We start from the raw sequence: 72,089 nt of genomic DNA on the forward strand, positions 1-72,089 counted from the left end.
TGAGGCTGCTGCCGCTACCTCCCTGCTGTTGCCAAGAAGGGCCTGCGATGGTGGGGGTTGACCGGGGTCGTTAGGCCCGGCCGGGGCCGGCGACCCGACCAACCCTCCCCCATCGTCGATGGTCCTTCCGGCGGCGGCGAGGGCTCGGCTCTCGTCACCTCTCTTGGCTTTTTTTTTTTTTTTTTAAATAAATATTTTTTTAATAAATGTTTTAAATAAATGTAGTTTTAAATTTAATTAAATTAATTTTTATATTAATTTTTACCACGTCATCACAAAAACGACGCTGTTTTTGCATTGTCTAGCCACGCTAGCGTGCAAAATGATATCGTTTTGCACTTATTTCGCCGGAAAATCGCTACTTCAGCATTTTGGCTGGATTTTATTGCCGTTGGCACTTAAGTGATTAATTTTGCTCCGATTTTGACACTTAAGTGTCACTTTCCTAACTTTTGGCACTTAAGTCTCCCTTCATACCAAGTTTTGGCATTCTAGGTGTTCGGCACTCAACACAAATCCATGAGTTCTACAACAAGGATTTAATTGAAGCTTGTTACTTTCTATCTGGCTATCATCTTCAGAAGATCTTTAAGTAGTACTGATTCCATTGCCGTTTTATCGGAGATTACAGGGAGGGGTACTTCTTAGGAGTGGACGTACCAGAATATGATCCCAACGCGCGGAAGCCTCATTTTGGACCAAACGTCTGGCCTTCTGAGGGTAACCAATTGCTTAATATTGTCCAACTTAAAAATGCTGCTGATGATCACTACTTAATTTAGTTTCACTATTGTATTTTTCCTAGATATATTGCCAGGGTGGAGGCAGACTATGCAGGAATATCATAGTCAAGCATTGTGAGTCTTTGTTCTAGATGATTTAAAGCTGTACACCTTAATTTTTTCTGTATAGAGATCCCCTGTTTCTCTGGCGTGGTGTCTGCGACCTTTTCGGTACCGTAATAATCCCCACCTTCCCTTCCACATGCATCAGATAGTGCCATGTTCTTTTTTATCAAAGCGGCCTAAGGGGAGTTAAATTGCCTCTGACTTCTTAACTGCATATGCCTTCTTGAGCTGTTACCTATGTTGGCCAAAGTATAAGTCTCTTCTAGTAATTTGAAACTGCTGATTAAACAGTTTTTCTGGGGGATCTTTATGTAGCTATTATACCCGAGATTCACTATTAATCACATTGCCTAAGAGCCTTAACTCAATTGTCTACTTGCTTACAGTGGTAGGGCTGATATTACAGTCACAATTTTCATTACATAAAGTCTCCAACTCAAAATTAGTTGACTTTTGGATACAGTTATACTTTAAGAGCAATGCGCAGATGATCTATGTAGCAAGATTCAGTGTAATTTGTTGGTATCAAAGTGATGGTAATCAATTTGGTAATATTTTGATTTGTAAAATGCGCATTCAGGAATGTGGCGAAATTAGTTGCAAGGATTATTGCTATAGCACTTGATCTGGAAGCTGATGTTTTTGAAAAGCCAGAAATATTCGGTGAGCCTATTGCGGACTTGCGCTTGCTGCATTATGAAGGTAGATTTTACTTTGCTAAACTACATAACAAAAATCCGCAATTCTTTCTTCTCATCCTGTTGATATTCCCTTCATTGTTTAGGTGTAGTCTTTGATCCCTATGAAGGAATATATGGAACTGGGGCACATACAGACTTTGGGTTTCTTACCTTGTTGGCAACGGATGCTGTCTCAGGTCTCCAGGTATTTACTATTCTCCTATAAACCCGTTGGTGCAGATTTTATGCATAGAAGAAAGACTCAAGTTTGTTTTTGCAGGTGAAGATTTTCCGATATTCACTCATCTTCTCAATAAAAAAATGGCTCCAAAAATCATACGGTTGTTGAGTTTTTATTTTTTTTTAAAATTCAAATGAGGAGATTTGTTCAACAATCAAATGTTTTATTTTTCAAAAGAAATATTCAAAATTTCCCTCCAAAACCAAATGCTCTATTTTTTTAATTTCTAAAAACTAAATTTAAATTAGGTGTCAACAGAATGTTCTTAATATCTACCCAGAATATCGGTGGTTACTGAGGAAATCAATATTCCTTGAGGCTGTTTTATGTTGGAACTTTTATAAGCTTGAAGCGTGACGATTTTATATTGTTTTAGTTGTTTGAGGAGTGCTGGCTTTTGAGATGTCAAAGGTAATATTAACACGATTACAAGAAAGTGGCAATGCTATAATTTGGTGATGTGCAGGTTTGTGCTCTGCTTGCTGGAGGAGGTTATGCAGAGAAAGTAGCGGTTCCAGCAGGGCAAGTTCTTCCTGTTCCTGCTGGAATTTTGCTTAAGGATGCTGCGAGTTTCCCAGAAGTGGCTTGCACTGTTTGGTCCACTGTCTTCATGATGAGTCACCTCTCTGCAGGGGAAACATTCCTGGTAATGGCTTGAGGCTATGAGTGTGGACGTCTTATGTGGTCATGTGATTACTAATGTTTAGTGAAAGGTGTTTCATGTTTGCTGCTTAGCCTTGGGAAGCAATTAGCTTTAGTACCTGAGCTTTTTCACTTTTTCAGTTGCCCTCTTTTCTCTTGATAAGTTTCTAAGATGGATCAATATAGAAATACGTAAGTACGGGCAACACTTCAGCAGCCCTTCACTTCGGCATCCAAAGGGCATCTGACAGTGATGCTTGGGAAGGCTAAGCCTAGAATCATAAGTACAAGTAGAATTCTTTTAATTAGAACAAGCAAATTTCTCATGGGATGGAAAGTAACATCTCCATTTGCTTAGTTTCATTTGGCTATTATTATCCCAATTTCTTCTACCATTGTTTTCATTCATTAGCATGCTAATGAAAATTGCAGATACATGGTGGCTCTAGTGGAATCGGCACATTTGCTATTCAGCTAGCAAAATACTATGGTGCTAGGGTATCTGTAACAGCAGGTATTTTCAAACTAATTGTAGCGTCTACAAACTTGGCCCTTTCAAAACTATAACTATGTCCCATCTTCGATTCACAGGAAGTGAAGAAAAGTTAGCTGCTTGCAAGGATCTGGGTGCAGATGTTTGCATCAACTACAAAACAGAGGACTTTGTTGCACGAGTGAAAGAAGAAACTGCAGGAAAAGGTGCATCATGCATATTTTTTGTTCTTGATATCGATCAGTCATCAGACAGAGTCATCAGACATAATCACTTGATTGGGAGTTAAGTGTTCTTTATTCATATGGAAGATGATTGGTATATTATTTTAGAAACAGGAGGGAGCAATTACTAAACCTTTTTTCACATAATCTTGCTACACTTGCTTTCTGCATTTCCTGCAACTTATTATTCGTGTTGGCTTTCTTGTTACATTCTCACTCTGTTACAGAGGCAATAAAATGCCTTTTCACGGTGTTATCTGCATCTTATTACTTTGGTTGATTAGAGGGGAAGGTCTGTAGATGTATAGTTAAGTTAATCCTTTTCGCCCTGAATCACAAGAAGTTGACTGATGTTGTGTCCGAGCATTATGAGGTGATTTTAACTTGGCAAAGCCATGTCTTGACATAGAAATCATTCTTTTAAACACAGATCCAGTCGTTCTGATTGTTGAGGCATATAAGTGAGATTTCACATAAACCATGAAGTTATAGATGAACCATGCAACGCTATGTTGGTCTGCCAAAGGAATTTATTTCCAAAAATTCATTTTGGTAGGTGTCGATGTGATTCTGGACTGCGTTGGTGCATCCTACTTCCAGAGAAACCTTGATAGCTTGAATTTAATGGGAGGCTATTCATCATCGGCACTCAGAGTGGAGCAGTGACGCAAGTGGATCTGAGAAGTATTTGATAATGCTAGTACGAGTACCTAGAGGGGGGTGAATAGGTTTATGAAAATTTTCTTGAAGATTGCACAATACTTAGATAGATGAAGTATTAAAAAAATCAATCGTAAAACCGAGTAAAGGAAAGAGAGAATTAAACACGAGGTTTATAGTGGTTCGGCTTGATTCAAGCCTACGTCCACTCTTCTGCACTGACAGCCGATTGGCTGGATTCCACTATGAACAAAGAGATGTTACAGTGTTGATCTTCCTTGATTTCTCGATGTAGATGATCTACTATACTCGCTCAAGGTATCACCAAGTATAAACACTCTCTGTGTATACAATTTCGCTCGAACTGTATCGACTAACAATCAAGGTTCTTCAGACTCTGGAATTTTTCTATCGATCACACACTTAAAACAACTAGAACGTCTTCCTTTTATACTTCTTTATGCCATCATAGCCGTTGGCACTTACCAAAGGAATTCCTCCAATCTACCCGTTGGACGGAATCAATTAAGAAGATCATCCGAGCTATTTAAGGAATCTGATGATAGCCCATCAATCCTGATAGCCCATCAATCCTTTTCGCCCATACAATCAGGATTTTGGTTTTCAAGAATAGAACATTCCAAGAATGTTTCGTCGACCATCGGATCTTCAATTGTTCTTAGATAAGAATAACAGAATCCGAAGTGATTATCCAACCAAGAGATCTTTTCCAGAGGATTGGATCAAATCCCCAACCATATACTTCGGCCGGATATCCTTCGCCTTTGGATTAGAAAGACTCATCGGTGAGAATAATCTTGAGTCTTGAGTCTTGAGTCTTGAGTCTTGAGACTTGAGATTACAAAGTCTTGAGACTTTAAACTATCGATATCCAGACTAGATTGATAGAAATGTTTTGTCAGCTTCAAAATATTCTGGAAAGATTTCTCCAACAATCTCCCCCTTTTTGATGGTGACAAAACTTTCTTGTAGATTTGAACAACTTTGACCTGTAAAAACATTTCTCAAGCAATATGGCTAACTCATAAAGATTAATAAACAACCAGACTCTGCATCCACAAAGCAAATTGGTTAGTCTTTCATGAGTAATACCATATAACAGTACTTGATATAAATGCAACCAGTCAAGCATCAAAATCCACAGCCAATTCAGTCTCACACCCAAGTTCAAGTTCTTAAGTCATACTCAAAAATAAACATAACCACAAAAGTCAAATAAAGTTTTAAAATAATGTTTGTTCAAATTGGTTCTCCCCCTTTTTGTCATCATTAAAAAAAAAGAGGGTGAGAAAGGAGTCATGTCTACTTGGGAATGCGCATGATCCGGAATTCTCCCATTGACCGGACTATGCCTTCTAGCCTCTTGAAGTCCTCCCTTAGATGCTACCTCATCTCCTTTGGCATTGGCTTGAAGTTGCGGAGCGAGGTCTTTCATCTTGTCCTCAGCCGATCAAGATGCTTGTCCAGCATTCTTCATGGCTTGAATTTCACATTCCAGAGCATATATTTGGCCATGCATTTCCATAAGAATATCCATGATTCGATGAAAATCTGCAGAATTGTCTGTCTGTGTACTGGCATGAGCTTTTTCAGATGGAGTAAGAGTATACGATGGCGCTTCTGTATAGTCTTGCAGATTTGGTGTCGACGTATCACCTTCTTCAGGCAATTGAGAAGCCTGAAATTCTTCTGGGTCTGCTGGAGATTGTCTTGGACCTTCACTATTTGCAGCATGAGGTGTAGACTTTTCTTGCTCGCCAACTCCCCCTGTCTCTAGGACATCCAAAGGGGAAGAGTGATGATCATGCTCTAGATTTCCCTTCTCTCCAGATTCAGCAGACTTTTCTTTCTCTTCTTCAGCTTCTTTCTCCTTCTCTCTCTGCTCTTCTTCTTCTCTTTGGTTCTTCTGAAGTTCTGTCGGTTGAGACACAGAACGTCTGGTTCTTGTCAATGCTTGGATAGTAGGATCTTCATCCTCTTCATCTTCATCCTCCAGGATGAGAGATCTTTTCTTCTTTTTCGATGGGGCTCCAATGGCCTCCTTTCCTTTTCTCTTTGAAACAGTCTGAACAGGAGATTTTACTCTGAATTTCTCCATTGCCTTGGAAAGTTCTTGCAGACGCATCTTCGTTAACATCTTCAATCCTACCACCATCTTATCACATGGTTGAACACAAAGAGTTTTAGGCGGTTCAATATTCATGTGTCTGAAGATCTTGGTCACCAGACCAGGATAAGGCAATTGTCCTTTGTCTTTCGACATTGCTCTGTACATATGGAAGAGAATAGTGTGCGGGAGAGAGAACTTTCGTCCTGTGTTGATCGCGTACATCAACTTTGCTTCAGAAAGAGACACAGAAGTCTTTGACGTAGACTTTGGTCTAAGACAGTTGATCACAATCTTATGAAGCACAATGTTGATGGCATTCATCCTGGAATAGGTAACTTTCTTATCTGCGTCCCTATCTTTGACCGGTTCTAGAGTAGTGCGAGGGTGAGACTTTGATTGGTAGATAGCGTCCTCGTTCAACTCCAACTATATCAGCCAACATATTCACATCTACCACGTAGACTTTGTCTCGTACACTAAATGATATTCTATTCGCATCCAGAAAGCTAAGATTTGAATAGAAATAAGCGGTCAGATGAGCATACCCGTCCGTAGAGTCAGAGCAAAAATTCTCAAGTTGAAACAAATTCAACTGTTCTCTTAAGTTTATGTTGATGGCGTCCAGGAAGTCAAAATCGACACTTCTAGGGTTTATCACCCCTCTTTTCAACAGCCTGGAATACACTTTTTCTTGATCCTTGGATCCGAACAAATCCATCCGATTTCCTTTCACCTTTGCCGCCACTCCCATTTTCGGTTGAAATTCAAGGAACATTCTGTCATCATCGTTCCCTTCAATTAAATTTTGTCCGGCATACGAGGATCACTTGGAATGTTCGCAAGTGCTTCCTCTCGCTTTTCCTTTAGGGGCAATTCCCAATTCCTCCATTTTCTTCGAAAACGATACTCATTCCCATAATTTTTGTCCTTAAGGAAGTCATCTATATAATTCAATGGAGTACCGTGCTTTTCAACGCACGATAAAGTTTATACATAAAGGAGGGCTTTTGGACTCTTACTGGGTCGGCATCCTCGATTATCTCTTCTTCCAGATTATGACTTGCACCTTGTGGGGCAGGAGGCGTTGAATGACGTGGATGAGAGCGAATCGGACTTTGTCGCTGACTTGTTAAGTCTTCTTCCTCAGTGAGATCAAAGTGAGTTGGTCCCTTCTCCATTCTTTGTGGTCCCCTGCTTGCGATTCTTGATGATTTCCTCGAAGAAGACATCTTTCTTTGCCGATTGGAAGATTCCTTCACTTGCTTTCCCAAGACAAATGACCACTTTCTCGACGACGAACAAGCGGAAGCAGAAACAAGATCGGGAGGAGAGTGCCTTTTAGGGTTTTGAAGATTGGGGAAAAGAAAAAGCGTATATATATATAACTCGGTTTTGAAAAGGGAAGTTCAATCGGTGCAAGGAAAGTGAACGATCACTTCTTTTCAAAATCAATAACGCCAAGAGGGGGGTGAATAGGTATACAAAAATTTCTCGAAGCTTGCACGATATTTAAACAATTAGAGAATTTGCAACAGTTAAAAATTCAATCGCAAGACGAGTAAGGGAAAGAGAGAATTGAACACTCGGTTTATAGTGGTTCGGCTTGATTCAAGCCTACATCCACTCTTCTACACTGACAGCCGATTGGCTGGATTCCACTATGATCAAAGAGTTGTTACGGTGTTAATCTTCCTTGATTTCTAGGTGTAGATGATCTACCACACTCACTCAAGGCGTCACCAAGTATAAACACTCTCGTATACAATTTCGCTCGGTCTCAACTAACAATCAAGGATCTTCGAGACTCTGGAATTTTTCTATCGATCACACACTTAAGACAACTAGAACGTCTTCCTTTTATACTCCTTCATGCCATCATAGCCGTTGGCACTTACCAAAGGAATTCCTCCAATCTACCCGTTGGACGGAATCAATCAAGAAGATCATCCGAGCTATTTAAGGAATCGATGATAGCCCATCAATCTGTTCGCCCATACAATCGGGATCTCGGTTTCCAAGAATAGAATAATCCAAGATTATTTCGTCGACCATCGGATCTTCAATCGATCTTAGATAAGAATTAAAGAATCCAAAATGATTATCCAACCAAAGAATCTATTCAGAGGATAGGATCGAATCCTCAACCATAAACCTCGGCTTTGGATTTCCTTCAACACTGGATTAGAAAGACATCGGTGAGAATAATTTTGAGTCTTGAGTCTTGAGTCTTGAGATTACAAAGTCTTGAGACTATAAAGTCTTGAGACTTTAACTATCGATATCCGGACTTAGGCGATAGAAATGTTTTGTCACTTCAAAATATTCGGAAAGATTTCTCCAACAATCTCCCCTTTTTGATGGTGACAAAACTTTCTTGAAGATTTGAACAACTTTGACCTGCAAAAACATTTCTCAAGCAATATGGCTAACTCATAAAGATTAATAAACAACCAGACTCTGCATCCACAAAGCAAATTGGTTAGTCTTTCATGAGTAATACCATGTAACAATACTTGATATAAATGCAACAGTCAAGCATCAAAATCCACAGCCAATTCAGTCTAACACTCAAGTTCAAGTTCTCAAGTCATACTCAAAAATAAACATAAACACAAAAGTCAAATAAAGTTTTAAAATAATGTTTGTTCAAATTGGTTCTCCCCCTTTTTGTCATCATTAAAAAGAGGGTGAGAAAGGAGTCATGTCTGCTTGGGAATGCGCACGATCTGGAAATCCCCAATGGACTGGACTACTCCTTCGAGCTTCTTCAGATCTTCTCGCAGATGAGCTACCTCTTCTCTCTTGGCATTGGCTTGAAGTTGCAGAGCGAGGTCTTTGAATTTATCTTCGGAGAGACCGAAGATGCTTGTCCAAAGATGCTTCAAAGCTTGGATTTCACGATCCGAATATATATCGGTTACGCATTTAAGAATATTCATGATACTACGAAGATCTGCAGAATCATCCGTCCGTGTACCGGCATTGGCTTTCTCGGATGGTGTGTATGCGACGATGGCGCTTCCGAACGGTCCGGCAGATTTGGAATCGACGTATCACCTTCTTCGGTGCAATTGAGAGACCCGAACTTCTTCCGGGTCTTCCGGGAGATTGTCTTGGATCTTGGCCAGCATGAGGTGGAGACCTCTCTTGCTCGTTAACTCCCCCGTCTCTAGGACATCGAAAGGGGAAGAGTGATGATCATGCTCTTGATTTCCCTTCTCTCATTTATCGCCAGACTGTTCTTTTTCTTCTTCTCCTTCTTCCTCAACTTCTTTCTCCTTCTCTCTCTGTTCTTCTTCTTCTTCTTCAAAGCTTGGATAAGACACAGAACGTCTTGTTCTTGTCAGTGCTGGAATAGTGGGATCTTCATCATCTTCATCCTCATCCTCATCCTCCAGGATAAAAGTTCTTTTCCTCTTTTTCGATGAAGCACCAATGGCCTTCTTTCCTTTCCTTTTTGAAGCAGACTGGACTAGAGATTTCACTTTGAATTTCTCCAATGCCTTAGAGAGTTCTTGCAGACGCATCTTCATTAACATTTTCAACCCTACCACCATCTTATCACACGTTCGAACACAAAAGTATGTGGCGTTCAATATTCGGATGTCGAAGATCTTGGTCACTGCACAGGATAAGGCAATTGTCCTTTGTCTTTTGACACGCTCTGTACATATGGAAAAGAATAGTGTGCGGGAGAGAAAACTTCCGTCCCGAGTTGATCGCATACATCAATTTTGCTTCGTAAAGAGACACGAAGTCTTTGAAGTAGACTTAGGTCCGAGACAATTGATCACAATCTTGTGAAGCACAATGTTGATGGCATTCATCTGGAATAGATAATTTTCTTATCTACATCCCTATCTTTGACAAGATCCAGAGTAGTTCGAGCAGATGAGACTTTGATTGGGAGATAGTGTGCTCGTTCAACTCCAACTATGTCCGCCAACATATTCACATCTACCACATAGACTTTGTCTCGAACACTGAATGAAATTCTATTCGCATCCAAAAAGCTAAGATTTGAATAGAAATAAGCGGTCGATGATCATACCCGTCTCGCCCAGAGTCGAGCGAAAGTCTCAAGTTGAAGCAAATTCAACTTCTCTCTTAGGTTCAAGTTGATGGAATCCAGGAAGTCAAAATCGACACTTCTAGGGTTGATTACCCCTCTTTTCAACGCATGAAATACACTTTTTTCCGATCCTTGGATTTAAACAAATCCATCCGATTTCCTTTCACCTTTGCTGCCACACCCATTTTAGGTTTAAATTCAAGGAACATTTTGTCATCATCGTTCCCGTCAATCAGATTTTGTCTGGCATACGAGGATCTCTTGGAATGTTCGCAAGTGCTTCCTCTACTTTTCCTTTCGGGGCAATTCCCCATTCCTCCATTTTCTTCAGAAAAAGATACTCATTCCCATAATTTTTGTCCTTAAGGAAGTCATCTATATAGTTCAATGGAGTACCTGTGCTTTTCAATGCACGATAAAGTTTATACAAAAAGGAGGGCTTTTGAACTCTTACTGGGTCGGCATCCTCGATTATCTCTTCTTCCAGATTATGACTTGCACTTTGTGGGGCAGGAGATGCTGAATGACGTGGAGGAGAGCGAATCGGACTTTGTCGCTGACTTGGTAAGTCTTCTTCCTCAGTGAGATCGAAATGAGTTGGTCCCTTCTTCATTCTTTGTGGTCCCCTGTTTGCGATTCTTGATGATTTCCTCGAAGACGACATCTTTCTTTGTCTATTGGAGGATTCCTTCACTTGCTTTCCCAAGAAAAATGACCACTTTCTCGACGATGAACAAAGAGTAGAAACAGTATCGAGAGGAGAGTGCCTTTTAGGGTTTTGAAGATTGGGGAAAGGAAAAAAAAACTGTATATATATAACTCAGTTTTGAAAAAGGAAGTTCAATCGGTGCAAGGAAAGTGAACGATCACTTCTTTTCAAAATCAATAACGCCAAAATTATTAAACAAAAGATCGTACCTTTTCGAGTTAATATAACTAAATGACAATTAGTACCTTTTAGATGAAATACAACTTACGAGTCTATAGCCATGAATGATTGAGTCTCGGGATTTAGAGTCTAAGAGATCGAGTCTTAGAGTTGGTGAGTCTCTAGACTTTAACTTCTTCAAGCTTCAAAATGTTGAGTCTCGAGCGGATAAAGTCGAACTGATTCTTCTCCAAAGGCTTTGTGAATATGTCCGCTAGTTGACTTTTTGAATCAACAAATTGAATCGAGATTTCTCCATTTTGAATATGATCTCTAATGAAGTGATGTCGAATCTCAATATGCTTTGCTCTTGAATGAAGGATTGGATTTTTGGTGAGATTGATAGCGCTACGGTGTTGTCACATCTGATTTACGTGCATGAGTCTTCAATGCCAAAGTCTTGTAGCTGTTGTTTTATCCATAGAATTTGCGAACAGCAGCTCCCAAGAGCTACATACTCTGCTTCTGTCGTTGAAAGAGCTACAGTGCTTTGCTTCCTCGAAAACCAAGACACCGTTCTGTTTCCAAGTAGTTGACAAGTTCCGAAGTGCTTTTTCTATCGATTCCGCAACCGGCCAGATCTGCATCTCGAGTATCCTAGAAGATTAAAGTCTCCCCTCTTTGGATACCAAAGACCGATGCTTGAAGATGAAGCAACGTATTTGATAATTCGTTTCACGGCAATGAGATGTGATTCTCTAGGATCCGATTGAAACCTAGCACAGATACAAACACTAAACAAAATATCAGGTCTAGAAGCAGTAAGATAAAGAAGTGAACCGATCATGCTCCCTGTACAGCTTTTGATCTACTTTCTTCCCTTCTTCATCCTTGTCTATCTATCTTCGAGAACATGACATTGGTATGTCGATCTTTTTGCACTTTTCCAATCCAAACCTTTTGACAAGATCATTCGCATATTTTTCTTGATGGATGAAAGTTCCTTCCTTCATTTGTTTCACTTGGAGTCCAAGAAAGAATGTTAACTCTCCCATCATACTCATTTCAAATTCATCCCGCATAGACTTAGAAAATTTCTTGCAAAGACTTTCATTAGAGGATCCAAAAATAATGTCATCAACATATATTTGAACAAGTAAAAAGTTTTTGTTTTCCTTTTTGATAAACAAAGTAGTATCTACTTTACCTTTGACAAAACCATTCTGTAATAAAAACTTAGTCTGTCGTACCAAGCTCGAGGTGCTTGCTTTAGACCATACAGAGCCTTTTTTCCGAAGACCGAGTCCGCTTCTTTGGGTCTTCAAACCCAGGCGGTTGTTCCACATAAACTTCCTCTTGGATAAATCCGTTTAGGAAAGCGCTTTTGACGTCCATTTGGAATAACCTGAAATTTTTGTAACAAGCAAACTCAAGTAATAGACGAATAGTTTCTAACCTTGCAACGGGTGCGTAAGTCTCGTCATAGTCTATTCCTTCTTCTTGCGTATACCCTTTGGCCACGAGTCTTGCTTTGTTTCGTACGACTTTTCTTTTTTCGTTCATTTTGTTCCCGAATACCCATTTGGTTCCAATAACAGTTTTACCTTTTGGTTTAGATGTCAATTCCCTGACATCATTGATGTTGAACTATCGAGCTCTTCTTGCATAGCTTCGATCCAGCTTTCATCGATAAAGCTTCTTCTATGCTTTTGGTTCAATTTCAGAGATGAGAGCCACAAAGCACTAGATTCTTCATGCCTTTTGATCTGGGTGCGGATTCCTTCATTAAGTTCGCCAATAATAAGATCTTTGGGATGACCGGATTTGTGCTTCAGTTACCATGAGCGTCTTGATGATGGACTTCCGTAATCCGAGATGCTTCTTGAGATGTAGACATTTGAAGATCTAGAGCGGATTCGGTCTCTTCGTACCGAGTCCTGGCTGGATTCATCTTGCACCGAGTCTTGGAATTTGACATTCATTGATTCTTCCACGACCGGCTTTTTTTGTTGTAGACTCGTAGGCTTTGCTTGATGTAGAATATCCAAGGAAGATGCCTTCATCATCGATCTTTCTTCAAACTTACCAACTCGATCATTTGCATTTTTCAAAATAAAGCATTTGCAACCGAACACATGAAAATATGAAACAATTGGCTTCTTACCTTTGAACAATTCATAGGGGTTTTATCAAGAATAGGTCTTAGAAAGACTCTATTTATAATATAGCAAGCGTTGAAAGGAAACTTCAGCCCAAAATCGTGAAGAAATTTTACTTTCAATTAAAAGTGTTCTAGCCATTTCTTGAAGAGATCTATTCTTTCTTTCCACAACTCCATTTTGCTCGGAGTATACGGAGAGGAAAACATGTGATTAACACCAGATTTATCACAGAATCTCATAAAATCTTGATTTTCAAATTCACTTCCATGATCTGTTCTTATACTAGAAATAGCACATCCTTTTTCATTTTGAACCTTTTTAGCAAACTTTTCAAAGTACGAAAAGGTTTCGATTTATTTGCAAGAAAATATACCTAGGTAAAACGAGTAATCATCTACAATTACTAGACAATATTTCTTACCTCCAATGCTCGGGTTCTTGTTGGTCCGAAGAGATCCATATGAAGCAACCGCATTACATGATTAGTAGATACATGATTTATTTGCTTAAATGAATTTCTTACTGCTTTCCCGAGAATGCATGGAGTGCATAAGTCGACTTTTGGTATGGCGGTTTAGGTAGACCTCGAACAAGCTGCTTTGAAGAGATTTTGGCTAATTGATTCTTGTTGATATGGCCAAGTTTTCTGTGCCATAGAATTGCTTCATCTTGAATTGAGATTAAGCATTGTTCTTCATTTGGCTTTACATCAAGGAGGTAGATGTTTCCATGCCTTCGACCCATGAAAGACTGAGTCGAATCTTTGCTAATTCCAGAACATATGCCTTCTTGAAAGAAGATCTTGTAACTAGTATCACACAATTGGCTAATGCTGAGTAGATTGTAGTTGAGTCCTTCCACTAGAGAGACATTGCTTATTGTGAGATTTCCAATTTTCACAGTTCCGAATCCCACAATACTTCCTTTGCTATTTCCTCCGAATGAAACTTTTCCACCATTTACTTTAATAAGCTTTATGAAACATTTTGAGTCTCTGTCATGTGTCTTGAGCATCCGCTGTCAAGATACCACTTTACCTTCTTTTTGACAGAGACGCATTCAAAAGAGAGTCTCAAGCTTTCTTTGGTACCCAAATTTTCTTGGGTCCTTTGGTGTTAGTAGGATGAGCATTATTAGGCCATACTCTCTTAACAAGGCTTCCAAACCATAGGACACTCTTTTTCAAAATGATCCCGATGTTACACTTAGAACACCTTAAAGCATTTCGACCTACAGGCTTTACAAAAACTCTTTTGAAATGATTTTTATAAGCCTCTCTCGATGGTCTTTTCTTAATTCTTTCTTTTTACTTTCGGAAAATCAATCAAAGGGATTGTTTCAGCTGTCATACCTAGACCCGACTTATTGAAGTAAGGTCTTTGGATTGAAAGGACTTTTTCAAGTTTTTCGGACCCTATTGAAAATTTCTTTGAAATATTTGATAAATCAGTTTTTAAGAAAGCATTTTCTTTTGAAAGATTGTCTTCACTCTCTTTAAGAGTAGAAACATTCAAGTCTAAATTTTTTACTTTTTCTTCTAAAATGTTTTCCTTTTGTTTTAAAATTGAGTTTTCCTTTTTGAGTTCGGAAATCTTTTTAAGAGAAGTCTTAAGACTAAAACATAACTCATCAATATATTTAGAGACTTTGACAGGGATTTTATAATCACTTACCTCAAATTCACCGTCCGAGTCGATCCAGTCCGAGTCCGATTGCGCCATTAGACACAAAGTTGGCATATTCCTCATCACTCTCTTCACACTCGTATCGCTCCAGGTTTCGGCTTTAAGAGCTTTTCGAGATTTCTCAGCTTTTCCTCTTTTCTTTTCGAAGAGGACAGTTGGGTCCGATGTGTCCCTTCTTTTTACATTCGAAGCAAACTACATCTTTGTTTGGTTCCTCATCATCACCGATTTGGTCCGCTGTCTCGAAAACTTTGTTTCTTTGGGATGAACCTTCTGCCTTTTCTATTTAGTTTTCTGAATCTTCTTATCATGAGGGCGAGCTCCTCATCATCCATATCATCTTCAAAATCTGCATCATCAGAATCATCATTTGATTTTAGTGCAATAGATTTCTTACCTCTTGGATCTTCGTCTTCATTAATTCGTTCCACTTCGTAAGACTAAAGAGTTCCAATCAGCTCGTCTACAGATAATGGCATAATTCTTTGCGTCTCTCTTATTGAAGTCTTTATATGATTCCAATCCTTGGAGAGTCCACGTAGAAGCTTGTTCACCTTCATGGGATCAGAAATTTTTGTCCTTGGTTCTCAAGACCATTGACAATATCTCGTAAAACGACTAAACATGTCGATTATAAATTCTCCGGGTTTCATTTTGAAGGATTCATATTGACCAAGAAGAATGTTAATTCTGGTCTCCTTCACTCGACCGTCCCTTCATAAGTGATATGTAACCTGTCCCGGACTTCTTTTGCTGTAACACAAGAAGATATTCTGTTATATTCGAGTTGGTGACAAAGCACAATATAAAGAATAAATTGCTTTAGCATCGAGTGCTTGTCTCTTGTTTATTTCTTCTTGAGACATTCCGCTGGTTTCAACAGTTTCTTTCCCTCTTTCGAGAGATTGATGCAGCAGCAGGAGTGATTCCTTTTTCCACAACGTCCCATTCCGAGGATCCTTTGATCGTAGGAAAGCTTTCATCTTGTTCTTCCGATGTTGTAATCCTTTCCATCGAAGTAGGGAGGTCTGGTATTGCTTTGCCCCTCCATCGCCCCGGTGCTAGCATACTAGCCATGGATCTTTTACTCAAGTAAAACACTTCAAACAAAGTAAGAACACGAGCTCGATACCAATTGAAATAGCTAGTACGAGTACCTAGAGGGGGTGAATAGGTATACAAAAATTTCTCGAAGCTTGCACGATATTTAAACAATTAGAGAATTTGCAACAGTTAAAAATTCAATCGCAAGACCGAGTAAGGGAAAGAGAGAATTGAACACTCGGTTTATAGTGGTTCGGCTTGATTCAAGCCTACATCCACTCTTCGCACCGACCCGATTGGCTGGATTCCACTATGATCAAAGAGTTGTTACGGTGTTGATCTTCCTTGATTTCTAGGTGTAGATGATCTACCACACTCACTCAAGGCGTCACCAAGTATAAACACTCTCGTATACAATTTCGCTCGTCTCAACTAACAATCAAGGATCTTCGACTGGAATTTTTCTATCGATCACACACTTAAGACAACTAGAACGTCTTCCTTTATACTCCTTCATGCCATCATAGCCGTTGGCACTTACCAAAGGAATTCCTCCAATCTACCCGTTGGACGGAATCAATCAAGAAGATCATCCGAGCTATTTAAGGAATCGATGATAGCCCATCAATCTTGTTCGCCCATACAATCGGATCTCGGTTTCCAAGAATAGAATAATCCAAGATTATTTCGTCGACCATCGGATCTTCAATCGATCTTAGATAAGAATTAAAGAATCCGAAATGATTATCCAACCAAAGAATCTATTCCAGAGGATAGGATCGAATCCTCAACCATAAACCTCGGCTTTGGATTTCCTTCAACACCGGATTAGAAAGACTCGTCGTGAGAATAATTTTAAGTCTTGAGTCTTGAGTCTTGAGATTACAAAGTCTTGAGACTATAAAGTCTTGAGACTTTAACTATCGATATCCGGACTTAGACTGATAGAAATGTTTTGTCAGCTTCAAAATATTCTGGAAAGATTTCTCCAACACATCCTTGTCTATCTTCTGAGAACATGACATTGGTATGTCGGTCTTTTTGCACTTTTCCAATCCAAACCTTTTGACAAGGTCATTCGCATATTTTTCTTGATGAATAAAAGTTCCTTCCTTCATTTGTTTCACTTGGAGTCCAAGAAAGAATGTTAACTCTCCCATCATACTCATTTCAAACTCATCCCGCATAGACTTAGAAAATTTCTTGCATAGACTTTCATTAGATGATCCAAAAATAATATCGTCCACATATATTTGAACAAGTAAAAAGCTTTTGCTTTCCTTTTTGATAAACAATGTAGTATCTACTTTACCTTTGACAAAACCATTATGTAATAAGAACTTACTTAGTCTGTCGTACCAAGCTCGAGGTGCTTGCTTTAAACCATACAAGGCCTTTTCGGTCGAAGACCGAGTCCGGCTTCTTTGGGTCTTCAAACCCTGTGTGGTTGTTCCACATAAACTTCCTCATGGATGAATCCATTTAGGAATGCACTTTTGACGTCCATTTGGAATAACCTGAAATTTTTATAACAAGCAAACGCAAGTAATAGACGAATAGCTTCTAACCTTGCTACCGGAGCGTAAGTCTCATCATAGTCTATTCCTTCTTCTTGCGTATATCCTTTGGCCACGAGTCTTGCTTTGTTTCGTACGACTTTTCCTTCTTCATTCATCTTGTTCCCGAATACCCATTTGGTTCCAATAATGTTTTACCTTTTGGTTTAGATGTCAATTCCCGACATCATTGATGTTGAATTGTCTCGAGTTCTTCTTGCATAGCCTCGATCCAACTTTCATCGATAAAGCTTCTTCTATGCTTTTTGGTTCGATTTCAGAAATGAGAGCCACAAAGACTAGATTCTTCACGCCTTTTTGATCTGGTGCGGATTCCTTCATTGATTTCGCCAATAATGAGATCTTTAGGATGACCGGATTTATGCTTCCGCATTCGGTTGTTCTGCCTAGTTGATGATCTCTTTCTTTGTTTGAATCTTCATGTGCTTCTTGATGTTGGACTTCCAGAGACTGAGATGCTTCTTGAGTTGTAAGCATTGGAAGGTCTGGAGTAGGTTCAGACTCTTCATACTGAGTCCTGGCTGGATTCATCTTGCATTGAGTCTTGGAATTTAACATTCGTTGATTCCTCCACCGACCGGCTTTTCTTGTTATAGACTCGTAGGCTTTGCTTGATGTAGAATATCCAAGGAAGATGCCTTCATCCGATCTTTCTTCAAACTTACCAACTCGATCATTTGCATTTTTCAAAATAAAGCATTTACAACCAAACACATGAAAGTATGAAACAATAGGCTTTTTTTTTTTTTTTGAACAATTCATAGGGGTTTTCTCTAAAATAGGTCTTAAAAAGACTCTATTTATAATATAGCATGCTGTTGAAACAACTTCAGCCCAAAATCGTGAAGAGATTTTGCTTTCAATTAAAAGTGTTCTAGCCATTTCTTGAAGAGATCTATTCTTTCTTTCCACAACTCCATTTTGCTGGAGTATATGGAGAGGAAAACATATGATTAAAACCAGATTTATCACAAAATTTCGTAAAATCTTGATTTTCAAATTCACTTCCATGATCTGTTCTTATGCTTGAGATTGCACATTCTTTTTCATTTTGAACCTTTTTAGCAAATTTTTCAAAATACGAAAAGGTTTCTGACTTGCTTGCAATGAAATATACCCAAGTAAAGCGGGAGTAATCATCCACAATTACTAGGCAATATTTCTTACCTCCAATGCTCGGGTTCGGTTGGTCCGAAGAGATCCATATGAAGCAACCGTAGTACATGATTAGTAGAAACATGGTTTATTTGCTTAAATGAATTTCTTACCCGCTTTCCCAAAATGCATGGAGTGCATGAATCGACTTTTGGTATGGCAATTTAGGTAGACCTCGAACAAGCTTCTTTGATGAAATTTTGGCTAATTGTTTCATGTTGACATGGCCAAGCTTTCGTGCCATAAGATCGCTTCATCTTGAATTGAGATTAGGCATTGTGCTTCATTTGGTTTTACATCAAGAAGGTAGATATTTCCATGCCTTCGACCCATGAAAGACCGAGTTGAGTCTTTGCTAATTCCAGAACATATGCCTTCTTGAAAGGAGATCTTGAAACCGGTATCACACAATTGGCTAATACTTAGAAGATTGTAGTTGAGTCCTTCCACTAGAGAGACATTGCTTATTGTGAGATTTCCAATTTTCACAGTTCCAAATCCCACAATGCTTCCTTTGCTGTTTCCTCCAAATGAAACTTTTCCACCATTCACTTGAACAAGCTTTATGAAGCAATTTGAGTCTCCCGTCATGTGTCTTGAACATCCACTTGTCAAGATACCACTTAATTTTCTTTTGACAGAGACCCGCATTCAAAAGAGAGTCTCAAGCTTTCTTTGGTACCCAAATTTTCTTGGGTCCTTTGGCGTTAGTAGAATAAGCATTACTAGGCCATACTTTCTTAACAGGCTTCCAAACCATAGAACACTCTTTTTCAAAATGATCTTGACTGTTACACTTTGAACACCTTAGAGCACTTCGACCTACAGACTTTACAAAGACTTTCTTGAAATGATTTTTGTAAGCCTCTTTTGACGGTCTTTTCTTAATTCTTTCTTTTACTTTTGGAAAATCAATCAAAGGAATTGTTTCTGCTGTCATACCCAAACCAGACTTGTTAAAGTAAGGTCTTTGGACTGAAAGAACTTTTTCAAGTTTTTCGGACCTATTGAAAATTTCTTTGAAATATTTGATAAGTCAGTTTTTAAGAAAGCATTTTCTTTTGAAAGTTTATCTTCATTCTCCTTAAGAGTAGAAACATTCAAGTCTAAACTTTTCACTTTTTCTTCTAAAATATTTTCCTTTTGTTTTAAAACTGAGTTTTCCTTTTAAGTTCGGAAATCCTTTTTAGAGAAGTCTTAAGACTAAAACATAGTTCATCAATGTATTTAGAGACTTTGACAGGGATTTTATAATCACTTACCTCAAATTCACTGTCGAGTCCGATCCGAATCGAGTCCGATTGTGTCATTAGACATAGGTTGGCATATTCCTCATCACTTTCTTCACACTCGTATCGCTCCAAGTTTCGGCTTTGAGAGCTTTTCGAGACTTTTCAGCTTTTCCTCTTTTCTTCTTCAGAGAGGACAATTTGGTCCGATGTGTCCTTTTTCTTACATTCGAAACAAACTACATCTTTGTTTGGTTCCTCATTATCAACAAACTTGGTTTGCTGTTTCGAAGACTTTGTTTCCTTGAGTTGAACCTTCTCCCTTTTCTATTTAGCTTTCGAACCTTCTAATCATAAGAGCAAGCTCCTCATCGTCCGAGATCTTCTTCGAGTCCGTATCATCGAATCATCGTTAGATTTTAATGCAATGGATTTCTTACCTCTTGGATCTTCGTCTTCATTAATTCGTTCCACTTCATAAGATCAAGAGTTCCAATCGGCTCGTCTACGATAATGGCATAATTCTTTGCGTCTCTCTTATTGAAGTCTTTATATGATTCCAATCCTTGGAGAGTCCATGCGTAGCTTGTTCACCTTCATAGGATCAGAAATTTTCTGTCCTTGATTCTCAAGGCCATTGACAATATCGTAAAACGGCTAAACATGTCGGTTATAGATTCTCCTTGTTTCATTTTGAAGGCTTCATATTGACCAAGGAGAATGTTAATTCTGGTCTCCTTCACTCGGTCTATCCCTTCATAAGTGATATGTAATCTGTCCCAGACTTCTTTTGCTGTATCACAAGAAGATATTCTGTTATATTCAGTTGGTGATAAAGCACAATATAAAGAGTAAATTGCTTTTGCATCGAGTGCTTGTCTCTTGTTTATCTCTTCTTGAGACATTCATTGGTATCACAGTTTCTTTCCCTCTTTCGGATGCCGATACAGCGAAAAGAGGAGTAATTCCTCTTTCCACCACATCCCATTCAGAGGATCCTTTGATCGTAGAAAAGCTTTCATCTTGTTTTTCCAGATGTTGTAATCCTTTCCATCAAAGTAGGGTGGGTCTGGTATTGCTTTGCCCTTCCACCAGCCCCGGTGCTAGCATACTAGCCATGGATCTTTTACTCGAAGTAAAACACTTCAAATAAAGTAAGAACACGGGCTCGATACCAATTGATAATGCTAGTACGAGTACCTAGAGGGGGTGAATAGGTTTATGAAAATTTTCTTGAAGATTGCACAATACTTAGACAGATGAAGTATTAAAAAAATCAATCGTAAAACTGAGTAAAGGAAAGAGAGAATTAAACACGAGGTTTATAGTGGTTCGGCTTGATTCAAGCCTACGTCCACTCTTCTGCACTGACAGCCGATTGGCTGGATTCCACTATGAACAAAGAGATGTTACAGTGTTGATCTTCCTTGATTTCTCGATGTAGATGATCTACTACACTCGCTCAAGGTATCACCAAGTATAAACACTCTCTGTGTATACAATTTCGCTCGAACTGTATCGACTAACAATCAAGGTTCTTTAGACTCTGGAATTTTTCTATCGATCACACACTTAAAACAACTAGAACGTCTTCCTTTTATACTCCTTTATGCCATCATAGCCGTTGGCACTTACCAAAGGAATTCCTCCAATCTACCCGTTGGACGGAATCAATTAAGAAGATCATCCAAGCTATTTAAGGAATCTGATGATAGCCCATCAATCCTGTTCGCCCATACAATCAGGATTTTGGTTTCCAAGAATAGAACATTCCAAGAATGTTTCGTCGACCATCGGATCTTCAATTGTTCTTAGATAAGAATAAAAGAATCCGAAGTGATTATCCAACCAAGAGATCTTTTCCAGAGGATTGGATCGAATCCCCAACCATATACTTCGGCTTCGGATATCCTTCGCCACTGGATTAGAAAGACTATCAGTGAGAATAATCTTGAGTCTTGAGTCTTGAGTCTTGAGTCTTGAGTCTTGAGACTTGAGATTACAAAGTCTTGAGACTTTAAACTATCGATATCCAGACTAGACTCGATAGAAATGTTTTGTCGCCTTCAAAATATTCTTGAAAGATTTCTCCAACAAAGTATTCTAGCCAGACGCCTCACTGTGCAAGGTTCGCCCAATGCATTTTGTTGGTTCTCGAGTTGATGTGGTTGGCAATTGGATATTTGGATTGGTTGAGGATTCTTCTGATATAGTTAGCGCCATAGAAGTCATTGCCTTATGGAACTTGGGCACTTCATGCATGTGACTTGAGCAGGTCAAACGGTGATATTGGCAATAGTCTTTTTGCAAAATCATTGTAAACTTATGTGTTTGTATATGCAGCGGCAGGCTTGCGTACCAGAAGCCCAGAGAATAAAGATGCGATTGTAGATGAGGTAGAGAAGAAAGTGTGGCCAGCCATCGAGCAAGGCAAAGTGAAGCCTGTGGTTTACAAGTATCTTCCTCTAGCCGAAGCGGCAGAGGGCCACCAGCTCATGGAAAGCAGCCAGCATGTCGGGAAGATTCTACTTGTCACATGAAGTTGTGGACTTGTATTGTCCTGTCCAGTTAAGTTGCGTGAGAGGGCCGCTTGTTTATGTGAATGAGAAGAATGCACAGTACCTGTTACAATCAAATGGCAGAGACAACTGAAATAGACTAAATAACTACCCTGTTCTTCGCTTTTGCTGAGAGATATAAAAGCCCTTCGGAGGGAAAATAGAAGAAAGCTTAGCAACAAGCCAATCAAAGGAAATTACTCTTTATGAATTACAACCGTTAACTGCATAGAGTTTCGACGGCCAAAATCTTTAGGACCAGCAGGCACGGTATACATGGAATTTTATTCGTTGGACATAAACAAGGCAAACAAGGAGGGCGTTGGGTTTTTATATTTGTAAGTTTTCTCGAGTGAGTTATTGAGTTATTGTGAGATAATAAATGTTGATCTGTTTTGGGCGCAATTGGAGGCTGGAAAATACCCGATTGATTAGGTGATTGTAAACTTTGAATTCTTCGAATTTGTAGGGGATTTCTTGGCGTCTTGCGCACCTCGTAAAATGGGTGTCGACACTTTGATCGAACTATGCAATTCTATTGTGTTTCTCACCGTGTAGGTTTCTCCAATAATTTATTTTTTGTCATTCGACTTAGATGGCAAGATTAGATAGTTTCCTTGTTATTGATATCTAAATTTTGACTTTTCCATAAAATTAGGAGTGGACTTGACCCCCTAAGCATATATTGCATCCCATTATATTTAGGTTTTAGGATGAACTTGTTTGCATCGTCCATGTTGCAAGGGCAAAACAGATATTGTTAGGATTCTGATATACTTTTCAAAGAAAATTTCACGATAAGCGCGACTTTCAAAATTGGATTTGAAATGTGGAATGAAGGTATTAAGAGAGGAAAGTGGTGATCAAGATCTGATTTGATTCCAAGAAAACTGAATGTATGCAATATACACTGAAGAGAACGGAGAGAGCAACACCCATCGCTGGCCCATTCCTGACGGGGACTCCGTTCTCCAGACGTTCGCTGATTGCTGTCCGCGGGCGTTACTTCCATGCAACGCGAATGCTGACCATCACGAGCGCCACCGATGCGGCGGCGGTATTCCCAGTATCATAGTGACTTTCTAACGACCAGCGAGGCCTCCTGCTCTGATCCCAGCAGCCTCGGCAACGCTGGGTCTCCCACGACTTCTGCCATCAGCTCCTGCTTTTGAACTCCGGTGGCTTCCACGCTCTGCACGTATTGAAACGCCAAAGGACAAGGCCATCGGTCAACAGAGGAGACCCTACGAAGGGCGCAGCGAGCGCCTGGTCAGAGGGAATGAGCGCTCTCTCTCTCTCTCTCTCTCTCTCTCTCTCTCTATCTTTTCTTCGTTAATGTGTTTTAGATTCTATTTATGAAGATCTTAGAGTGCCATTTTTGCGGCTTGCAGTCAATTTTATGAATCTAGCAGGAATGCACAGAGAGGAAGGGCCTACGGAGTAGGTAGAGTTGGATTTTTACTTGATATCTTTTTGTGCCTTTATGTATACGCAAGCAGAGCTTATAAAATTTAGGACTAGGAGCTGCCTATTCATCGACTTGCGAGATGCCTGCACATCGCTTTTGTGAAATAACCAAGGGATTAGGAGTTAGCTTCGAATTTGTTGGGCCTATTTGTTTCGATAAACCTTAAATCCTAAACCGTGCGGCAAAGGTACCCTGAGCAATTGCAATGATTGTGTTCATTAATATTATCACACATAAAATTATACACGATCCAATGGAATTTTTTTTTAAAGGGAATATTCTATAATTTGACATGCGATTCGTATCATTTCACTCCTCTCGTTCAAAATAGTTTTATTTGCACTGCCTTGTCTTTGATTTTCAGAGGTTATTCACTTAGTTCTGAATCCGGATGGATATTGTCTTGCTTAACTTATAGTGTTATTGTTACTGCAAAAGACTAAGTGAAACTAAGTTGATAGATTTAGTAGAGGTAAATCAACTTCTCTGACAGAACCAACAGGTCCATTAGATTAGAAGTTCTCAGCTACTAAAGCAAATATTTGGGGATTACTAAGATGACTTATCTCACACGGTTCATGGTTTAGGAAAGATGCAAGAGCTACACTTTTCTATTCACATCCATGCGTCATTCAATTAGAACAGGCTGATCGATGGATCCTAAGGACCTGTTTTTCTTTCACATCTTCCTGGTCAAGCATTGCTTTGATTTCTGCAGATCCGCAATGCCGACAGAAATTACTACACCTGCAGCAGTCCCTTTTCCTTGAAGTATTCGACAGATTGGTCATAGATACTCTCAATGCTGTACTTGTAAGTGAAGCCCTCATTGATTAGTTTCTCCGAAGAGAGAATCAACTTGCCCTTGGACGGGAAATCCCCAAAACTGCGTAAGGAATTCGGCTCACAATTATAATGACAACGAGATTGGTCTTTTGAATAACCTGCGCATACAAATGTACCAGAAAGTTGGTAGTGACTTACTCTGTTGGGACTTTGTACCGGGGGTATCTTTTGTTCAGGAACTTTGCGAGTTCTGGAAGACAGGTGTTGGCAGCGCAGCAGATGTATCGTCCAGAAGCAGATTCATTTTCGGCCACAAAAATGTGAGCGCGGCAGGCGTCCTCAACATGCGTGATAAAAATGGAACCCGACAGCATTTGCATGTCTTTCAGGCCATTTATCAAGAACTCGTTTCCTGCAAAAAGAAATATCAGAGGCATTAGGACAAGCACGTTTCTCTTGTGCATTTCTGTGATTAGTTTTGTTCCCGCTCAGGATCAGTTGTGTCCGGTCTCTCAAGTTAATGAACTTATAGTACTGTGGACGGTTTTCGACCTGTTAGCAGCGACATTGCAAGACAGACGCTGCTGGGGACATCCTGTGTGAGAGAACGGCCAGCTAGGAGGGTTGGGATGACAGTTATAAGGTCAACATCGTTTTCCTCCGCAAATCTCCACGCTGCTTTCTCCGCCAGCGTCTTGCAAGCGGGGTACCCCTGAAAATAGTGAAATTGGAAAACCCATCATTTTCATATTGACTTCTTTACCAGCTCAAACGTCAAATCGAACACCCCATGGCCAACTGATTTTACCCAGTCAGGCGGCTTCACAGAGGTCAGGAACCCAACGTCAGTCCAGTTTTTCTCATCCATGACCAAACCCGTCCCCTGAAGATTGTTGATCGAAACTGCAGCTGTTGATGAAGTCCACACGAGTCGTTTCACTGCCTTCGCCCTGGCGCAAGCTCTGATAACATTCAGGACTCCCTGCATGGCTGGCTTGATCATGTCATTCTGTAAAATTAGAGCAGAAGCGATTTCAAAACCCAGTAAAATGACTCGTCGAAAATTAAGTGTAAGGACTCAGGTCTCCACTATACATATCGTCCGCTTTGGACACTAAGTCCTTACGGTTTTGTTCTTCTTAGAGCAGCTCATACTACCGAAGAAAACACGTTTATACAATTTAGAGGAACCCAGCCTTATAAAATTAGCCGCGTAGCCACGTACTACCGAGGCAATCTTAGTCCGTCCCACCCTGATTTGGGTCCGTCACATTCTCCACCCCTTATATGGCACAACGCCTAGCCCCACACGCTGCAGGAGTCGGCTCTGATGGAGTCCTCGATTTTGTTCTTCTCGGGCAGTCCATACTAGAGGAACCCAAGCCTTATAAATTAGGCCCCTAAATGATGTGGGACAGGAGACATGCACTTAGTCTCGCCTGCATATTGCCGAGGACTGCCCCAGGTCTGGGTCATGCATTTGTTACATACCTCAGGGTCTTCGGAAGCAAAGTTGATTGGGGTCGCGACATGGAAGACAAAGACACAGCCGGCTATAGGAGCATCAAAGCTCGATTCATCGGTGAGATCTGCCCTGAAAATCTTGAGGACACCCAACTGCTGGAGCTCATTGAGATGGGATACCCTCTTTTGATTATCTGCACCAATGTAAAATAGCAAATCAACAGACAGTTCCAACTTCAGTGCCCTATCCATTAGTTCTGCAGCTTCCACACAATCAAGCCATGCCATGTTGCTGGAGTATGAGAATACTTCAGTAGTCTGTGAGCACTACCAAATTACTAAAATGCGATCTAAAAAGTCAGAACTATGTCGTGGCCAATTTTATTGTGTGTGCCGCTCTCATGAGCCATTCTCATTGATCACGTGAAACATACACTATAGTAATGGCAACCTGACGACCTGAATCCTGCTGTTCAGATTACGCTAAATGGAAGAACTTGGTTTCATCTGCGGGTGAATTGGCAAAAGTTTGAGCACAGGAAGTGAAATGAAATTTTGCGTTGTTTTGGAGGGTAAATTGACTTTTTTCTCAAACAAATGGGGGTCCAACTGTAAGGAACTAATCAGCAATCAATGAAGGAATATGCTATCAAAACAGAGCATTCACATGTACCGACAGACCAAGCAGATGGAGGAAATACTTGATCTTTATATGTTTTTTAGAAGAAAAAGGTAAAAGGGAGATCAACCTGGGTCCCTAACAGTGGTATTCACAGCATAACCCTTCTCAAGCAAAAGCTTGATCAGCACAGAAGCCACAAAACCAGTCCCTCCAATAACACATGCCTTCTTGTTCCCTCCAATCTCTGCAGCCATCTCTCTCGCAGCGGGTGGTCGGCAATTGAATTCTTGAGAGGAAGAAAGAGACGGTGCGAATCACGCACCAGGGAGACAATTACTGCGCAGTAGAAATAGCAAAGATTTTTTAGAGGGATTCTTTGCCTTCTTGAGGTGATGGAATTTAAAGTGCATCAAGATAGTCTTGTCTATTTTTGGGGGAAAGAGTATCTAAGAGTATCTAAAAGTTCCTTTTTTTCTGTTCGAGTATCCATAAGTTCACTTCTTTGTGAATAACGTAATCTTTTAGGCTTAAAACAAGAATGTAATAATGAAAGCCACAACTCAGCACACCCTCACTTTCCTTCATCTAATCCGCAAAAGGAGGCAACTAGGAATATAATTGTAACGTACTCACCAAGTGAACCTAAAATGCTATTTCTAATTTGAAAATATGAATATCTGATCTATTCTAAAATTTTGAACATGAATTCTGTAAAATTGGGATGATTAGGTTATAAAAAACACGAGACATTTTATGAATCAACTTCTAACCCATCTTACTAACTTTTAAATAACGATTTTATAGATTAGTTAGACATAAATCATAAATTAATCTGACGAATGTTTATGAATTTTCATGAAATCTTTTTAAAGAAAATTCTTTATTTTCTCTTTTTGATCCATTTATATTTGTCTTCTTTATTGCTTTCTGCAGAATATATTGGGAAAGATTTTGGGATTATTATGACTAATGGCTCAAATTTATATAACTAAGTTTCTGAACTGATGGAGATTTTTTTTTTTTTTTTTTTGGTTCAGCCAATAATGTCTTTTGCTGGGATGACCATTTTAAGCATCAAAATGTGAACATAAAACTAGCTGCATAAAACAGGCTACCTTTCAGCTGGGCGCAACCAATGCCCCGGGTCCTGACGGCTTGAATGGCCTCTTCTATCACCACCACTGGGATATTATTCAGGAGGACGTTTATCGTATGCTCCACACTTTCTTCAGTTCGGGAGTGCTGCCCGCAGAAATCAACAGGACCTCCATCTCGCTAATTCCCAAGACTCCAAACCCTGAAAGGTTAGATCAGTTTCATTCGATTAGTTTATGTAACTTTAGTTACAAAATCATATCAAAAATCTTAGCAAATCGCCTGAAAACTTGCCTACCTAAGCTAATCTCCCAAGAACAGAGTGCCTTCGTCTCAGGCAGACAAATACAAGACAACATACTCATTGTTCAGGAGGTTCTACATCAAATCAGAATTCGCAAAAACAAGAAAAAGTTTCAGGGAATATTGAAAGTGGACATGAAAAAGGCCTATGACAGGGTGGAGTGGGATTTCTTGGTTGCCTATCTTTCTCAGTTGGGTTTTCACGCTAAATGGATCTCCTGGATTATGCACTACGTCTCTTCAACATCTTTTAGTGTTAAATTTAACGGCGAACTGCTACCTACTTTTCAGCCAACTCGGGGTCTACGCCAGGGCGATCCTCTCTTTCCCTATTTATTTATCCTGGTGGCTAATTTGCTCTCATCTCTTATCCTACAAGCTATGGACATGGGCTCTCTAAGGGGTATAAGACTCAATCGATGGTGTCCTGTTTTATCTCATCTACTTTTCGCTGATGATTCTATCTTTTTTGTGGAGGGTACAACTAGCGAATGTCAAAATCTCGGTAACATCCTCAATCAATACTGCTTAGCCACTGGTCAAGCCATTAACAGAAACAAATCAGGTCTATTTATGGGGAAATCATGCCCTCAGCCTCTTCTAGTTAACCTGGCTAGTGAACTTCGGGTTCCTATTTTGGAAAAATCTGGTAAGTACCTAGGTTTACCTTCCGATTGGGGTTCTTCAAAAAAGAATATGTTTGCTTGGCTCTTTGACAGGGTTAATGCAAAACTGGAGGGATGGAAAGAATCTTTCATTTCAAAAGGGGGCAAGGAGGTTCTTTTAAAATCGGTTGTTCAATCACTACCTCAGTACGCTATGTCTATATTTAAGATCCTGGTCTCAATCTGCAGATCCATTGAACAAAAAATTTCCAGGTTTTGGTGGCAAACAAACAACAATAAATCTGGCATTCATTGGAAACAATGGGATCTCTTAAAAGCCAAAAAAGATACTGGAGGTATGGGGTTCAGAGATTTTCTGACCTTTAACAAGGCTCTCCTGGGCAAACAGGCCTGGAGATTGTTTCAAGATCCTTCGTCCTTGTGGAGCCGTGTCTTTAAAGGTTTATACTTTCCTTCCAAATCCTTATGGCATGTTGACAGAGGTCATAGACCTTCCTGGGGTTGGCTGAGCATCCTGTTAGGAAGAGATTCTATTAGTCCACACCTTCAATGGTCAGTCGGGAATGGCCAATCAATAAAAGTCCGTGAGGATAGATGGTTATCTACTAGAATTCTAGGTGGTCCTACTCTCCGCGATGAACCCCACACCGTTGCTAGTCTGATATGCCCCTCTTCAAATGAATGGAATATCGCTCAACTCAATCGTTTCTTTGATGACTCCACTGTACAGCAGATACTCCAGTTAAAACTTTGGCCACAATCTACAGCAGATAAACTCATATGGACAGGCACACAAGATGGCATCTATTCTGTCAAGAGTGGCTACAACGTTATTCATCAATCTACACACCAGCAGGTACACTCTCAGGCTTCATCTTCCTACCAACCACCCAAACTTGTTTGGCAAAAGATATGGAAAGCACAAACGCCACCCAAGATTCGTAATTTTTTATGGTTAGTATGTCAGAATGCATTACCGACCAGGGACAACCTATTCCACTGAAGGATCATTCCATCTCCGGTCTTGTGGTCTTTGTTCCTCCGCCTCCCCGTAAAACAAATGAACACCTCTTCTTGCATTGCCCTTGGACTCAACGCATTTGGACTCATTCAAAAGCACAACTCAATATTTTTGCTTATACCCCTACCCGAATGGACTCATGGTTAGCAAATTTCCTCAATCAAAACAGAGGCTTACCAGATTTTGAGCAGGTTGCAAGCCTTCTTTGGGAAATCTGGAAGGCGCGGAACAACTTCATCTTTCGCCGTTTTCGGATGTCCCCAGATCAGCTTATCGATTCTGCTTTTGCCCTGGCCTATCTCCAGAAACGAGTCCATCAAAAGGATTCCAAAGGCCATTCCTTTTGGCTGAGCCCTAATCGGTCTTGGCAACCCCCCCCGGGGCAGGCACGATGAAGATCAATCTGAACGGCTCCTTTCCCACGGCGTCTAATAGAGGATTGATTGCTAGTATGACCCGCGACCACTTGGGTAGACTGCTTGGTGGAATCACTCGCTCTGTCTCTGCCTCCTCTGCTCTCGAGACTGAGATCCAGGTGTTAATTTTGTCTCTTAACGATCTGATTCAGCACGAGTTAACAGATTCTAACCTGCTTGTGGAGTCCGACAGCATCATCCTCGTTGAAACCCTAAATCGGGGTTGCCTCGCCGACGTGGGAGTGCCGCGCCCTCTTCGTCGAGTGCTTTGATCTCCTTCGCCGATTCTCTCATATCCGTGTACAACTGCGCTGCCGTCGGGAGGCTAATACCCTAGCAGATTGGGCAGCGAAGGCCCATGGCCGCGGATCCTCTCTTCCGCTTGGTTTGTCTCCCCTCCCAAGTCATGCTCGATATCCTTTGTAACGATGCCCTTGCTCATGGTTTCTTTGTATTTCCCTCGTGACTCTTTATCAATATATATTATCTTTTCTGATAAAAAAAAAAAACTAGCTGCATATTCCTTGCATTGATAATAGGCCCACTGAACTACCTAAATGATGCATGAAAATTGTGATATTCAAACATGACACAGGGTTAAATGTGACAAACAAGTTTGATTAAGACATCTAGCACTAGATCGATGCACAAATTCATGAATGTTAATAGATAGCTTTTCACTAATAAGCGTTTATGATAGAATGCATGACAATTTCAGTGGTAACACGTTAACTTGGCAAATGGATCTCACATGGCAAACAACCTTCAAATTATGCATTCATATACTATTTTGAAGCTTGTGATGTACTCTTAGTATGTCTAGGAGGCATCATGCACCAATTTCGCTCTTAAGGAGCTCAATCAAAAACATTTTCATAGGGACACAATCGGTCACAATTGCAGTAGGGATTGCATAGAACATGGATGACTTTCCTCGATCTAATGACATGGAAAAAATTCATGAAAATTCTTATATATAGAATGCAATGTCATGATCATGTTTCATGAAGACATCGAGATCTAATTTGGTTCACAAAGATCTACATGAAAATGGGAAAACAAAGCAAAACAATCAACATTTCAAATTGCAACAGTCCAAACATGACTTTATGCAAGAATTGAACTAGAAAACAATGATTGTTTAGCACAATAGAAATCTATACCTCCTTAGAAAGCTTATGAAGTGTTCAACAATATTCATGAAGGACGCAACTCCAATCAAGCGTGTTTACTAGCTCATTTTTTAACAAACATACATCAGATTCAAATAGGACACATCAACATAGGAACCATCTTCAAAATCATAACAAAAAAGTCAACAAAAAAATTGACAAAGGTTGCATAACTGTCACGACCAAATTTTTGGGGTGCACCACCTAAGGTTTGATTAATGGATTATTAAGCTTCAAGCCCATACCACCCGCCTAGGTTCAAGTTCTTAACATGTAATTGATTTTTAGGAGTCACCACTAATCTATTTTTGGTAGGTCAATTAGAAACCAAATAAAGTAATGAGAGTTTTACCTTACTCCTACGAACGAGACTATGGGTACTATTTTAATAATATCTTTCCGTACCATTTTTTATTTTAAAAATGCTTTTATGGGCAACTTAGATTGATTTTAAATTTATTTTCCTAACATATGAGGCAATCATGCAAGTGCACAAATCACCAATTTAACACCCGATAAATAATAAATAAATTGTAAGGTTTACCTTATAACAACGAAAATATCTGCGTGGTTAGATTAAAATTCACATCATCAACTCTAGATATGATTTATAATTAACATGCAATTTCTTTTTATTTTTTTTCACTTATTTAATTAGAGTTATGCAATGCAATGCAACCTGACCTAGTAATAAGTAATTTCTAGCTAAATGGACCTAACCACGATCACTAGCATTTCATGAACCTAATTTTATATAGCATGCACATGAAATTTTTTATTTTCCTAAAGAAACATGCAATTTATCATAAAAGTGGAAACTAATTTACCCTAAGGCGATTTTTTTTTGTATTTTTTTATGAAATTTCAAAATTAGAAAAATGTGAAAATTATCTAATTAAATTAAGATTCTATCCCAACTTATATTAAGGATTAGGTCAAGCTAAACCCTAACTTAAACTAAGATATTATCTTAACTTAGCAATCTCTAACCTAAGATGCAGTATATCTAAACCAATCTAAACTTAAAATGAAATATGCAATTTATCCTAACGTGTAATGGCGTGCAAATGATGCCCTACTTCTACATGAATATGCATGATGATTTTTTTTTAATTAATTTCAAAATTAAGAAATGTCAAATAATTAAACATGCAATTTAAGCTAATGAAACAAAAATCTGACATCCTAGATTCATTTTTTATTTTTTATTTCGAAAATTCAGGATAAACAAAATGCTTAATCTAAACATGCAAATAACCCTAAATCATGCAATATTCTAACCCAAACATATTTCAAGATAAATCAATCAAGACAAGACAGACCATTCAAAATTACTAAAGATATCATACATCGTTCAAATTAAAGGATAATATATCGCTAATAAAATCGATAAATTGAACTTAAGCCTTAAAAATCAAAATATCAATTTTATTTTCGTTTGATTAATTATTTCATCTAAAACCTTATATATGAAATAAAAACTCAAGCACGGTTACGAATTATGTGGTATATCAGAATTTCCAATTATGCATAGGGAAATATTTCAAATAAATAAACAAAACATAAAAAAAAACTAAAATAAGATAAAATAAATCTACTAAATAAACCTACCTAATAAAATAAATCAACCTAGTAAAATAAACCTACCTAATAAAATAAAATAAATCTCTACCTACCAAAATTTACCTAAATTGGATTTTTTTCTATTTTTCAATTTGTTTCCAAATGTGGCTGCTCACTGTGGTGGGTGCTCGGTCAGGGGTTGCAGCCCGGCGCGGCAGAGGAAACCTGGCAGCAGGGGGGCTCGGCGACCGGCTCCGGCGAGCTGCTGCGGTGGTGTGATCGCGGAAGTGCAGGACCGGCAGTGCTGGGCAGGAGCAGCGTCTGTCGCTGGTCGGAGCAGAGACGGAGCTGTAGGGCGGAGTTTCGGCTCACGGACAGAGCAGGGAGGAGCAGAGCAGCGGCAGCGTCGCAGACAGGGGCGACGGTTGCTGGGCTGGGCGGATCGCGGCCAGAGCAGGAGCGGCGGCGGCGACGAGCGGACGGAGAGCTGCAGATCTGACTCGGGTCCGACTCCGGCGAGACAGAGCAAAGGCGAGCGGAGCAAAGCAGCAGCAACGTCGCAGGTAGGGGCGTCGGGCTACCGACGACTTCGGGGGAGCGGATCGGCGGCGGCCGGCAGAGGTGGCGCGGGGACAAAGAACACGAACGGAGAGCCGAAACAGCAACGGCGGAGACCGGGTAGGGCGACGGCGTCAAAGCGGAGGCGTCTTCGCAGGGGTGGCGGCGTTCTGTTCGGGACTTGCTGGCGGGGCGTCGAGCTCGCGGGCGACGGAGGGCTCCGGCGACAGGCGAGTCGGCGGTGTGGGCGTCGCAGGGGAACGGCGGCGGCTGCGGCGGTTCGACGAAGGATCGAGCGCTGCGACGCGGAGGTGAGGAGCAGCAGCGGAGGGCAGAGCTTGGAGAAGACGAACAGTAGCTATTTTCCTTTTTTGTCTTTTTCTCTCTCTCCCTCTCCGTTGGTCGGTCACTTCTTACGTCTTCTCCCTCTGCTCTCTTTTTCTCTGCAACAGATCAGCAGAAAGGACAAAAAGCCTACTGGCCGGTCCCTTTTCCTCGGAGAACCGAAACCCTTTTCACTTCTTCTTCTTCTTCTTCTTCTTCTTCTTTTTTTGACTTCTTGACTTTTTGTGTTTTTTTTTCGACGAAGAGAAGCCCTCCTCAATGTTCTTCTCTCAATGGCCGTATATTCAATGTGTGGCTTCCTCCCAAAATCCTATACGACTAATTTATCTTAAGCATCACAGATCAGGGTTTAATTTTTTCAAATCAATATCCATGAAGATTTCTTTTTTCAAATACAATATTTGCTTTTTCAAACACAATATTTTCTTTTAAGAACGCAATATTTGTTAAATAAATCCGTAAAATCTCCCAGATGATATGGGCTTAGGCCGATTTACTCATTTCGTGGGCTTAGCCCAACTTATCAAATTAAAGTTTATGAAGCATCAATTCAAACACATCCGTCACCGGCCCAATGTCAATGCAAATTAAAAATAAATGCATATAAAACTATATTCTTATGTAATTAACTAATTTTTTAGGGATAAAATCAATCCTAATTTTTTAATGCAATAAATGATTAAACGGGTCGCCAAAATTTAGGTGTCAACAATACCATAAATCAACATAACAATAAGCAATCCATAGATTCTGGACTCAACTTTGAAGAGGCAAAAACCATAATAAATGAGGCTAGATTGGGGCGTTCTATGTCTTGTTGGAAAGATATTTGAATCATCTTCGAATGTTGTGAAGACATTGAACATGAAAAAGCATAACAATTAGGTCGTTCCAAGGCAAACATCTAGACAATCCAATCAAGGATCTAAAATTGAAGAACAACATCATTCAAGCAATCAATCATCTGGAACCATAATCAATCATTCATATACATTCTAGATCATCTTAAACATCCTATAATAGGCATAATCATCACCAAACAACTCTAGGTGCGAGCTCTAGCCTCGATCTCCTAATGAGATCTCGCTTCATCGAGCTGGGGATTAGGCGTTTACCTCTGCGCCATTTTCAATGAAACGAACTCGATCAAGCTACAATCAAGACACCACAGCAACTCAAGGATGTTGAAGATCATCAATGGAACACCAATACACTAGAATAGGTCAGATTAGTGTCGATTGGCCATCGGTTTGCGGCTGGGCAAAATCGGGTCCGGTTGGACTCAGTTTGGATCGCCAATGAAGAAACAACCATCGAAGCTCGTCTAGTGGCTCTCCAATCAAACCCCAACCAGTAAAGGATCGGGATCGACAGTGGTTAGGCTTCCAAGGGTCCGCTACAAGCTGCCGAACATAAAGGTTGAAACCACTGGGCTTAATACCAATGAGAATGTCGGTCTTCAATGCCGTGAAGAGTAGCAGCTTGCGACGGAGGGGAACTGAGGATCGCCAGGGGTGGTAGCGCTACGTCAAGGATCATCGGCGTGAGGCCAGTACTAGTAGTGAGATGCGGCTAGGCGCAAGTGAAAGGAGAGAGAAAGAGAACGGTAGAGAGAGAGAGAGAGAGAGAGAGAGAGAGAGAGAGAGAGAGAGAGGGGTAAATCATTATCACCCTCTCAAAATTTACATCTATTAAAGATGGCCTCACTTCACCTTTTCCTAAGGTTCATACCTCTCATGACGGGTTTATTTATTGTCTACGAGTTGTTTAAGACAATCTAGATGATAGTTAAGAGTCACCACTAGCCTCGCTTTTAGGGATTAGCTAGAAAATCCAATCAAGGGTTGGGAGTAGTCACTCGATATCTACACAACCAGATATTCTAAAGTTCAAGGACTTAGGTTATATTAATATTTCTATTAATGCCCTTTCGGTACTTAACAAAGGTGTCCATGCATTTCTTTTTACTTTTTCGTGCAAATAAGAAATTGACTAAATGATCATGTATGGATGGTCAATTTCATGCCATTCTATTTCTATTTAAGGAGAAAATGAAAGAAAACAATCAATTGAAATTTAAGGACAATGCGATAAGTAAACACTCAAAACTATTCGAGGAAAACGATAAATCTAACATCCAATTCTAAAACAAAAGGTCAAGCAAAAGAAAGGAACCCACAACTCATTGTGCATTTATACAACACAAAACAACCCAAACATATATCAGGAAATGAATAGTACAAAATAGGTTCGGATTGGACATCGACCATTTGTCGTCTTCACATCTTCAAGAGTGCCACCTCCATAGGCCAATTCTAATTATAATCTAATACTAAGACTAGAATGTTTATAATATGAAGAAAAGGAATGCACAACAAATGGACAAAAGCAATCATGGTCGAGAAATCAAGCCAATCTATTTAACTAATTAAACATGGCCTCAAGAAAAGGTAATGAGTGAAAGATGCTAATTAGGCAATCACACGTCTTTGTGAGAATATGTGTGTAAGCATTTATTTTACAGAGATATCATTAAAAAAAGTCATTGATAATGGAGAAGGTAATGAGTGAAAGATGCTAACTAGGCATAGAAAAACAATCAGGCTTTTATTGTAGAAATTTAGGTTGGATCATCCCTAAAGATAATCTCAAGTTGAGAGAAATTTCCTTCACAAGTCCAACTAACTTGCCAGTATAAAATGATGGCACACTCAGGACCATTTTCAGAATCACCTAATAGTAATTTAAGATTGTCTTTTTAACAACTGATTTTTAACTAATGCATCAGTAAAAGTAAAAAGTCGAGATTAGGTTTTCCGATCATGACGAAACCATTTTCTCGATCAAAAAGTGTCTTTTTCATTTCTTTTTCATTAGTTCATCATTTATGCTGATTTCTTAAGTATTTCCATTATACAAAAAAAAAAAGTCAAAAGTTGACTTTTGAGTTGACTTTTTTAGTCTATCATTTAACCAAAAAAGTCAATCCCGAGTCAAAATTTGACTTTTTGTGTAAAAAGTTACCAATTGGTCCTAATTTCACTTTGGCCACAGTAGTTTTCAAAAAAATCAAAGTTTTTATCATAAAATAAATATTTTAGTGATAAGTCACTAAATGGTTAACTTTGACCAAAAAAATTGAGAAATGTAAAAACTCAAAAATCATCTCATTTTAGTTTCAATTTGACTTTGGCATTGAAAATTTTGCCAAAATCAATTAAGAACCTCATTTTTCGAATTTTTCTATTTTGGTCTCAAAGTCGGCCAAAAAAATTATTTTCATTCTAGTCATATTTTAGTTTTGCTTTCTTCACAACATTTGATATAGAGGTTATCTCACATTCACTCATTTGGAAAATTTTATGATTTGGCATGTCAAGATTAAAATTGTTGTTTTCAGCCCTAATTTGAGGTCCCGATCAATTCTTCATGGTTTAAGGGGTAACATCCTAAATCTACTCATTTTCTCAAACCGAATTCAAATCCGAGGTAAATTTGGTAAATTCACTTGGGAACTTTCCAATTTGATAGTTTTTTTTTTTTTTGTCAAAAGGTGGGAATTTATTTATATCATAGGCGGAAACCGCGAAGGCCCACTATTGGGGCATCTATACATAATAAAGCCCAAAGGGCAGAGGGAGGAGAGGCCCGCCAATTCAAAGGAAGGGTCTTCATTCGGTGATGGCGTGCGGCCCAGTCAACTACAGAGTTTGCAGATCGTGGACAGTGGGCCAGTTCCACTTGCGACATGTTATGAAGCAGAGTTCTGTTGGAGAAATCCTCTGGAAGAGTTTTGAAGTTGACAAAACGTTTCCATCGTCTAGTCCGAAGGCTTGCGACTCGCTATTTAAAGTCTGAAGACCTCTGGACAGCTAGACTCAAGACTCAAAGTCTATCCTCATTAATAGTTTCTAATCTGTTGAAGAAAGGCTATCCAGAACTTGATGTTTCATTAAGGATGTGGCCTTATCGATTGGAGAAGATCTCTTGGCTGGATATGACATAACGGAATTCTTTATTTGATCATAATTGATTCGAAGATTAAAGATCCGATGATTAGTAAAGTAAACTTGGAAGGTTCTACTTATGGAAATCGAGATCCTGATTGTATGGGCGAACATGATTGATGGGCTATCGACATGTTCCTTTAATAGCTCGAATGATCTTCCTAATTGATTCCGTCTAACGGGTAAATTGGAAGAATTCCTTTGGTATGTGCCAACGGGTATGATGGCATGAAGGAGTATATAAGGAAGACGTTCTAGTTGTTCGAGTGTGTGCACGATAGAAGAATTCCAAAGTCTGAAGCTCCTTGTTCTTAGTCAATTCATTTGTTGAGCAAAATCGTGTAAACAAAAGAGAGTCTATATTCGTGAGAAACTTTGAAGAAGTGTGGTAGAACATCTACACTGTAATCAAGGAAAAGCTATGCTGTAACTTCTCTTTTGTTCATAGTGAAATCCAGCCGGTGGGCTGTTAGTGCGGAAGAGTGGACGTAGGCTTGGAATAAGCCAAACCACTATAAATCTTGTGTTTATTTCTCTCTTCCCTAACATTTACTTTACTTTGATTGTATTTTCCTTTCTAATGATTGCCTAGAATCACTTCCGTATCTCGAGAATTTGTTTGTGCACCTATTCACCCCTCCTAGGTGCTTATACTAGCTATCCGAATTGGTATTAGAGCCTGTGTACTCACCTTGTTTGAAGTGTTTTACTTCAGAGTTAAAGATCCATGGCTAGTATGTTGGCTCCAGGACTGGTAGAAGGGCAAAGCAATACTAGACCACCTTACTTTGATGGAAATGATTACAACATATGGAAAAACAAGATGAAAGCGATCCTAAGATCAAAGGATCCTTTGGAATGCGACGTTGTAGAAAAAAGAATCATTCCTAAAGCTGCATCTGTCTCAGAAAGAGGAAAAGATGCTGTTGAGTCTAGCGAAATGACTCAGGAAGAGATAATCAAGAGACAAGCTCTTGATGCAAAAGCAATTTATTCCTTATATTATGCTTTATCCCCTACTAAATATAACAGAATATCTTCGTGTGTTACAGCCAAACAAGTCTGGGATATATTACATATTACCTATGAAGGAATCGATCGAGTGAAAGAAACTAGAATCAACATTCTCCTCGGCCAATATGAAGCCTTTAAAATGAAACCAGGAGAATCTATAACTGATATGTTTAGTCGTTTTACAGATGTTGTGAACGGTCTTGAAATTCAAGGTCAACCAATTTTTGATTCCATGAAAGTAAACAAGCTACTGCGTGGACTCTCCAAGGATTGGAATCACATAAAGACCTCAATCAGAGAGACCCAAAGAATCATGCCACTATCTCGTTGATGAGTTGGTTGGGACTCTTCAGTCTTATGAAGTGGAGCGAATCAATGAAGACGAAGACCCTAAAGGTAAGAAATCCATTGCATTGAAATCTAATGATGATTCTGATGTTACAGATTCTGAAGACGATATGGATGATGAGGAACTTGCTCTCATGATAAGAAGATTCAGAAAGCAGAACATAAAAGGAAGAAAATTCAATCCAAAGAAACAAAGTTTTCAAAAGCAACAGACTAAGTCTATTGAGGATGATGAATCAAACAAAGATGTAGTCTACTTTGAATGTAAGAAAAATGGACACATCAGACCCAACTGTCATCTTCTGAGAAAGAAGAAAGGAAAAACTAAAAAGTACCGAAAAGCTCTTAAAGCTGAAACCTAGAGTGATACAGAGTGCAAAAAAAAGTGATGATGAATATGCCAATATATGTCTGATGGCACAATCGGATTCAGATTCAAATTCCAAGACAAATTCAGACTTAGAAAGTGAATTTGAGGTAAGTAACTTCAAAATCCCTATTAAGGTTTTAAAGTATATTGATGAATTGTGTTTTAGTCTTAAGACTTCTCTTAAAAGAATTTCCGAACTCAAGAAGGAAAATTCTGCTCTAAAACAACATGAAAATATTTTGAAAGAAAAAGTGAAAAGTTTAGACAAGAATGTTTCTTCTCTTAAAGAAAGTGAAGATAATTTGTTAAAAGAAAATGCATTCTTGAAAAGTGATATCTCAAATATTTCCAAAAGATTTTCTATAGGATCTGAGAAACTTGAAAAAATTCTCTCTGTTCAAAGACCTTATTTTAATAAATTTAGTTTAGGAATGACTGCTGAAACCATTCCTTTAATTGATTTTCCTAAGGTGAAGGAAAGAATCAAACAAAGACCCACAAGAGATGCTTACAAAAATCATTTTAAAAGAATCTTTGTAAAACCAGTAGGTCGCAATGTTCTCAGATGCTCAAAATGCAACAAAGTGCAGATCATTTTGAAAAAGAATGTCCTATGATTTGGAAACATGTTAAAAGATATGGGCAAAAACCGCATATCATACTAACACCAATGGACCCAAGAAAATATGGGTACCAAAGAAGGTTTGAGTTTCTTTTTTAAATGTAGGTCACTATCAAGAAAAAGGTAAAATGGTATCTGGATAGTGGATGCTCAAGACACATGACAGGAGACTCAAATTACTTCATAAAGCTTGTTCGAGTAAATGGTGGAAAAGTCTCTTTTGAAGGAAACAACAAATGAAAAATTGTAGGATTTGGAACTATAAAGATTGGAAATCTCAAAATCAGCAATGTTTCCTTAGTGGAAGGACTCAATTACAATTTGTTTAGTATTAGTCAGCTATGTGATACTAGTTTCAAAATCAACTTTCAAGAGGGAATATGTTCTGGAATTAGTAAAGATTCTACTCAATCATTCATGGGTCGAAGACATGGAAATATCTACCTCTTGGATGTGAAACTAGATGAATCACAATGTCTAATATCAATCCAAGACGAAGCAAACTTATGGCATAGAAAGCTTGGGCACGTCAATATGAAGCAAATAGCCAAAATATCAGCAAAGAAGCTTGTTCATGGTCTACCCAATTTATCATATCAAAAGTCTGATCTATGTACACCATGTATATTGGGAAAACAGGTAAGAAATTCATTTAAACCAATAAATCAAGTTTCCACTAACCATGTGTACTGCAGCCTTTTCGCATATGGATCTTTTTGGACCAACCGTAACGCAAAGCATTGGAGGTAAGAAATACTGCTTGGTAATTGTGGATGATTACTCACGATTTACTTGGGTATATTTATTGGCAAGTAAGTCTGAAAATTCTCTTTACTTTGAAAAGTTTGCTAAAAAGGTTCAAAATGAAAATGGTATGTTATCTCGAGTATAAGAACAAATCATGGAGGTGAGTTTGAAAATCATGATTTTACAAAATTTTGTGATGAATCAGGTTTTCAGCATGTATTCTCCTCTCCATACACTTCAGAGAAAAATGGAGTTGTGGAAAGAAAGAATAGATCACTTCAAGAAATGGCTAGAACTCTTTTAATTGAAAGTAACATTTCTTCACATTTTTGGGCTGAAGCAGTTTCTACAAAGCATGTTACATTATAAATAGAGTTTTTCTAAGGCCTATTCGGAAAAAACACCCTATGAACTATTCAAAGAAAAGAAGCCAATTGTTTCATATTTTCATGTATTTTGATACAAATGTTTTATACTGAAAAATGCAAATGATCGAGTTGGTAAGTTTGAAGAAAAGTCAGATGAAGGCATCTTCCTTGGATATTCAACCACAAGCAAAGCGTACAGAGTCTACAACAAGAAGACTTAAACAATGGAAGAATCAATGAATGTTAAATTCCAAGACTCTATGCAAAATGAATCCATTCAGACTCATCTTGAAGAATCGAACTGCTCCGAGACTCTACAAAGTCTAAAATAGCTCAAACTTTGAAGGATCAGCAACAAGTGATTTGTTGAAGAATCAAGTGAAGGAAGTGATCATCAATATGACAAATTAACCAGAATCGGAAACATAAGTCTAGTCATCCCAAAGATCTTATTATTGGCGACATCAATGAAGGAATTCACACTAGATCCAAAAGGCACAAAGAGTCTAGTGCTGTGGCACTTGTTTTTGAAATAGAACCCAAAAGCATAAAAGAAGCTTTATCTGATGAAAGTTGGATTGAAGCTATGCAAGAAGAGCTCGAGCAATTCAGCATTAATGATGTCCGGGAATTGACTCCTAAACCAAAAGGTAAATCTGTTATTGGAGCTAAATGGGTTTTCGGGAACAAGATGAACGAGAAAGGAAAAGTCATAAGAAACAAGGCAAGACTTGTGGCCAAGGGATACACACAAGAAGAAGGGATAGACTATGATAAGACTTACGCACCAATAGCAAGGTTAGAAGCAATTCGATTATTACTTGCTTTTGCTTGTTATAAGAATTTTAGGTTATTCCAAATGGATGTCAAAAGTGCCTTCCTAAATGGATTCATCCAAGAGGAAGTCTATGTGGAACAACCTCCTGGGTTTGAAGACCCAAGGAAACCAGACTTAGTATTCAGACTCAAAAAGGCTTTATACGGCTTAAAACAAGCTCCTCGAGCTTGGTACGACATACTGAGTAAGTTTTTAAATTGAAAATGGATTTGTTAAAGGTAAAATAGACAATACTCTTTTCATTAAAAGAGAAAGCAAGAGTTTTCTACTTGTTCAAATATATGTCGATGATATTATTTTTGGATCCTCTAATGAAAGTCTGTGCAAAAAAATTTCTAAGACTATGCAGGATGAATTTGAAATGAGCATGATGGGTGAGTTAACTTTCTTCCTTGGACTTCAAGTGAAACAACTGAAGGAATGAACTTTTATTCATCAAGAAAAATATGCTAATGATATTGTGAAGAAGTTTGGACTTGACAATTGCAAAAAGGCCGATATACCAATGTCAAGCTCCGTGAAGATAGATAAAGATGAAGGGGGAAAGAAAGTCGACCAAAAGTTATACAGGAGTATCATTGGTTCACTTCTTTATCTTACTGCTTCTAGACATTATATTTTGTTTAGTGTTTGCATTTGTGCCAGATTTCAAGCAGACCCTAAAGAATCACATTTAAATGCTGCTAAGCGTATTATCAAATATATTGCATCAACTTCAAGCTTCGGTCTCGGTATCCTAAAAGGGAGATTTTACTCTTCTTGGGTACTCGAGCCGCAGACTTAGCCGGATGCGAGTTGATAGAAAGAGCACCTCAAGTACCTGTCAACTACTTGGAGGCAGGACAGTGTCTTGGTTTTCAAGGAAACAAAATACAGTAGCTCTCTCTACAGCAGAAGCAGAATACGTAGCTCTTGGAAGCTGTTGTTCACAAATTCTGTGGATAAAACAACAGCTAAAAGACTTTGGAATTGAAGATTCATGCACGGAGATTAAATGTGACAACACCAGCATAATCAATCTCACCAAAAATCCAATTCTTCACTCAAGAGCAAAGCATATAGAGATACGACATCACTTCATTAGAGATCATGTTCAAAATGGAGAAATTTCAATTCAGTTTGTTGACTCAAAGAACCAACTGGTGGATATATTTACAAAGCCTTTGGAGAAAAATCAATTTGAAATTATCCGTTCTAGACTCAACATTTTGAGGTTTGAAGAAGTTAAAGTCTAAAGACTCTCAGACTCAGACAAATAAGACTTTGACTGCAAGACTTTGACTGTAAGTTATTCTCTCTCTCCAATCTCATCTTGAAAATGTACGATTATTGTTATCTCAAACGCTATCTTTAATTGACGAAATTATTGTATCGTTTCTTTTAGAAAAAGAAGTCATCTTGATATGACCATTTTTCGAAAAATGCAGTTATTTTTTTAAAGGCATCTTTTCACTTACCATTACAACGGTTGGTATCCCCTCCTTTCGACTGTCTTATATACGGTCAGTTTCTCTTCGCTTAACTCCAAAACCCTAAAAAGCACCAATCTTCCATTCCTGTTTTCTTCTCTTGTTTAATCTTCGAAAAAGTTGTCATCTTTCTTGGGAAAGTCAAGCAAGGAATCTTTCAAAGACTAAGAAAGATGTCGTCTTCAAGAAAGTCTTCGAGGATCACAAGCAGGGGACCACGACGAATGAGTGAGGGGCCTACGCACTTCGATCTCACAGAATAAGAAGTGTCTCCAAATCGCAGCAGAGCCCACAACATTCTCGCGGCGTCATTCTCCTCCATCTAGTCCTCAAGATGTTGATCATCATCAAAATGAAGAAATCATTGAAGATGCGAGACTCGTAAGAGTTCAAAGGCCTTATTTTATTTATAAGCTGTATCGTGCTTTAAAAGAGACTGGTACTCCATTGAACTATGTGGATGATTTTCTTAAAGAAAAAGGATATGGAAATGAATATATCTTTTTGCGGAAAATGGAAAGTTTGGAAATTGCTCGTAAGGGTGTGGCAGAAGAATCCCTTGCGAATATCCCAAGTGACCCTCGTGATTGGGGAGTCAATCCGGTGGATGGAAATGATGATGATAAATTATATAGCGAATTTCAGCCAAGAATGGGAATTGCAGCGGAAAATCGAGGAAAAAGTGGAGAGTTGTTTAGAACGAAGGAACAGATGGATCTATACTCAAAATTGCTGAAGCGTGGGGTGATAAACCCTAGGAGTGTGGATTTTGACTTTCTGGATGCTGTAAATGTGAACTTAAGGGAAAGTTTGGTCATCTTCAACTTGAGAAATTCTGCTCTGACACCACAGAGGCCTATCCTCAACTAACTGCATATTTCTATTCAAATCTTAGTTTCTTGGATGCAAATAGATTTTCCTTCAGAGTCAATGATCAAGATTTTGTTGTGGATATGGATATCTTTGGCAGATGTGTTAGGAGTTGAGAGAGGAAGATATCAACGGATAAAAGTTTCGTTGCTCGTACTACACTGGAACTCGTTAAGGGTAGGAGAACAGAGGGAAAGATTTCCTATTCAAGGATGAGTGCATTCAACATCTTGCTGCACAAAATTGTAATCAATTGCCGAGACCAAAATCAACTTCCAAGACCGATGTCTCAAGTTCGAGAGGCAAAGCTAATGTATGCAATCATCACTAGGAAAAGGTTTTCACTTCCTCACACCGTTATGTTCCACATGTATAGAACTGTGATGAAGGACAGAGGACAACTTCCTTATCCAAGTCTTGTGACGAAGTTATTCAGACATCTGAACATTTAGCCTCCGCAAATCCTTTATGCTCGATCGTGCGATCATATGGTAGTAGGACTGAAAATGGTGACTAAGATGCGTTTGAAGGAACTAAGCAAGGCATTGGAGAAATTTAAGGAGAAGACTCCAGTCAAAGCTCATCAATTCTCTTCTACAGGAAAAAGAAAAGGGAAGGAGCCCATGGGTGCTCCATCCAAGAGAAGAAGAGCTCTCCTCGTTGATGATGAAGATGATGAGGAAAACATCACTATTTCTGTTTTGAAGAATCTCAGTCAATCTGTTCCAGAGAAAGAGTCAGAACAACAGACAGAAGAAAGAGCAAAGAAAGAAGCAGAGGAAAAAGAAACGGAGGAAAGAGAAGAAGAAGAAAGAGATGCTGAGCAAGAGAGAGTTGAAAAAGAAGAAGAAGAGAAAAGAGTTCAAGAAGAAGGAGAACATGAGGAGCACTCTCCACCTGAAGGCATGAACACAGGGGGAGACCAAGAGAAAAGAGGAATATCCTCAAATCCTACAACCAGTGAGGGAGTTAGTCGATCCCCAGCAGATCCAGAGGAGGTTTTTGCCTCTCAATTTCCTGAGGAAGGTCATGAGGTTTCTTCACCAAATCTACGTGATTATACTGATCTACCACCGTCGCATTTACTCCATCGATCGTGCTAATGGCGCACGCGGACCGAAAATTCAGCAGACTTTAGCGAGTGATGGATATTCTCTTGGAGACGCAAGGTCGATATATGCATTGGGATGTGAAGTTCGAGAACTTGCAGAATGCAGGACAAGTCTCTTCGGTTCATTAAATGATCAAATCCAAGCCCTTTTCTCTTCAGATTCAGGCTAATGCTAAGGGTGAGGATGTTGCACAATTGAAGGAAGACTTGAAAAAGACTGGAAGGCATCGTTTAGTCGATGGGAGATTTCCAACTTGTTCGTGTTCCCAAGAATCCGTGACTTCATTTTCATCTCAATCTTTTTTATGTTGACAAAAATGGGGAGAGTTGCAAGACTTGAAAATCTTTGAACTTAAATTTGTCGAACTTTTGGCTTGTTTGGTTTGTGGTTTATTTTGACTTGTCTTGTGTGTCTGGATGTGGACTAAATTTGGGATTTGGATTTGACTGCTTATTATTATTAACTACTATTGATATCTTATGGGTGGCTTTACTGCATACTCGACTAACCTATTTTCTGTGGTTGTAGATTCTAGTGTTATTCATTTAGCCATTCATCTCTATAAGATATGCATATGTGTTTGAGAAATGTTTTGCAGGTCAAAGTTTTCCAAATCTGCAGGAAAGTTTTGTCACCATAAAAAAGGGGGAGATTGTTGGAGAAATCCTCTTGAAGTGTTTTGAAGTTGACAAAACGTTTCCATCGCCTAGTCCGAAGGCTTCCGAACTCGCTATTTAAAGTTCGAAGACCTCCGGACAGACAGACTCAAGACTCAAAGTCTATCCTCATTGACAGTTTCTAATCCGTTGAAGAAAGGTTATCCAGAACTGGATGTTTCATTAAGGATGTGGCCTTATCGATTGGAGAAGATCTCTTGGCTGGATATGACATAACGGAATTCTTTATTTGATCATAATTGATTCGAAGATTAAAGATCCGATGATTGGCAAAGTAAACTTGGAAAGTTCTACTTATGGAAATCGAGATCCTGATTGTATGGGCGAACATGATTGATGGGCTATCGACATGTTCCTTTAATAGCTCGAATGATCTTCCTAATTGATTCTATCCAGCGGGTAAATTGGAGGAATTCCTTTGGTAAGTGCCAACGAGTATGATGGCATGAAGGAGTATATAAGGAAGACGTTCTAGTTGTTCGAGTGTGTGCACGATAGAAGAATTCCAAAGTCTGAAGCTCCTTGTTCTTAGTCAATTCATTTGTTGAGCAAAATCGTGTAAACAAAAGAGAGTTTATATTCGTGAGAAACCTTGAAAAAGTGTGGTAGAACATCTACACTTTGTAGAATCAATGAAAAGTTGTCTTTGTAACTTCTCTTTTGTTCATAGTGAAATCCAGCCGGTGGGTCTGTCGGTGCGGAAGAGTGGCGTAGGCTTGGAATAAGCCAAACCACTATAAATCTTGTGTTCATTTCTCTCTTCCCTAACATTTACTTTACTTTGATCGTATTTTCCTTTCTAATGATTGCCTAGAATCGCTTCCGTATCTCGAGAATTTGTTTGTGCACATATTCACCCCCTCTAGGTGCTTCTACTAGCTATCTCAAGTTCTACTTTCCTTCAAAGCCCCATGTGCATTTGACTTCGCTTGGTGGTTTTCGGAGTTCAAGTGTTCGACAACCAGCTGACAATCAGTTTCCACCACGGCTTCGACGATAGCTTTTTCCTTAAGATATTTTAGGGCTTCAAGGACACCTAGGGTTTCAACCTGAAAACTCGATTCCGCCCAGACCGTCTTCGTATATCCGTCTAAGAGAGTGCCGGAGGAGTCTCAGACGACACAGGCCACTACTCCCTCCGTTGATTCTTCCCTCAGCGACCCGTCAACGTTCAGCTTGAGGCAGCCGATCTTCGGAGCTCGCCAGGTAGGTGGGTTCTTCTATTTCGCTGCTGGTTCGACTAGATCTTCACCAAATCCCCATTTTCGGTAACTAATTTGCTGAGATCTTGCTAGATCTACTACTCTGCAGATCTCTGGGGTTGTTCCTCGGAAGATAAAATTGTTGCGCTCCTTCCATACCTACCACAGAAGGTAGCCGATTGTTTCCATAGAACGTAGGTGTGACTTCTTGCTTGTAAATTTGAGCAACCATTCATCCATTCTTTTAACTTCATGTTCATCAATTCGCAGGTTAGTATCCTGGCCACTCCACATGTTAGCAACCCAGGGACATAGGAGGAGGGTATGCTCGGCCGTTTCTACCTTGGATTTACAGAGATTACACATCGGATCAGGTAGGATTTTTCTTTTCCACAGATTTTCCTTGGTTGCTAGGGCATTTTGACAAGCCTGCCATACAAATAACTTCACTTTTGGGTTGGTTTTCATACGCCAAATTGCATTCCATAAAGTTGTAGGGGTTTGATATGAGGAGGAGGGGTGCTATTTTGCTCTGTTTTCTGTGGTGGTGTCTCTTAGCATGTTGTAGCCATTCTTGACTGTAAATGAACCATTTTTGGTACCCATCCATAATAATTCATCACCGAAAAATGGGCCGTTGATTGGTATTGCAAGGATCTCCTGTGTTATCTGCTCATCAAAAAGATTTCTTAGTAATGTTTCATTCCACCTTTGAGTACCGGTAAGATTAGCTCTGAGACTTTCTGGGGATCATTTTTATTTGCTAGCCCTCTTATGTAGCCACGTTTCAGCCATCTATCTGTTCTGATTTTAACAGATTCGCCATCTCCTATTGACCATCTGACTAATTCCGCGATGGCTTCTCTACCAATAAGTTAACTTTTCCACCCCCATGAAGGATTACAGCTAGTTTCAGCATGCCAGAGATCTGAGTGATTGAAATACAATCCTTTCAATAGTCTACTCCATAACGCATTTGGGTTTTTGACCATCCACCAAGCTTGCTTCCCTAATAAAGCTTTATTCACGGTGATTAAATCTCTGAAGCCCATGCCCCCTCTATCTTTCCTCATCTTCATAATTTCCCAGTGTTTCCAATGCAAACCAGCCCTTGAGTCATTGTTTTTCCACCAAAAATTTGCTATTTTTTTCTCTATAGCTTTACATATTGAAACTGGGATTTTAAAAACTGACATGGCATATTGTGGTACCGCCTGCATCACTGATTTCAGGAGAGTTTCTTTATCGGCTTTTGAGATGAGTTGCTCCTTCCAACCCTCTAATTTGATAGATTTAGCTTTCTTGAACTTTGGAAAGTCAAACTAATGAACTTCAATTGGTATAATTCGAGTTGACCAATTCTGGATTGAGATTTAATTTGATAGATTAAGGTTCAATTGCATCATAAACTCTCAAACTATTTTTGACATAAAGTTCGTACCATCATTGTAATGTCAATTTGAATGCATTAAGCCATCATGAGTATAGTTAATTGGATCTATTGATATTTTGTTGTATCAAAATTTGGTTTTTGAGAACGGAAATTGCATGAATGGCATTAATTGACTAGGAATTCCAAATTCGTACACCCATTGAATTTAAACATGATTATCAATATTTTTGAGGTGATTAAGCCAATTAAAATCAATTGAGATATTTTTACAAGATTTGATTGGTTTAATCAATGAATTTGGACCATTTCTTCTCAAATTAGCCTATTTCTCTCCCAATTGAGCAAGAATTCTTTACAATTAGGTCCCTCGCATAAAATTTAGTCAAGAACCGATCAACCAAACCTGTCAAAACCAATTTGAACCAATATGATTGGCTTGACCGGCCTTCGGCAAGAAAACAGCCGGTTTGGCCATTTTCCGATGAGCCTTTGGTGGCCAACAACCACCTTGAGGTAGCTGGCCTCATGGGCGCCCCCTCCCATATCTTTAGTTTGCTAAAATTACAAAATTACCTCCTTTTGTGCAAAATTACCAAAATATTCTTGGTTCAATTTTTAATTCAAAAAGAGACGCAATCTTGGCCGTTCATCAAGAGATCAATACAAGCCATTGGATGAGCTACATCATTAATCCATGTGATTGAAAAATTGGCTAATAACAAGTTAGCTTAAGCACTAAGTCTCCTTGATCTTATCTAAAGGATAAATCTAAAGCAATTGAAAGTAGACGCGAATCAAAGATAAGTAAAAATAGCCGAAACTGAGTATATTGAGGCTTGTTGTGCGAATGTGTGATCCCTTACAATGATATTTTCTTGGCTATAAATAGTCTAGCATTGTGAATAATTGTATTCTAGCAGTTATCACTTTAATTTCAAATATCTCGAAATCTTTGGCACTACATCCACAATCGCATTGTCATACTCATGAAGCCGTCGGTATCAAATGCTTGAATAACTACCTTTATTCTTATATGTCTATTCTCGAGTGATAATCAGTGCCGATTCATCGTTACCTACGATAGCAACCTCCCTTGAACCTTTATTGGCTCCCTTTACAAATCTCAAATGTATTAAGCCTTACATTTTACCCATGGCCCATTGAACCATTTTCAGTGTTAACAAGGTCACAATTGTGAGCTGTCATCACTACTGAGGGTGATGCAGCAAACCTAGGTTAACTTTAATATCTTGGACTTAACTTAAGCCTTTTCTAATGTGATGAGCTCTAATAACCTAAGGATTGCCCTTGATTAAACTCTCAATGGGCAAAATTAAGCTCAAATTGGGCCAATTAAAGCCCTTCAAGCCTATGAATTTTGGCCTCTACCTCCCCTAAGCTTAGCCAAATTTTCCCTCCTTTTGTGGGTTCAATTTATCAAATTTAAAGCTCGAAACCATCCACCACCAATCTAATGCTAATGCAATTAAATGAAATATATAAATTAAATAATAAATGCTCCTAAACTATATGCTATGCAAGTTAATTATGATATTTTTGTTCAGGAGTTAAAAATTAATCCTTAATCTTCTATGCAATAAATGAATGATTAGGCTGCTAAAATTTAGGTGTCAACAATAGACATTCTATAAGTTTTAAATGTTGCAAGCAATTTTAATCGTTTTTCACAAATATTTTCAAATTAATTATTGTATCTATATAAAAAGTTTTGTCATCATCAAATGAGGGAGATTGTTGAAAAAACCTCCTAAAATATTTGAAGGTGACAAAACAATCCATGATAATGTAAGAGTTTGATACATATAAACGTTGTTTAAATATTAGGTGATATTCACTTCTAAAGGAATTATATGTACAGAGGAAAAAGATTGGTGAAGACTAGATGAACCTAAATGTGAACAAGTCTAGAAGAATGTGAACAGACTTGAAGGTACCATGGTGAATGGGTCGGCCGAGATCGTCGGGCCCCGGCCAAGGGCTGGCGAGGCCGACCAACCGGTGGTGAGGGCCCGCGAGCCCTTGCCCAAATCCGGGGCGAGGGTCGCAACCCTCACCACCGGCTGGGGTCGACCCGGGCCGGGGGGCGACCCCGGCGACCCTCCCCCTCCGTCGCCGGCCCTTCTCGGCAATGGCGGCAAGACGGTGGCGGCGAGGGCTTAGCCCTCAGCCGCCCCCTTCGACCTCCCCCTTTTTTAAAATTTTTCTTAATTTTTTTAAATTTTTTAGAATATTTTAAATAAAATTAAGTTTAAATCTAATTTAATTAATTTTTATATTATTATTTACACATCAAACACGAAACAACGTCATTTTTGCATTTTCTCGCTATGTCAGCGTGCAAAACGACGTCGTTTTGGACCAAACTCGTCGGAAATTGCCACGTCAGCTATTTGGCCGGATTTTTGCCGGAGTGGCACTTAAGTGTTCTATTTAACTTCGAAATTGGCATTCAAGTGTACCATTTTGAAGTTATGGCACTTAAGTGTTTTCCCATGCCAAATTATGGCACTCCAGGTGTCCCAAACTCCTTCAAAGTAATACTGAAAAAGGAAAATGAAGGATGTATTAAGAAGACAAACAAAAAGCAATTTGATTTATGACAATAGGGAGAGAAAAAGTCTTGCTCCAATTGGTTAGGTGAAGGCAGAGAATTTCATTATCATCTGCCTTAAACATTCGAAATTCTGCAGCTCAAGAGTAAAACACACCGGTTTTGTGCGTAGTTCGCATAGTCGATGGATCAACAGTTAGTATTCCGTGACAATCCCATCAACTTGTACCACAAGAAATAACTGCGAACATGGTAATTGTGCAGCGAGCAAAATACCAAACTTCATACCTGTCCTTTCACAGGCTCATGATAGTTCCAGAAAACATAGGTCTCGATCACATTGAGCCCCCCTTCCTTTGCTTTCCTAATAAGCTCAGGCCATACCTAAAATTGCACATCACGACTCACACAATCATGCAATGCGATGAACAATACCTAACATTACCAAATCAGAACTATGATCATTTAAAAAACAAGAACCGAACTGAAGACCTACCTCGGGCGTGGTTCGTGGGTAATGGATTGAACCAGACTGCAAAATCCTCCTCTTTCCATCAATGACCAGTGCTCTACCATCATAGGTCACACTAGTACAGACTGCCCTTTGAGCACAGTGGCCCTCAAAAACTAAGATAACGCACAATAATACCAATTCTACTAGGTTCTTCTCCATAATTTTTCTTTAATTTGTAGCACACCGAACGCAAAATTCGTGTTGGGGAGTTCAACTGCCTAAGTTGGCCATAAGCTTCACAGCAAGAAATGTAATGTCATGAACACCAGACAAATGACAGGAAGATGAGATTCTGATAATCTTTATGATAAACAAATCTGATCCGTGTGAAGATAAACTTGTTTTCTTGCACATGTTTTTGTATTGTTCTGGGAATAGACACGCGGAAGAGAATGTACAGACGGGATGCGCAAAGATCGTCTTTTGGGGATGTTTGATTCCGTCGGCATTGCTTTCAAGGGGAAGGCCCCCGGAGGAAAGAGACAAGGGGAACGTGATTAACGTGCTTTGGAAGCTCTTGAGGTCGCAACCAAAAGAATATATCAAAGTTCATTGAATTGAATGCCGGATTTTGGCGGATATCACAACGGCAGATTAGCAGTCAGAAGCTGGTCTATAAAGGTATGCTGGACCATCAACATTTATCACAAGGTATCTTTGACACTGTCTTGAACTCGACCCGTTTAGTGATAATGTGGTAGGAAAGCGGCAGCTATGAGGTTCTTTAATCTTTGTCCCATGCGCATGGAGGTCCAGCTGCTCCTCGTCTATAAGCTCGACCGTCCCGTCTGCTGATGAGAGGATTTTTGAGAATCTTCCTGGTGGCCCCTAGACAAGATCATCCTCATCATCTCCTCCGCACGGGGATAAAGGTGGTGTCACCAACCAAAGTGGAGAGAACAAAAGGTTTTGGTCTGTGCTTGCCAGCTTTCTTTCCGTGCCGGTTAGAGAGAGAGAAGAGAGTGCAGTGCAATGGCATTGGTTTATCCGTCACTTCTTGAAAGATTGAAAGCAAGAAACCAGGAGGAGACCCCATTTTCGTCACCAACTTGGGCTGACTGTACAGACCAATCGATCTATCTGCCTGTGCTTCGATTTGTCTTATTTCTGCTGTTCTCCTACTTTATGATTGGAAAATATGAACGGCACGATGGCCATACAGAAGGCAACTTGCACCATCAATCTTTGATGTCTCTTTCCTAGCGTTTGCATCGACTTCTCGTTGCATTCATCACACTTGCCTTGTGCCACCCCCTGCTCACAACCCGTTCCTGTTTATGATCCTGTATTCTCAAACGATCGGTTCGTTGTGATTTGAGCGGTATCTTTCAATCGGAGCATCTGATATCTGGTTTTGTCAATTTGCACATTAAAAGATTAGTCTCTGAATCCATTCAAGAAATGTTGGGAGTATGCAGCAGAAATCCAATACTTTTATCTATAACATCATAATAACATAACTTTTGTCTCTAATTTGCGGATGAATGAGCATGCATTTAATCAATTTTCATTCACTTTCTTAAAATTTTGAAAGAGAATGTTCTAATCTCCAGGACGCCCCTTATCCGATGTAAAATCAGGATGCCATTTCCCTAAGATGATAAGAGCATCATGCAAACATTGATAAATTGATTTACATCGATTACCAACAACCCTAATTTGGCTTTTAAATATTTGAATATTTTAAAGTAGATTAACCAGATTTAGGATTTTGCAGGATTCTGTACACCTTATATGCTAAACAAAATCAATTGTTGAGGAGAAAATATAATATGTACATCACGCGAGATTTGCCAACTAGTTAATTAATTAATTAATAATAATAATAAAAACATTTGCTTCAACCCTCACGTCATAAGAATTCTCTCTACGCTGGTAGAGCTGCCTCTCCCATGGAGTTGCTCTCTACGCCCTTTGGGTAGTAGAATTTCCAAACCCTAAACCCAAGAAACCCAGAATCCATTTGTTCCATAATGGCGAATCCACCCCCAACAAACCCCCAGAACATAACCACCCATAAAATCCGAAAACCCTCAAAACAAACCCTAAAACATAGAAACCCTTCCAATCGATAGCCATTGACGTTTTCTCTCTTCCTCTTACTGAAATCGCAACTGTGGCTTTGAAAGGAAGAATGGAGTGGTCCGCTTCTTAAAGGGACTGAGCCCCCACTCATCCCCTAGCTAGAGCTCCCTTCAATCGCACACCGGAACATATCCAAATTAGGTACGACATCCTCATGAGCTGAGTCTGTAAAAGAAAGGTTGAAAATGGAGAGTGATGAGGAAAATCATATTTGTGTAGCAGCTTTGTGTAGGAGTCCGGGGCATCTCTGGTTGGAAAACGATGTGATAGCTGTAAGGGAGGAAGCCCCAACAGATAAAATTATCGAATGCCAACATACTCTATTCGGTAAGTTACTATCGAAGCCAAATGTAAACTTTCAAGCATTTTGTAATATGATGAAGAAGGCCCGGAAAGTAGAAGTAGTTGAAATCTTCCAAAAAGAATCGGGGTTTTTCTCCATTGTCTTTGAATCAAAAATTGACAAAGATCGGGTTCTAAAATCTGGTCACTAGTCATTTGCAAGCAATCTACTGGTTCTGAAGCAATGTTTACCTGATATTCCCGAACACTGCTATGATTTTTCTTGGTATGATTTTTGTGTCCACATTGTCGGCCTGCCTCCTGGTTAGGTACTGGAAGAGGTATATACTGAGGTGGCTAGAAAAGTGGGGAAAGTGAAGGAAATTCAGTTAGAAAAAAGAGGAAATCAGAACTATAAAACAGGGAAAGCAAGAGTTGAACTTGAACTTTCAGCTCCTCTTAAAACAGGGGCTCTTGTGAAAATTGGTGAGAAAAAGTTATGGGTGGAGTTTAAATATGAAGCCTTCCCCATTACTGCTATTCTTGTGGAAAACTAGGGCAATACGCCTCTAATTGCGAAGAAATACCTTATGAAAAAACGGAATGGGTAGCAAATAGGCTAGGGAAATAGGGGTCATGGCTTAAGTCAGAGATAAGGGACAGGAGCCCTCACTGGGAGGCCTTTTATGGAACAATCATAACTACTTCAGAGGAAGAGGACTATGTACCTGAAACTCCCATCCAGTCTAACCTTGAGATTGTGGGTTGTAATGGACCAAATCCAGGACCTAATCGAAGCAAAAAAAGAGCAGGAAATCCGTCATCCAATGAAAACAGAGCAGAAGATGTGAGGGAAACAGCAATTAGAAAAGCAGCAGGGAAACAACCGTTGTACTTATTAGACTCGTCTGATCCAGGGCAGACAGAAACAAGAGGCATTCACAGAAAGGGGCCAAAGCTAATAAGAGCAAAAAAACAGAAGAAGAGTGAGGATTCAAGTCCGTTATTGATAGAAGATATGGAATTGCTAGAGACACCTATCCAGCTAATGAAAGAGGGGAATGATTGGGCTTTGGTGGCTAGCCCTAATAAGCCACCGGCGACATCATGAGGATTGCGAGCTGGAACTGTCAGGGGCTGAGCAACCCCCTGACGTTCCAAGAGCTTCGAGTCTTAGTGGCTCTTGAAAGGCTCAATGTGATTTTCTTAATGGAAACCAAGAACAAGGATATCATGGTGGAAAGGATAAGGAGGAGACTTAACTATCAGCAGTCTTTTTTGATACATCCTACAAGAATAGCCGGGGGATTAGTACTCATGTGGAATGAAGAGATTCAAGTGAAAGTGAAGTGTAGCTCAAATTATGTAATAGATATAGAATGTGAAAACCCAACCAGTGGCAAACAAACGAAGATTACCTTCCTTCACGCACCAACAAACTACCAGGCAAGAACTCAGTTATGGCAACAACTACGGGGTTTTCACACATCAAATAGTCTACCGTGGCTTTGTATGGGAGATTTTAATGATACTCTATATAATTGGGAGAAGGAAGGTAAAAGGGAGACGGATTATTATCGAATTGCAGCCTTTCGAGATATGTTAAATGAATGTTCACTGATGGATATTGATAGTAAAGGCTATAAGTTTACGTGGACTAACAATAGAGAAGGGGAGGAGTTGGTCAAAAAGCGGTTAGACAGAGCAGTATGTAATATGGAATGGCGGGTTACCTATCCAAATACTGAAGTTTTGATATTACCAGCGGTGGGGTCGGATCATAGCCCCCTTCTTCTCTCCTTGTATCCTGTTCATGGCAAAAGGAAAAGAGAATTCAGATTTGAAGCTTACTGGTTAGATGAAAAAGAATGTTGAGATGTTATGGATACTTGGGCTAGAACATTCCAAGATCAAAAAAGTTTGACACGGAAAATCCAGCAAGTAACAGAGGCACTAGCTAAGTGGAGCAAACAGAAATTTTCCAACGCATCATGTCAAATTAAAGCACTCAAGAAGCGTCTAACGGAAGTAACAAACAACAACCCCAGAGAAACCAACAAAGCAGAAATCCAAATGTTAAAGGCAAACATTGATCAACTATGGAGGCAGGAAGAAATGTACTAGGGATTAAGGTCCCGAATCAACTGGCTTCAATGGGGAGATAAAAATACGAAATACTTCCATGCCACTACAATTAGAGGAGGCAACGGAACAAAATTACAATGCTGAAGGTTGATGAACAGAACTGGAGTCGAGACTCCACGGTGCTCAAACAACAGATTAAGGACTACTATCGGATTCTATATGATTCGGTGGGATCAAGGAATCTCTAGCCTATATTAAATCAATGCCCAACAGTCGTCACAACGGAGATGAATGAAGATTTGATGGCTAATATATCTTAGGAGGAGGTTAAAGAGGCTGTTTTCCAACTAGGTTTCCTAAAGGCTTCAGGACCAGATGGTCTAAATGGGCAATTCTACCAACACTTCTGGGAGGATATTAAAATGGATGCCGTGCTTATGGTCTAGGAATTTTTTCAGTCAGGTAATCTTGATCCCATTCTCAACAAGATATACATTGCTCTAATACCAAAAGTTAAAAATCCAGAGAATATAAGCCAGTTCAGACCCATCAGCTTATGCAACTTCAGCTATAAAATCATATCGAAAGTAATGGCAAATAGATTGAAACGATGGCTTCCACAGATCATTTCACATGAACAAAGTACTTTTGTTCAAGGTAGACAAATTCAAGATAATATCCTAATTGTTCAAGAAGTGTTGCATCAAATGAGAATCAAGAAGAGGAAAAAGAAATTTCAGGCGATATTGAAGCTGGACATGCAAAAAGCATACGATAGAGTGGAATGAGACTTTCTTCAGTCCAGCATGCTAAAGATAGGTTTTTCTAACCAGTGGGTTCATTTGATTATGCAATGCATGTCAACAGTTTCTTTCAATGTGAAAGTTAATGAAGAGCCAACATAATATTTTATTCCTACATGTGGAATTAGACAAGGCAACCCCTTATCCCCCTACTTATTCATATTGACAGCCAATGTACTCTCATGGATGCTACACAAAGCCCTGGAAAACGGATGTATTAAAAGGAATCAAACTAAACATGTATTGTCCTACGCTATCTCACCTCCTTTTTGCAGATGATGCTATCTTTTTTATGGATGGGACTGTTAGAGAATGTCAAAGTTTGGCGGTTGTCCTAAATCAATATTGTTATGCGACGGGGCAAGCAATTAATCTGAATAAATCAGGTATGTTCTTCAGTAATAGCTGTCCACACGAGTTGAAAAGGAATATGAACCAAGAAATGAGAGTTCCAATCATTGACAAAGTAGGAAAATACCTTGCATACCGTCAGATTGAGGACAAACAAAAAAAGACATGTTTGCATGGATCTTGGCAAGAGTAGACATGAAGCTAGCGGGATGGAAAGAAAAATATCTATCTAAAGCTGGGAAAGAAATTTTGATCAAAACCGTTGTGCAAGCATTGCCACAATATGCAATGGCAATATTCAAGATACCTGTATCGGTTTGTCGAGCGATTGAAAAAAGAATTGCAGCATTCTGGTGGAGGCAAAATGAAGCCAAGAACAGCACGCACTGGAGGAAATGGGTTTTAAGGTCCAAGAAATATATGGGAGGTTTAGGTTTTAAAGATTTAATCACTTTTAATAAAGCTTTGTTGGGAAAGCAGGTGTGGCGGTTATCCCAATCACCTTCAACTTTATGAAGCCAAATCCTGAAAGGCATATACTTTCCTAATGGAGATTTATGGAGAGCAAACAGAGGTCAAAGACCATCTTGGGGATGGCAGAGTATCCTAATGGGACATGAAGTCATTGCACCAAACCTAAGATGGATTGTGGGAGACGAGAAATCCATTAATATTCGCCAAGATCATTGGCTATCACAAGGAGTAATAGGAGACCCAGAAAACAGAGAAGATCCTACAACAGTGGATGAATTAATTGATGAGGATATGAAGGAATGGAAAGAAACGATGTTAAACCAGATGTTTGAAAGAAGAATCGTAAACGAAGTCCTGTCTATCCCTATTGCTATGCAGCCAAAGGAAGACAAGTTGATTTGGACAGGCAACAACAATGGGACTTATATAGTTAAAAGTGGTTATAACAGCAAGCACAACGAGTCCCTACAACAGGACAACAACAGAGCATCATCCTCGTACTAGCCTCCCCGTGCCCTATGGACTAGACTATGGAAATTATCAATCCCCCCAAACTGAAAATATTTCGTGGAGCCTATGATGCAATACCAACAAAAGAAAACTCTCCAGAGGAAGAATCACCCGCTATGCTCTGTTCTAAACACCTTGAGACAGTCGAGCACATCTTTTTTCACTGCAAAACAGCCCACATAATATGATCAAAACATCGACTTAATCTCAGCCACAGTACAAGCACGGCTACCAGAATGGACAAATGGTTGGCGGAATTTTTAGAGGCAAAAATACACTCACCTGATGAAGGAATAGTCGCGAAGATGCTTTGGTAGATCTGGAAAAACAGGAACAACGTTGTTTTTCGGAACAGGAAGGCACATCGGAGGCTCTAGTGCCTTAGCACAAAATCAGAATTATCAGCGCTGGAATCCGCACAAACGCAAAGAAATGAGAGATATGGTGACATCACATGTGAAATGGAAAGCGCCGGAAGACCCAAATCTGAAATTGAACATGGACAGCTCGTGGGTGGAAGGAGATGAGCAAAGATCGATTGCAGGCATCCTTCGAGACTCCAAAGGCATTATTGTAGATGGATTCGCCAAAAAAATTCACGAGTCTTTGTCCTTGCAGGCGGAAACCCTAGCCCTGCTTCATGGGCTGCTCCTGCTGAAATAGAGAGAGAAGAACTTCACGCGAACACAGCACACGAATTGAACTGGGGTGTACTTCGCGAAAGTGATTTTCGCACATTGGTTGACTCCGTGCTGGGCCGTGAAGAAGCGCCATGGGCCATGAAGGAACAAGTACAGGTATGCAAACAACTTTTGGCCCAACTGACCAAAGCAAATATCGCATTATGTCCGAGAGAGGCTAACCATGTCGTTGATTGGGTAGCAAAGGCAAAACGCCTTGATTTTCTTCCTTCCAAGTGGCAGCGTGAACCCCCACCCCCTTTGGACTATATTATGTTTTGACTCCAGCTTATCTTTTCCATGTAAAGATCGTCGTTTTCAATGAATGAAAGCAGCTAATTATCGACAAAAAAAAATAAGTCTTGTCCTACTGCATAACATCAGAAGATCCTTTCATGTGATTCTCTCATTCATCTATAAAGGTCAAGAACAAGTCATCAATTTATTTGTTTTTTCCTAATACTAAGCTTTTTGGAATTAGAAACAGAATTTTCTATATTCTTTCATTTTCTCGTCTTTTTAATAGATTTATCCAAGATGGAAAAGTTGGTCTTATATAGAGATGGCAATATGGATTGTAGGCCCACTTCTTAACTTATTTTTAATGAGTAGGGTGGTACATGGATTTCCAGAATTCTTTATTACAAGTCTGAATGGATTAAGAAATTAAAGCCCACCTAATTTTGAACTAAAGTGGGTCTGGAATAGACTGAAACTGGGGTCCGTTTGTTATTCCTCCAAGAAAGGGAGAATAACATGAGACGAATTTGACTGAAAACAAAATTTTCTATTTCCTATTTGTTAATAAATTTTATAAACTGCTAATCAATTTATTTATCTTAATTGCAGATATATCTCAAATTGAAGTAATATGTAGGACGAAACTCCAGGATTATTTTTAAAATGAATTGGTATTTCCAAGAATATAAAGCAAATGCCAATTTCATTAACTGAAAAAATTCATTAAACTTAGTCTTACAAACTTAGCATAAAACACATGCCAATTAATATAGTGAAGGAGTTGACATGCGTTAATTGGACAAGTATGGGTTTAATGGATCGGGTCGACTATGAGTCAATACAAATATAAATAAGTCCATATGGATTAAAACGGATTGGCGCGACCCTCAAGGAGTGAACTCAAGGGAGTTTAATAGATTGCCAAGCAGGCACAAAGAACCTCTTGCAAGGTGATGCTTACGCTTTGCATGGACTTTTCCTAAGCTATATCGATCACAACTTGGTTTCTTATTAATTATTCAATTGATTTTAGCGAGAGCATTGTTCCACACCGAGCAAGATCCACCAACCTTCACCTTACTGTCACATGCATGCCTCCATCCATGATTTGAATCCTAAACTCATTCACGCAATTGTTCTTCTCCATTAGTGGCACTAATGAAATCTTACCTCACTTCATGACCAGAACGAACACTCTAGTCCCCTCACTAACTCAGCAAACTAGTATACTAAGTAGCCCATTCTTGAAAGACAACTATCTAAGGAGAAAAATTATTGAGAGTTAGCGTGCAGGTCAGAACGGTTATTGGTTGAATTCAGGTCAGGTCAAGTGTGCCTCTGAAATTCTATTGTAAAAAAATGGGTTAATTTAGTCAATCTACCGACTCAATCAACCCACTTGACATGCCTAACCTTGTTTCGGACTACCGTTTAACGTTTTTTTTTTTTTTTTTTTAAGATAGACAAACATAATTTCCTTCGCTATTTAAGAATGCAACTTTTCATCGTCTAGGTCAAGGAATGGAATAGAGAGTAACCCAAAGAAATGACATCAAACTCAAGCCCAGCTTTGTCATAAAGCCCATGAAATGTAAAAGGCCATGAATCAATGTGGCCCAATCTCATTGCAACTTACGATGATGGTTCAGATTCCGCGCACGGGAATACAACGGTTGGTCTTTGTCACAACCAGAAAGATCCTTTCGACCTAGGATTTCGCCATTTGGCAACAACCTGGGATCTGCCCGGTGCTCATCTAACGGCTTGTCTTACACTCTTTCCCAATTTTGACTTTTGGAAAAACTGCTTCAACTGTCACCTAATCACCTTCACCCGTCGGTCTTGTAAATGATGGGAGGAATGTCATTTCGATGAGACTAGGTTTCCATCAATTTGGATACCTACAACTTCCATGACTGGTGGCTTGTAGATGCAAAACAAAAACATAGGGTATTCACTTGAATCTTGTCTCGTATAAAATGACATATAATATTTAGTCTAGGTGGGGGTCATGTGGTCCGACAAAAGTGGTTTTTGTCTTCCATGGAACACCGAGGATGAGTGATGTCCGTATTTGTCTCATTGGTAGATGGTGACTCAATGTGCTAACTTTCCTCATTATCATTAGGATCATTTTTGTGATGTCGAGTTTTGGTTGCAAAATTTCTTATGGCAACCGAGTAGTCGGTCCTCTCCGTAAGCCTTGAGGAATATCCATATAAATTTCCTCATTGAGATCGCCGTGCAAGAAAGCCGGGAAAATGTTGATGTTGATGCTGGAAGAAATGAATTAGTGCCAATTTGGAGGAATGTGCCTCATGTTCTGTGATTTTGCTATTGGTATATAGGTAGGACTTGGAGGCATTGCTTCATCAAATAAGATACTACGGGAGAGATTGTTATCCCTCGGCGGGTGTTGATGTTGATGCTGGAAGAAATGAATTAGTGGGAGGAATGTGCCTCAATTTTGCTATTGGTATATAGGTACTTGGCATCTAGAGTGGTCTGCTCAGAAAAAGGGAAAATGTCTTCATGAAAGATGACATCACGGCTTACCAGAAATTCCTTTATGGAAATGTCAAGAACCCGATACCCTTTCTGCAAATTGGGATATCCCATGAAAACACATCGCCGAGAACGTGGAATTAATTTGTCTCTGGGTCCCATTGTTGCAACAAAACAGAGACATCCGAAGACCTTGAGATCCGGAGCTCGGTTTCTTTCGAATAATAACTCAAATGGAGTTTTTCCCTTTAAGTATCCGAGTCGGCATACGGTTGATTAAGTAAGCAGCTATGACAACAAAATCTCCCTAATAATCGTCTAGAACTGACGCTTTGAACTTCAAGGCTCGTGCGACTTCCAATAGATGACGATGTTTCCGTTCTACCACGCCATTATGTTGTGGCGAATAAACACATGAGCTCTCATGTTATATGACATGTGTAGTAAATAGTGAAGAGCAATCATGGCTGAAGAATTCTCTTCCATTATATGTACGGATCCACTTTGAATGGATTTGCCGAACCGATTCTTTGATAGTGAGAGAAAACTTTTCAAATGAGAATAAGTCGATTCTTAGGTTGCATCAAGAAAATTCAAGTCTCACGAGAATAATCATCTACTATAGTGAGAAAATGTCGAGACCCATCATGATTTAATGTGTGGTAAGGTCCCCATATATCCACATGAATCAAGGAAAAAATCTCACTAATCTAGGAGTTACTAGACGGAAAAGGCGTACGAGATTGTTTAGCAAGAGGACATATAGGAAATTGTGGACATGGAAAGGAGGCACTGTGATCCAATCTCAAATGCACAATGGAATTTCTATAATTGGTAGTCAAGTTACACAATGATGACTTATTTAAAGAATTGCAAGGAAAATTGAAATTACTTGAGAAACTATTCAGAAAAAAAAAAAAAAAAAAAAAAAAAAAAAAAAAAGGCCTTCAGAGAGACTACCCAAGCCCATCGGTTTCCCAGTTGAAAGGTCCTGAAAGAAACATGTGTCAGCATTGAAAATGACCCGGCATGAATTTTCTTGACAAGCTTTTGACACAGAGATCAAATTAAATTGGAATTATGGGACATAGAGAACATTTCTAAGAGTAATTTGTGAACTGAGATTAACTGTCCCTGTTTCATGGACATGAGTAATGTCTCCATTGGGCAATTGCACGGAAATAGGGAAATTCAATATGTCATTTAAACTTGAGAAAGATCCCCTGTCACATATAATATGGTCGCTCGCCCCTAAATCAATTATCCATTCCTTTCTGGATATTGAATTAATCAAGCAATGAGTAATACCTGAGAAACTCGCTCCTTTGTTTGTGGCATCCATTTTTTGAAGTGCCTCCATCAACTGATGCTACTGACTATATGAGATAGGCTGGTCAGTTTTTTACCGGTTGATCCAGTAACTTGGTTAGCTACTGAAATCCTTTTTTCTTTTTCACTGAACTTTCCATGCAATTTCTAGCAATTATCAATTGAGTGATTAGTACATTTGCAATAATCACAAAATAACTTATTCTTTCCTTTAAAATTCCTTTTGAAATTCCTTGATGACGTGACAAACATCTGACCATCCGTCCCTTTAATCGCAGCAAAGATTTGACCATCCGATCCTTTAATCGCTGGCTCTTGTCCGCCATTGGATCCAACCGAAAGATTGAAGGCTTGCGAGCCATTCGATCCTCGCATCCCATCTTGGCCGTCCATCCGATTTGTTTTAAAGATTCTGAGCTCCTCTTTTGTGAACCCTAATTTGGCTCGCCTCTCTCTCTCTCTCTCTCTCTCTCTCTCTCTCTCTCTCTCTCTCTCTCTCTCTCTCTCGATTTAGGGTTTGGGTCCTGGTGGCCGTGTCTCGCCGATCTCCGCAGGCTGCGAGTGCGACGCTCTTGCTGCTCCTTGTGTGGTCCAGCGTCGCGTGTCGCTGACTCTCCTCCTGTACAGCCAATTGAAAAATCTACCCAATCGGCGGCATGGGATCCATGGCGAGGATTTGTGAGCGAAATCCGAGATACGTTTCATTCAAAATGAGGAGAAAGCGTGTAGCTTTTTCCCTATCTTTGATAGATATGTATTGTTTGAGTGTGGATTCCGGTTCCACGAGCTTCTCCTCGGCCGCTTCGAGGTTGTTCCACGGTGACGAGAGCCTATTGAAAACGGTTGTGACCATCTTATTTCCTTGCTTCAATTCACTGAGCTCCTGCATTTAAGTAAAAAAATTTGCCTGATCCAGCTTCCCGTACATTTCCTTGATATTCTCCCACATGTCTTTTGCATCTTCCGTTGGTGGGAGTCAGGCCGTGACTTCTGAGGAGACGCAATTGTCGATCCAGGTTCGGACCAGGCAGTTGCTCTTCCTCCAGAGTCGGGCTAGGCGTTCATCCACAAGGATTGGAATGGTTCCGTCGAGGAAACCATCTTTGTCTTTAGTTGCTAGGGCGTGCCGGAATTCCTGCGACCATCTTGTATAGTTTTCTGGCCCAGTCAACTGCTGGCTTATGAGCCGAATTCTAGCCCGTCGACAGTGGAAACGAACAATGGATTGACGGGTTCTGGTCGTCCGGCGAGCGCCGCCGCTAGAAATGGTAGAAAGCTGGGCGCAAGGTTCGGGTAGGTATTTGTTCCTTGACCCGATTCGCTCGCCCCAATTGGATTACTCGCATAAAAACCCAGGTAGGGATTTGTTCCCATACCCGGCTCTCCCGACCCGCTCAACTGCTCTGATTCGATGGCTGGGCTTGCCACATTCGTGGTTGGCGGACCCCCATCTATTTGGACGTAGCTCTGGTGGCCCACATATGTAGACGATGATGGATTTGGGCTTGGCCCAAAATAGAGCGGATATGGAATCCACTAGTATGGTTGGCCTGCCAATGGTTGCCCTACATTGAGCTGAGTCTGCATGGGTCGCCACTGTGAAGGTTGAAGTTGAGTCTACTGATTTATGGCTGGAAATGTCACAGGGTGGTGTTCAGCCTGCGAATCTTGAGGTGTCGTTTCTCCAGTTGGTGAATTGCCGGAGGCAGAGACACTGGGTTGCGGGGAGGCTATGGTAAGTAAAATAATTCCTTCGAGTACTGATTCTAATGCCGAATATAACCTATTTTCTATAGGTCGAAGAACTTTCCGGTAGAAGAACAAAGCGGAAGCAAATCATAAGCCTGGAGGCTCCGATACCATGAAAGAAACCGAAGGTGATGATGGGAGGAATAAAGATTTTCTGTATTTCCTCAATATGTCTATAAACTGTACAGATCCTAAAGATATAGAGCTAGGTTTGTACAATTAATGGAAATAAAGAATTCTATGTATCAATCTAGATCTAAATCTAATCTTTAATTGATATATACATAATCAAATCAAATCCAAATTTCTAAAGGAATATCGCATATCTTCTAACAATTCAAGTCATTGTTTAAGAGAGTGTCTATGAGTAAATGACTAATATATGTCCATGATTAGAGGCGCTTAGAGGAGTGAAGATCTCTGGTCTTCCATAATGAATCCTTTGACTAGATAGTAATCGACTTGTGTATTTCTGTAGTTATATCGCACGAGAGGCCAAATGATTATCGTACGCAAATAGAGCGCTCGAAAGCTCCGGTATGCCGCTCTTATTGTTGGTGTAAAAGAACAGAAGGAAACCCTTTCTGAAATTCTTGATGCAAGAAGAGCATATCCGAGCAATTCACGTAAGACGAGATAAGAAGAGGGTGAGGATTCTCCAAATAAAAAATTATGGCTAATCGCGTGTCAGAGTTCTATGAGTTCCTCTTGTAAATGTATATTTTGATGGTCAATATTGTCCGTTAGATTCAAGATAAAAACGACATTTACACCTTTGAAAAGATAAATACATGATGGAAATATCATATCACTAAAAGAGAAATCGAAATCACTGCCTTTTTTTTCGCACCCTCTGAATTTCAAATCCTTGCACGGGAAGGCATCTACTCTTTTCACCTTAAAGCATAACCCCATAAGAAAGACACATTAGAATAACCATATAGAGAAAAGAGGGTCAATAAGCAGGTAAGAACAGTTTAAATTAAACCGTCACTCTCAAACCCGGGTCAGGTTTCGACTGGTTCTGAAGGTCAAGAACGGCAAATCGAATCCTCACGCGTTTCCGGGATCAGGGACCACCGCCCACGATCGAAGGGTTAAAGGGGGTTTCACTTTCTCTGCAATTTTCCATGAAAAATCAGACGATATGAAGAGAGGTCGAGCAAGAGGACAAGGAAAGGCGGTCGTGTCGGCAGGTGAACCGTTACGGTTCGGGTCGGAGTTTTTACGGGTCAAGGGCATTTGGGGGCGACGGGTTAACAGAAAGTGAGAGAGACCGGTAGTTATTTTATTTCGGAAGTTTGGAAAGTCCTACGTTCATCATGTATTTTCTTTAATTCAAGTGGGGCCCGTTTAACCTTATCCAGTAAAATTTTTCGGTGGCAAAATTCATGGCGTTTTGCCACCTTAAGGATTAAGATTTAATGTGGAGCAGGAATTCTCTTTCATGCTACAGTGGTTTTTTTTTTTTTTAATCTATCTCACCTAAGTTTTTGTTTTCTTGAGCAAGTTCACGACAAGTTCATCTCATCTAAATTGAGAGAGAGCCAATAGACTTAGATTCACAAAGTTAAACAAGTTCGAGGGTTTGATTGCACTAATCGAGCATTTCTGGGCCATATTGAAAAATTGAGTCAATTTAGAAATAGAATTTATATCAATTTCCTAACCAAATTGAAAAAATAAAAAAGAAACCGTTGAGCCATGGACAAAAGATCTCTACTTTGGAGGTTATTAAATGCTTGGACGTCCTTGTAAATTGCAATTCACAATTCAACGACCGACAAATTGAGTTACTTCCAAAGTGAGTGACTTGTAAAGAAATGGCATTGATTAATTGACATACTGTTTGACTCAAAAGGATGAGCTTATAAGTGAAAGAATATCACGTGTATATAAAGACTATATTACAAGCTGAATTAAAATAATATATGAAGTTTGAGCATGTTGCAAGTTGAGTTAAAAGCAACACCAGAAATTTGAGCATGTTGCAAGTCAAATTAGACGCAACGCATGGCATTTGAAGAACGGGCGAACTATGCCACATAAAACTCGGCTCTATCGTGTTAAAAAGTTCAATCAAAAGCTTGAACATTTAAGTGGAGTAATATTACATGTATTAAAGAAAGTAAGTAATGTTAGATTATTTGACAAATATCGCACAAAATTAATTACAATTGACATGTGATCTCATATATCGGCTACACCAGATTACATGAGCACTTAACTCAGATGAAGTCAATGCAATTCACATGACTTCTTTGTACTTTTATTTATTATTTTTTTGTTAATAAGATCACCTCCTTAGGGTTGTGCAAAAGAACCGGAACTCGCCCGGACCACCCGGAACTGGACCGGAACCGCCCAGAACCGGTGGTTCTTGAGGGAACCGGTCCGGTTCTCGGTTCCAATTTATGAGAACCGGTGGGTACCGGTCCGGTTCCCGCCCGATGGGATCCATCTACCCACCCACCCGAACCGGACCGATTATATTAAAATCATATATTAATTTTTAATATTAAAAATTAAAATTACTAATTAACAAACCCAAATCAAATAACTAAAAAAATTAATTAAAGTGGGTAATCTCCAGTCAAACCAAATGGAGAGGTCCTAATATAAAAGTTAGTGTACTTTCTAATATATGACATCCCAAAACTTATTTTTTTTCCGACAACATTGAGATGGTTATGAAAATTTGGTTATGTGTTATTTATCTACAGTTGCATGTAGTTATTACCTTTGCGACTTGTCAGTAATTGAAGTGCTCCAGTCTTGATCTTCAATATTTGGAGTATTATTTGAACAAGGTCTAACACTGCTCAAGACCGAATTATACTTGGCTGATGAGTTACTGTGATTAGTGACTGTTCCTTAATGTAGGATGCTCCTTCCATGACCGAAGAAGTTTCCTAATGCGATTCTAGAATAAGAGAAAAATGGTTCGTTTTTGCTCTTTCCTTTCTGCAAGTTTTCTCACATTAAAAAGCAGCTGTAGAGGTTGGTTAATTGATTAGATTGCTGTTCTAAATTTCTTGTACGACCTCTCTTTCAAAAGCAATCATATTTTCTGCATCCAAGACCGGTGAAGAGCATATAGAATTGAAGTTATTCCCTGAACCTTTATGGAAGAAAAGAAATGAAAATTTTTAGTTCAGTCAATTAATCTCTCAAATTTCTCTTTTCAATCTTCTAAATCTTGTACTTTAACTTTGCTCTTGTTTTTGGTCTAACATCTGAACACCCATTACAGCATTAATTGGAATATGTTGATAATCCACTGAGTTCACTGCCTAACCGTTAATGGATAAAATTTTATTTTAATCTTTTGTAGAATTTATTATCTTCAAGTGGTCATGGTTGACTCATCTTTTGATTTTTGTACTTTTGTTATATAACAATCTGGAAATGGCAATGACATTTACTCAACATTATGTTTTGGTTTCTAGTTGTTATAACTTCTGGTTTCTAGTATATTACTCGATATGCAGAGTTCTCATGGTGGGATTTAGAAAATGTTATTATTATTATTGGGAGACTGGTTCCATGGATCCGCCGGGAACCGGACTGGACCGCGGTCCAGTTCCCGGGTGGATCCATGCAACTAAGGTGGATCCCGGTTCCAAAAAATTGGAACCGGTCCTTAGCGGGCAGTCATCGGTTCTAGGTCGGGAACCTCCCGCCCGGACTATGCACACCCCTACACCTCATGACTTAGAAAAAATTACCCAACCGGTTTTAAATCTTCTGTGCAAAAGCCAGTTTAATATTAACCTTTTAACTCTACCAATTTATTCATAAATTTTTGCACGAAATTAATGTGGTCTTTTCATTCAATTGATCGTACAAAAGACAAAAAGCCATTTGGCTCACCTTTGGCGTTCATAAAGATAAAGTCAAGTATCGCATGACAAGTATAAGAGCAAGTATTCTCTCAATTTCAACTGCAACCATATATAACATATAGATAACTTGTCGGATTAAATAATAAAGGATAATTATACCCTTTATCATAAATTATTCAAATTTGGGGAGAAGACGTCAATTCAAGCCGTCGAATTAGCAACTTCCAGATCGATTGTGTTCCACACCCCACGAACACGGCCTTCCGAATGTCTCCACCACTTTCGGATATTGCTCTCTCTCTCTCTCTCTCTCTCTCTCTCTCTCTCTCTCTCGGCAGAACTCATACTAGCTTCAACTCAAGTAGGTTGACAAGTCGAGTATTGATGGCGGTCTTGAACTCAATGGAGCTACTCCAATTAATTTCTTTTATTTTTTCCTTGAATTGCCTCTTTAAGCTCTACGCCACTCTTCTATGGCTCTTTCCTTGAATTGGTTGGACAATTTACACTCTAAATTATCATAAGTAGATTCTACACCATAGACCTTATGTAGAATTCTATTTGATACTTCCAACAACAATGTATCTTTGAACATTCTATCTAACGAAAACTTCAAGATCCTGATGTATGACTTTCTCCTAAACTTAAAATTGGCACGTTATAATGGACCATTTTCATCTATTGTATCCTACGTGTCATAAAAGATAAACTTAAAAAAGGGTAACATAAGAAGTGATAAAGGCTTAAATTTTCCTCTCTCGCCCATCCTTCATATCAATCATTTTCTTCCTTAGATCCCATCTTAATCTTGTAACCTTGTGAAGTAATTGCTTCCATTTCTTGTATTCTTCCTTAAAATTATCACACTTACTCTTCATTTGAATCATATCTCGCCTTTTGCCCCTTAGCTCTTCAAACTTGTTAATTATCAATATCTATCCATCCTTTTCATGCTCCTCAAACTCCGTGGTCATTCGAGTTATCTTTCAATTGGAGCATCTAGTGTCTGATAATGTCATTTTGCACAAAACAATTTAGTCTTCTGATCAGTTTCTTAAACTCATCCATCACTTGTTCGTGTGGTGGGGGAATTCTCGTTCTCCCTCCTATCTTCCTTAACAAAATTAGACTTCGCTCGTTTCATGAAAATAATTTTAAAAAAATATTTTTTAGATTTTCCAACGTTCGTTCAACAAAAAAATGAACTAATCAAGAAAAATGTTTTAACCTATAAAGATAAGGACCATAACTTCTTCCACCATGTTTCTTTTCACCAACAAATTTGTGCTTTCTTTTTCTTTTTCTTTTTCTTTTTTTTTTTTAAATTGAGTTTTTATTTTTTTTTCATTTTCTTTTTTTTCCGTTTCATCTTCTTCCTTGGTGGCTGGTTGCCCCCCGCTGCCGTGAGCCAGCTCAAGCCTCACCTAGGCTGACGAGGCTCCGCCTAGCCCGATCTGGTGAAGTCGAGCTCACCCGAGCTCGAGCCTCACCAGATCGTGCAAGGCAAAGCCCACCGGCTTGGGGCAAAGCTCGAGCCGCGAGCTCACCAAATCTGGCGACGGAGCTCGGGCTCCCGATCCAAGCGAGCCCGAGCTCTACTGCCAAATCCGGCGAGCTCACGGCTCGCTAGAGCCCGATGAACCCCCGGGAGCATGGGCAAGATCGGCCGAGTCTCAAGCTCTCCGGCTCGGCGACGGCGTCTTGGTCAACCGTCGGGCAACCGGCCATCGTTAGGCCTACGGCAATGGAGGAAGGAGGAGGAGGAAGGAGGAAGGAAAAGAAAAAGAAAAAAATAAAAAATAAATAAAATTTTCCATTTTTAAAATATACAAATAATTAAAAATTCATTTTAAAAATATAAAAAATAAAAATATTTTTTTTGGTCAATTAAAAATATTAAAATTCAATTCTTTGATAATTTTTCCCAAACAATTAAATTAGCCAATGAACGGTAGAAAATATTTTCCACTTAAAGTTTAGGTTTCAGTCAAACACCGGAAAATATAGTCATTTTTCAAGAAAATGACTTCCTAGAAAATATTTTTCCGAAAACGTGATATGTTTCGCACGGACCCTTAAATTCAGAAAAAGTTCACAAGTTCAAGAGTTTGATCACACAAGTCAGCAAATTGAAGACCATATAGAGAAAAATGATAGAGTTCAAGGATCGAAATTCATACCCTCTTACAAAATAAATTAAAAGAGAAAAGAGTTAAGTTTTTGAACCGTAGACAAAAGATCTCCAATTCTAAATTCAAAATGTCGAAAGACCTCCTTAAATTGCAATTCATATGACCGACAGATTTAAGTCATTTCTTAATCAAGTCACTCAAGAAAAAACAAACAACGTGATTATGTGATGTGCTTTCGTATTAACAAATTATGTATGCTAAATTCATATGATGTCAATACACAAGTATAGCGTACAATTTGCATTTGAACAACATATCATCTCTCTCATCCACCACCTACAAGACATAGGAGCGTGCGGTATGTACGAGTACGAAGCATCTGTAGACCGACTTCAAAGATGAAAAACCTCCATTTTCTCAAAAGCATTTCAATCGGAGGGAAATATCAGCTAAAAAGGTTATCCAGGTTTTAAATGGACCGACCAACGACCACCACTTTTCAACACAAGCAATGAGAGAGAGAGAGAGAGAGAGCACTATCCACAAGTGATGGAGACTTTGGGGAAGGCCATTTTCGTGGGGTGAGGGGAAACACAATCATTATAGAAGCTGCTAATTCGCGGCTTGAATTGACCCCCCAATTTTAAAAATATACGATACAGAGTATGATTATCCACCATCGTTAATCAATCCACCGTTTTTTTTTATCTCTTATAAATATTCAACGTGACACTTCACTTTACATTTGTGAATACTATGAGGCTATATGAACGGTCCCCATCCAATCAATCGGCATTGGTTTAGTCAGTCATCCTCAAATATCCATTGCTCATCGATATAAATACAAATATAAAAATGGATACAATTGACACGTGTACGGATGTATTTTTAGATGTATTCAATCAATCAAGAATTGATACCTTCATAATCTATTTTAATGTAGAAGAGATGGGATGTGAAGTTGATTAACGTGGAGTCACTTCAGAAAGTAAGGCGTCTACAAATTATTACCTTTTTTTCAAATGTGAAGTTGGTGTTCTGTAGGTTTGGCATTTGGCATACGAGGCAGATATACACCTGTGTGCATGATGATACCTTCGATTCTAGTCAACGATGTTGATTTGTACTTGTTTCGAGTCAATGGGGTCGATCACACTTGTCTTGCGTTTCTGCCAAGAAAGACAATGT

At 39.3% G+C, this 72,089-nt stretch overlaps 4 protein-coding genes and 1 long non-coding RNA gene across 5 annotated transcripts; 3 read left to right on the plus strand and 2 right to left on the minus strand.

Annotated features, from left to right (window-relative positions):
- Positions 1-635: 635 nt before the first annotated feature.
- On the plus strand, positions 636-1,790 carry LOC120287810 (2-oxoglutarate-Fe(II) type oxidoreductase hxnY-like). Its single transcript, XM_039301221.1, has 4 exons — positions 636-704; positions 806-857; positions 1,429-1,550; positions 1,633-1,790. Exons 2-4 carry the CDS (start codon positions 832-834, stop codon positions 1,752-1,754), a joined length of 270 nt encoding a protein of 89 aa, XP_039157155.1. The 5' UTR covers positions 636-704; positions 806-831; the 3' UTR covers positions 1,755-1,790.
- Positions 1,791-2,220: 430 nt separating this feature from the next.
- Positions 2,221-3,820, plus strand: LOC104442666 (quinone oxidoreductase PIG3; the record flags this gene model as incomplete). Its single annotated transcript, XM_018872570.2, is given in 5 exon segments — positions 2,221-2,415; positions 2,844-2,925; positions 3,003-3,110; positions 3,685-3,744; positions 3,747-3,820. Coding segments are annotated over 5 exon segments (519 nt in total), but the record flags the coding sequence as incomplete, so codon positions are not given.
- A 17,987-nt stretch (positions 3,821-21,807) lies between these two features.
- Positions 21,808-22,755, plus strand: LOC120286820. The gene is made up of 2 exons (XR_005545530.1): positions 21,808-21,839; positions 22,055-22,755. It is a non-coding gene; the product is annotated as an uncharacterized LOC120286820 (long non-coding RNA).
- Positions 22,756-24,270: 1,515 nt separating this feature from the next.
- Positions 24,271-29,297, minus strand: LOC104441057 (anthocyanidin reductase ((2S)-flavan-3-ol-forming)). Its single transcript, XM_039301220.1, has 8 exons — positions 28,994-29,297; positions 27,725-27,906; positions 26,737-26,945; positions 26,015-26,181; positions 25,332-25,532; positions 25,076-25,235; positions 24,722-24,935; positions 24,271-24,623 (listed from the first exon to the last, which is right to left on the minus strand). Exons 3-8 carry the CDS (start codon positions 26,861-26,863, stop codon positions 24,479-24,481), a joined length of 1,014 nt encoding a protein of 337 aa, XP_039157154.1. The 5' UTR covers positions 26,864-26,945; positions 27,725-27,906; positions 28,994-29,297; the 3' UTR covers positions 24,271-24,478.
- Positions 29,298-32,997: 3,700 nt separating this feature from the next.
- On the minus strand, positions 32,998-35,446 carry LOC120287103 (serine/arginine repetitive matrix protein 1-like). The gene is made up of 2 exons (XM_039299785.1): positions 35,440-35,446; positions 32,998-33,806 (listed from the first exon to the last, which is right to left on the minus strand). The coding sequence occupies exons 1-2, from the start codon at positions 35,444-35,446 to the stop codon at positions 32,998-33,000; spliced, it is 816 nt and encodes a 271-aa protein (XP_039155719.1).
- Between the last annotated feature and the right edge of the window lie 36,643 nt (positions 35,447-72,089).

This window comes from Eucalyptus grandis, chromosome 8 (genome assembly GCF_016545825.1).
Source record: "Eucalyptus grandis isolate ANBG69807.140 chromosome 8, ASM1654582v1, whole genome shotgun sequence".
Classification (NCBI taxonomy): domain Eukaryota; kingdom Viridiplantae; phylum Streptophyta; class Magnoliopsida; order Myrtales; family Myrtaceae; genus Eucalyptus; species Eucalyptus grandis.

Bases quoted from the DNA above. Each gene is read 5' to 3' on its own strand.
- LOC120287810 (XM_039301221.1), top strand. From the start codon at position 832: ATGCAGGAATATCATAGTCAAGCATT. The intron at 858-1,428 runs GTGAGTCTTTGT...ATGCGCATTCAG, and splicing joins GAATATCATAGTCAAGCATT to GAATGTGGCGAAATTAGTTG. The intron at 1,551-1,632 runs GTAGATTTTACT...TTCATTGTTTAG, and splicing joins GCGCTTGCTGCATTATGAAG to GTGTAGTCTTTGATCCCTAT.
- LOC104441057 (XM_039301220.1), bottom strand. From the start codon at position 26,863: ATGGCTGCAGAGATTGGAGGGAACAAGAAGGCATGTGTTATTGGAGGG. The intron at 25,533-26,014 runs GTATGTAACAAA...CTAATTTTACAG, and splicing joins TTGCTTCCGAAGACCCTGAG to AATGACATGATCAAGCCAGC. The intron at 25,236-25,331 runs GTAAAATCAGTT...CACTATTTTCAG, and splicing joins CTGTGAAGCCGCCTGACTGG to GGGTACCCCGCTTGCAAGAC.